At 43.1% G+C, this 60775-nt stretch overlaps 5 protein-coding genes and 1 non-coding gene across 7 annotated transcripts; 1 reads left to right on the top strand and 5 right to left on the bottom strand.

Moving 5' to 3' along the window:
• Positions 1 to 965: 965 nt before the first annotated feature.
• Positions 966 to 2657, bottom strand: LOC128252156 (uncharacterized). The gene has a single exon (XM_052979655.1). It carries the CDS (start codon positions 2473 to 2475, stop codon positions 1060 to 1062), a length of 1416 nt encoding a protein of 471 aa, XP_052835615.1. The 5' UTR covers positions 2476 to 2657; the 3' UTR covers positions 966 to 1059.
• A 911-nt stretch (positions 2658 to 3568) lies between these two features.
• Positions 3569 to 3640, top strand: Trnat-ugu (transfer RNA threonine (anticodon UGU)). Its single transcript has one exon. It is a non-coding gene; the product is annotated as a tRNA-Thr (tRNA).
• An 11056-nt stretch (positions 3641 to 14696) lies between these two features.
• On the bottom strand, positions 14697 to 16669 carry LOC128252388 (papilin). Its single transcript, XM_052980061.1, has 2 exons — positions 15797 to 16669; positions 14697 to 15766 (listed from the first exon to the last, which is right to left on the bottom strand). Exons 1-2 carry the CDS (start codon positions 16467 to 16469, stop codon positions 14811 to 14813), a joined length of 1629 nt encoding a protein of 542 aa, XP_052836021.1. The 5' UTR covers positions 16470 to 16669; the 3' UTR covers positions 14697 to 14810.
• A 9214-nt stretch (positions 16670 to 25883) lies between these two features.
• On the bottom strand, positions 25884 to 27386 carry LOC128252182 (probable serine/threonine-protein kinase DDB_G0277071). Its single transcript, XM_052979694.1, has one exon. The coding sequence runs from the start codon at positions 27381 to 27383 to the stop codon at positions 26784 to 26786; it is 600 nt and encodes a 199-aa protein (XP_052835654.1). The 5' UTR covers positions 27384 to 27386; the 3' UTR covers positions 25884 to 26783.
• Positions 27387 to 27526: 140 nt separating this feature from the next.
• On the bottom strand, positions 27527 to 49459 carry LOC128252147 (steroid receptor seven-up, isoforms B/C). Of its 2 annotated transcripts, XM_052979645.1 has the most exons (5): positions 47450 to 49226; positions 39253 to 39402; positions 34682 to 35233; positions 28569 to 28726; positions 27527 to 27668 (listed from the first exon to the last, which is right to left on the bottom strand). In XM_052979645.1, the coding sequence occupies exons 1-5, from the start codon at positions 48120 to 48122 to the stop codon at positions 27552 to 27554; spliced, it is 1650 nt and encodes a 549-aa protein (XP_052835605.1). In that variant the 5' UTR covers positions 48123 to 49226; the 3' UTR covers positions 27527 to 27551. The 2 variants fall into 2 exon arrangements, with proteins under 2 accessions (XP_052835605.1, XP_052835604.1); XM_052979644.1 differs by lacking the exons at positions 27527 to 27668; positions 28569 to 28726 and having other exon boundaries at positions 31930 to 35233; positions 47450 to 49459.
• A 10660-nt stretch (positions 49460 to 60119) lies between these two features.
• On the bottom strand, positions 60120 to 60572 carry LOC128252185 (uncharacterized). The gene has a single exon (XM_052979697.1). It carries the CDS (start codon positions 60494 to 60496, stop codon positions 60155 to 60157), a length of 342 nt encoding a protein of 113 aa, XP_052835657.1. The 5' UTR covers positions 60497 to 60572; the 3' UTR covers positions 60120 to 60154.
• Between the last annotated feature and the right edge of the window lie 203 nt (positions 60573 to 60775).

Genomic DNA, 60775 nt, shown 5'->3' with positions numbered 1-60775 from the left:
ATGGGGCCCAGACCATTAGCCACTTCTATTCTATCCACCTGCCAACGAAATCTTTCATATCCCAAACTGAAACTCATTGTTGTGCCAGCCAAAAATATTAACAGAAAAAGACAGCTGAAACCCACTTTGAACAATGCCACAAAAGTGCATGTAGGATAATGGACAGAGAATGCATACATAATGAATGGATTTCGGTTTGCTGTCACCCGAATTAAAGAGAAATTTAAACTGTTAAGAATAAAACTTAAAATCTGTGCAATCATTAATCAAGTTGCGTCACATCCTTGGACACTTTCACTCCCTCGGATTTTCATTATCCAACTGTCAGCCGTCAAATGCTGTTAACTGTTAACGATTCATCTGATCCTGATCCCTATCCGAATCCTGATTCCTGATTCCTTCTGCTGCTGGGTGGGCGTTGGAGTGTCCTTTCCTGAGGGTGCTTTACTTGTTGTTTGCTGTTCGCTTGGCCCTAATTGTTATTTGGACAAATTGTTTTTCGTTAACCAGCCAACGATTAATGATGTGGTCAGTGCCATCCAAATGGGGGAGGTAGGCCATAAACCGCATCGGTTGTCGAGAAAATTTATAAGGGTTTCCGCAATTAAATCTGTACTAATTACCAACAATAAGACAATTAAGAAAATATGCCGAGAATATGCCTGCTAAAGTTAAGGAACTTATAAAAATATCCAGCCAAAACCGCCAGAAGGGAAAGGGTTAATGTAAATTGGGGAAAACATTTTATGAAGTACAAGAGGGTAATTACCAAAGGCAATCAAAAGTTGTGAGCAATGAAAAAAGGGGCCAATACTTTTCAAAATCACAAAGCTCTGCGAAATTTTAAAAAATTATAAAAAAAAAAATTAAATGAAGAGCCTTTATTATTTAAAGGTACATTTTAATTCCTTGTTTTTAATAATTCATCCACTAGGTTGTTGGATAACATTATTATAACATATCCAAGATACAGCTCTTAAAGCAACGTTGGTTTAAAAACATACAACTTGAATAGGAAACCAAAAGCGCTTCATGATTTATTGGGCTGTGCTGTGATCCTTAGGCGCTTCGTTTGGTGAATTTCTGCTGCCTGGCATAGAACTCCTCGTCTGTCTCGTAGATTATGTAGCTCAGGCGGAGTTTATCGGATACGGAGGGTGGCGGAGTCATCTCAAGGACGGCCACCAGGTTCTCATTGGCATGCAGTTCGCCGATCAGCTCCGCCATCATCGCGTAGGAGATGCGCAGCATGCGGCATCCATCGTTGCGCCACGTCGTGAAGATCTCGTTGTTCTCTGTTAAATTGTGGTCTGTTCCTGAGAAAGAAAACTTCACGCGGCAACCGCGATAGCCCCTCAACTGGACATAGCGCACGGATTTCGGGGGAATCCCATCGGCAGTCTTCGGCTTCGAAAGCGAACGATCTTCAACGCCTGTTTGTGGGCTGGAGGTGATGGTGCTGCTGCTGGTGCTGCTGGTGCTGCTGCTGCTCACATCACTGATACTCATCTCGAAATCACTCTCGCTGCTGGTGTCGGCCTCCATGGGCAAGGCCTTAGCCGACTCCAGGTCCTCGGAAGTGTCCAGCTCGGAGCGCAGAATGTGCATCTCTCGGGTGTCCACCTGCAGGAGCAAGTAGTGCAGCTGACCGTCCGGACGAACGGCCTTGAGGAATAGGCGTGTTTTCTCCGGATTTGTGGGGTCGGCGTCGTGCAGCAGGCGCAGCATCATTTGGGTGGCAGTCACGTGGCCGAAGATCTCCTTGAACTCGAGCACGGGGGAATCCCCAGCCAGCAATCGTATGGCATCCGCGTAGAGCTCCACGGCCACGTCCCTGCCCAGAAATTCGCCCACGGACTGCTTGCAGCGGGAGCACTCCAGTCGACGTCGACCCCGAGTGCTGGTGACCCCGTTGCCCAGCAACTGGATGGAGATCACCAGGTAGTTGAGGCCGAAGAAGAGCTCGTCCTCCCTGGGATACACCGGCGACCTGTAGCGGGCACAGAAGTAGTTCTGCGGCTTCATGGTCGACAATGGGACCTCTTTTACCTGGAGGTACTGCCTCCGTTCAATAAGCTCATTGGCGCAGTTGCTGCAGTGAAAAGAGTAGGGCGTCAATGGCTCAATACGCTGGATTAGATTCGCCTGCTCCACGTCAACGGTCAGTTGCTCCACCATACGGTGCCTAATGCGACGGAGACCAAGGCCGAAGGCCAGATTGTTATTCTGCACTTCAACAAGGCTGTAGGGCGGCTCGCCCTGTTCCGTTTTGACTTCAATATCGAAGAACTTATCCACCATGATGCGGTACTCCAAGTTCTGTTCGCTCCAGCAGATCCCATTGGGGCTGACCTCGATCTTCTGGGTGGGACTTTCGCCGAGAACCTCCTTGTACAGATTCATCGATCTGAGCAGCAAGACATTCATCCAGTTGCGATGGCGGATGTAGGAAATGACAACTTGGTCCACTGGCATTGTCTTGATTTAGTTTTTAAGACTAAGATTATTTCTTTTAAAGTAGGTTTTAAAGCTAGTTAATGCTGCGACTGCGTTTTTTTCACTAGAAAATCGCTTCCTCAATTAAATGTCAAGTAATATTCGCTTACTGCAATCGAATTAATAAAGGAGTGTTGCCTGTTTCCTACTAAAACAGGGTTGCAAAATACATTTCAACTTTATCGATTCTCTTCCAACTAAATTTGAAAAAATGTCTATTGCTGACCTTGTTTCGATTAAAAGTTAATCCTCTTCTTTTATCCCATAAAATTACCCATTTTATTCGATTGTGCCACATGAACAGATTCTGAGTCCTTTGAAGTTGCGCTAACTGAACATTCAGATTACCCAAATTGTCCTGTTCTTGATGCAGCACACCTTTTAAAGCTCTTCATCGAGGCGGCTTAACTGGGAAAAGTTCCACTTTTGTTTTTTGATTTCCTATTGAGTGGGTGGTTGGGCTTGTGGAGTATCGTTTTTGGCGGATGCCAGTCGAGACCCTTTGGCTCTTTTGGACAGGAGATAAAGCGAACGCGTCGCACGGAGCTGCGGCCGGAAAAAAGTTTTGCGTCATAATAAATAATTTCAACGCATTCGTCTGGAAGGATTAAGCGGTGGAAAACCTGTTTGGTTTTGCCTAACAATTTTTTCCCGCTTTTAATGTGAATTTAAGGCTAAATAGAGATACGAAATTGTAGGTGAATAGGACAGAAGGCGTGAAAAAGCCTAAAATATTGTTATTAATAATAAGGTATAAACATAATATACAAGCAGCATTTTCCGTAGCGTTGAATAAAGATCTTTAATTTTGTCTATTAAATTTTTTTATTTCTTTCTTTAAATACTTCTACTCTGAAAAGCAATTACAATTAGTCGATTGAATAGAATGTCAAAATTTTCTGAAACAATGCTCCATGCTTTTGTTTGATAAGGTTCGTAAAAACTGTTATCTAAACATCGATACATTCCATGATTAGATGATAAATTATTAAGAAATGCCGACTTTAGGAAATGCTTCTGCCATTCAGTCAGTAACCAATATTTTGGTTATATTCTAGCGCTGCTTATGTGAGCCTCTTTAGCTCAGTGGCAGAGCACTGGTCTTGTAAACCAGGGGTCGTGAGTTCAATCCTCACAGGAGGCAGCGCCTAATATTTTATTTAATTTTTTTTTATCTTCAACAGTGTGAGAAGAGAGCTTGTCTAATTTTTAGCTACGAAAATCGATCCGCCGTTTCAGGACCTTGTTAACCCTGCTCGAAACGCAAATGGCAAAGGCGAAATGTCAATTTAGATATGGCATACCCGTTGACAAAAGTAAATGTTTTACATTTTTAATTAGAAACTCACACAGACCGAGGCGAAACCCACCCAGGAGCAATCATGTGTGACATTATCGCCGACAGGACATCGACAATGTTCCTTTGCCACCACCTCCAGCACAAGAGCTTTGCGGTTTGGGTAAACACTGGAAACAAGAGTGGCGCGATACGCCAAGGACTTGCCAAGGAAGCGCCAGCTTAGACTATCAGTTGATAGCCTTGTGTCGGGGTAAATATTGACACAAATGTTTTTGAACAAAAATCGACCCTCAAGTGACTTCACAACTTTGCGTGCTTTTAATTATTTGTTTACGCTAGCTGCGGCCCCATTGCCCTCTTATTTGTTTATAATTAAAGCACTGGCATTTTTCTTTACGCATTTATCTTCGGCATAAATCACTTTAATTTTGATTTTCATTCAACTCCTTAATTAAAAACCAACACAGCGACCCGCAGTGGCATCACACAATGCGCCTGCCTTGTTGTTAATTAATTTGGCCTCAACTCGTAGGCGAAGGGCATGCAGTGCGTATTAGCCAATAAATCTCACATAATCTCCACTCAGCGAATATTCTTCTTTCATGATTGATGAGTTGCATTCGCATTGTCCTTGTATTGTTCGGATATGTGTGAATTTATGCGCATTCAAAAAGTCAAATTTATATTTCAAAAGATAAAGAAAGCTTAATGATTTGCATACAAAATATAAGACAGTTGTTGGGTATATTAGGTACGCTTTCCAGAATTTGTAATAATTTTTTCTTCACAAAATTCGATGAAAAGGAAATAAGTTTATTATTATAATATATATATTATATATAAGATTAAAAATGGTTTTTACTTTTCCGGTTTGCTTTGTATAATTAACAATGAAAGTAAAGATTGAAAAATGTGACATGACAGAAATATTTTCAACCAAATTTGGTATGATTTTTGTATGTACATTCTTAACCTTATTTGGTTGGACAATAGATTAAATAAGTCAATAGTTAAAATACTTAAATGCAATACATTTATTCGCGCCCCAAAAATGTACATGGGTGTTACAAATAGTAAAGCAAAATATTATTTGTTCATAATTTTGGTTTTTTAGTTTTCTAATAATCCTCAAGTTCCATTAAATTCAGAAATAAAATTTTAAAAAAGAAGTTGTGTAACTTTTTTTTAGAATTTAAAAATAAGGTTTTTTATGATTAGTATGTATACTATTTAGTTAGAGCAATAACTTTTGAGAGGAGATTTTCAATTCTGGGGCTTTTAAGTTATTTTTAGCGTACTTTCGGTGTTTGGACGGTGGTCCACAGTGAGATAAAGATACTATCCGTATCTAAATCAAACCAATTTGGCCGTAGTCAAGCAGCGCCCAAAAGTATGCAACACTTTGCTGACTCAGCCAGAAATTTCGCTAAGAGCCAAGTGATTCTGACCAAGGGGATGGCAATTTATCATTTTAGACTGTTGAGCAAGTGTTGACTGATGAGCCCCATGGGCGGAGTGGGTGGAGTGGTTGGAGTGGGTGGTGGGTGGATAACAGAGAGGGTGGCCGAGTCGTCGTCGCCCCCTTTTAACTTTTGAGCTCAACGCAAACGACAATTGGCCTTGCTGGTCGGCTGCTCCGCTGCTTTGCTGCTTCGTTCCTTTGGTAATTAATTTTGATGGAGGACACATTGCGCTTAGTTGGCTTAGTTCACCCGCAGATGCGACCAGGTAAGGACAACTTTTTTGGGCAACAACTTCGGGCCGGGAATTAATCTGCATCTGGCCAGCAGCTGTGGCGTCAGAGGACAGCATTTTTGGTGTTTTAATTTTCGACGGTGTTTACTCGCTGCTGGTCCATCAATGTCTGGCCGGGTCTAGCTGGAAGCCAAAAGCTATTAGGGGAATTAAAAATGCATGAAGCTAAAAATGGGATTTTGCTCTCAGCCGTTCAGCTGCGACTTCAAGGTGCGTGGCACTTAGTTAATTAGCCAGAGGTGGAAAAGGGGAGGCTGCCACTTGCCTGTGGCATTTTGCTTGACTTAAATATTTCATAATTCATAGATTCAATTGTTTTCAGCGGAGTTAAATTGCATGTTTCTTTGACTGCAATTATGCGGAGCAGACGATCGCATTTAACTGTTAGTGCACTTTGCCTGCCACGGAGGTGGGCGTGGTTCGACCGGCCACGCCCCCAGTTCAATCTCGCCTCCGCGATCTTAAGCGAGCGATGCAGCGCCACCCGCACTCTTTTCTAATTTCTTGGGAATTAGAGTTGAGAAATTATGATGAACTGGCAGCCCATGCATTCACCCATTCGTTTACTTATTTATTCATCTGGCTTAATTGCCAGAGACAATAATGATCATGGAGATTATTATGCTGATGATGAAGACGTAGAACAAAACTCTATTCTTTAAAAGTCAGTTCCGCATGCGCCTGCAATACCCTTTAGATGGGGAAATGTAAAATAAGTTATTGGTTATTCATATTTGCAAAGTTTTTAAAAATAAATAAATCGCAAAATTTAATTTAAATTTAAAAAATTTAACAGATGAATTTTAACTTGTTGTTTTTAGCTATTTTAATAAAACAATATAAATTATCTATCCATCAATTCTGTTAACTTAATCGATTAATAAATTTTAAAATGTAAAAGAAATAATATATGTAATTAAAATATTTCTTTTCTATTACGTTATAGCTTGTCCTGATTTTTTTTGGCATTTATGGAGTTTAATTCTACTACTTAAATATATTACCTTGTTTTATTTTAGTGCATTCCGAATTCGTATGTCTGATTTTTGAGCTGGCATATTCGTCTTCGACATTTTTTTGTTGTCTTATTCTAAGTTCTCGCTTTGTGGTTGCACTTTGCGGTTTGTGTTTGTTGTGTTCTTTAATTGTTCTATTAGTTTTAATTGATGGTGGCACTTGCAAATGTACAAAGTTGAATTGCTGTGGGACAGATACGAGATACTTTACTTCCCCAAGTTTGAGTGGATCAGAGAAAGGCGCAAATGGAAGGGGCGCAGAATCTTTCTTGATAAGAACATTTTGGGTTGCTTTGAGGTTTTGTTCGGTCAACCATCAGCCATCTATAGGTAGGACTTATTGATGCTGCTGATCAGATAAGTGTGGTGGCACAGTTGCCGTTGCCGGCTGCTTCTCCTCGTGATTATCGTCTTTGCATGTTGGGTCAGCTGCCGATGCCTTCGATGCCTTCGATGTGGAGATGCATCTCGAATGGTTGTGGCTCGCGACAACGATGACGATGCATGTGGCGTGTGTGACACTTTTGCCTCGACAACGTCGCGCTCCTCAAAAGTGCTTCCTCATCCTTGGAATTCCTTGAACTTTTCTGAGTGTTGAGTGGGAATTATGGCGATAAGCGATAAACGATATGCGATAAGCCACCCGCTGGCAGTTTGCTTGTGTTGTGTTGTGTCTTTAGGCAGTAGGCAGCAGAAGAAGAAGTTGTCGCCGCGGTTTTTGCATACTCGTAACTTTAGGCAGCTGGATTTGGCCTAAAAACCCACAAATTACGTTTTGACCGGCCAAAACGCCAGCCTGGACAATCCGATTATCCGCTCAGTTGGCTGTCCATTTGAGGTAGAATGAATCCACCCTCATGGCCCGCAAAACTGTCTGCTAATGTCGCACGCCTCTCAGTTTCAGGGCCTTTGTTTCGGGCGGGGTCATTGTTTCTCTAACAAATTGATTCAGCAAAAACTGGACAAAACGGAACATCTTGCAGCATCTTACAGCCTGCGATCTTGGCTCATAGATTAGCCCGGTCCAGTTGGGTATTGTCATGGAAATGGCGTATTGGTAGCAGCAATTGCAACTGCGGCAGCAGCAGCAGCAGCAGCAGCAGCAGCAGCAGCATCAGCAACATCAATTTTGCAGGCGGGGGGTGCTCAAAACAAACCAAACACGCATTGTCCTGTGCTGTGTGGCTCGAATTTGTATCGCCTTCTTGAAATCTACTTAGCACACAATGGCGTTGAAATAGTCTTATTGCTTTTTGAGTGCTATTTGCGTAAGATTTATGGTTGGATTCGAGTGCTGGCCATATACATATATTTTCGGAATCGAAAATCGAACTTTCATAACGCATTGCAGAGAGTTTTCACCATTTTGAGGTTTTTTCTTTTTTGGCTTGGCTCAATTACCAAGTGCCTGACAGATGGGTTCAACTTCGTGATTTTGCAGATTTTCGAAACTCAATTTAGGCAACAAAACGATATTCAAATGTTGTCAAGTCGTCGATTATTCCAGGCAGAGCTTAACTACCGTTCCGAGAATGCAGCCGCACAAACAAACACCCACCTAAAGTCAATCCAGCAGCCAACTCAGTCGACTCAGTCAACTCAGTCAACTCAGCCACCTCGACACCTTGGAAGTCGGAGCCCAGCCACATCCATCCACATCCACATCCATCGCACCCACTCCCAACTGGCCCGATAAATTTCACAAATCTCTCAAATCGCCAGCCGCAGTCGCGACTCTTCAAAGCCCCGAACGATGTTTCGCTGAAAAAGCAGAAAGCTGAACGCTGAACGCTGAAAGCTGAAAGCTAAAAGCGGGAAACTAAAAACTGAATACTACAATCTGAAAACTGAAAACCGAAGGCAGCTGAAATGAAAAGAAAACTGCCCGGCACAGAAGGCGAAGATGCGACCGCTGCCTGTATTTATGGCATTTGCATATATTTTGCATAACGCAATCGATGGCATCGACATGGAAAATATGTTTGGCTCGCCATTGGCCTAAGCCTGGGCCTGAGTCTAAGCCTGAGTTTGAGCCTAAACCTGGGCCTGGGCCGCGAACTAGGTAAGTATTCTCCCATTCTTAATTCGGCTCGGATACAACACACATTTGCATAGAGATGCGCATAGATTTGCTGGAAAATGATTGTGTGTGCAGTTACCACCGTCTAAGTCAAAGTTTGAGATTGGGGCTTAGTTGGCCTGTTTGGCGTTTCCCACCGGCGAAAGTTGGCCAAAATGAGCGGCAGCCGCCCTCAATAAGCTCGATCCCGAGCTAATGTATTTATGTATTCGCGAAAAATGATAATTAAGTCTACTTGTCGTCTATCTGCAAAATAAAATCTAAACAAGATATTTTTCATGTTCAAAGTAAAACTTTTCCGCTACAACCAAAACGTGCGCGCCCTCAAAAGCCAAAGCCAACGCCAAAGCCAAAGCAAAAGCCAAAGCCCAAACCAAATCCAAAGTAAGGCTCAAGGTAAAGTCAAGAGGGGCGGGGCTGTGTCGCCAAGCCACCGAGTATCTGGCAGAGATATTAATATTTAAAATTCAGTAGCTAACTTTTGGCACGTTATTGTTTGACTGTGGAGCATTTCTGCTCGAGATTGTTATCAAAACAATTTCTGTTTGCTGCGCTAGCTGCAGATGCAGATACCGATCCGAAAATAAAATAAAAGATTTTGTTTGCCCTCGAATGGGGTTTCGGGATTTTTGGTTAAATTCAGTTAAATTCAGTAGCCGGCAGTGGCTTGACCCGGCAACTGAACTCAAATTTATTTTTTTTGTTTTCGTTTTTTTTTTTTTGTGCCCTGGCAAATTGCACTGGAGCCCCGGTTGATTGTCTTCAGCAAACTAGCAGCCGAAGGCAATAATCAACGACAGGCGGCAGCGAGAGCAAATAAAATAAAGTCATGTTGCGGCCGCAACTGCAAGTTTGTTCAATTTGTTAGCCAAACAAAGTAGACATTAATTGAACCCGGAATCTGTGGCCCACAACTAAATGAAGTAATAAATGGTAGCTGCAGCTTTGCAGCTTTGCAGCTTTGGCATCAAAACAAACGGCAGTTCAGTGCTCTGGAGCGGCCACTTATGTTCTTTACTCCTGCCTCACGTTGCAAATGCAATAATTTGCAGCACGTCCAGCTGACCATCATCCGCGGCAGCATCATCATCATATACTGGGATATCTTCTCGAATATCACCATCACCCGATGGCAATGCCAGCGGCACAACATGCAAAGGAGGCTGGCGGAGGGGCAGCAATCAACACCTGTCCGCGGTGCAAGCCACCCTTTGCCGGTGCACTCGAACGCATAATTTAAGCCGGCTCTATTACACGTCGGTAATCCGTGACGATCGATTGCCTGGTGATATCCTCGGCCATGCAATTAAGTAATGTGGCTGCTCCAACTCCAGCTCCAGCTCCAGCTTTGGCCAGGCAACATGCTCATCGCTGGATTGCCGAGTGCGGCAAATTCAAATTACATTTATTACGATCTGCTTTAATCTGGTTATTTAGTTCACTTATCGAAATCTGCTGCGAGCAGTCGGGCAAATTTGTTAAAAAGATATTGGCATTTATGTTGTTATTAGGTTTTATTAATGGTTGCGGTTGTGGCGGTGTCAGTTCGAGCTTTTGATAAGCCCTGACACCGCCCCTCCTCTCCCCTCCCCACCCAAATCCCGATCCAGCCAGGGTCATTTTCACGTCGCGCAATCCCAGAATCCCATTTCCAGCTAACAGAGACCCCGGCCCAAGTGCATTTCTGGCTGCAATCAGAGTAAGTGCTGATCTCGTGATTATTGTTAATTTATCACTATGCGTTTCGTCTTTATATCAGGTTTAAAGTAGGTCTTTAACTGCAAAATTACATAAATTTTCTCATTTAGCTTAATATAAAGACGATGTACGGGAGCTTAGTATAAAACAGATAAGTTTAAGTAGTATGGATTGTTAATTTGTTATTATATTATTTCTTTTTTTTATACTAATTTCAATATTTATTTAACAATATTACAATGAAACTACTCAGCCAATAAAACGTATTGTCAATAAGCCCACAAAATAAAATATAATTTAATCCATATTAAAAGCATTAAAATACCTTAAACATTAGCCTTTTAAAGTATTTGACTTAGGACTTATGGACACTAAAATACAATACATAAAATTTGTTAGTTAATTTCGAAAAATAGTGTCTCTTTAAAAATCCAACATTTCCATCTAAGTGTTAATGATATTATAGTTTTTCCAATCAGTTTTACAACATAACTTTATATTTATTATCTCGTGTCACGACACGCAAACATATTCGATCGAAAGTTCGGTGGATATCGCTGCGCAGATTTTCTGGGTTCTCGGCTTTCGGCTTTCAGCTTTTCAGCATTTTCCTTCGGTCTCACACAGCGCGCACAATTGACGCGTGTTGGCGATTGCCATTGCTCGTACCTTTCCATTTAATGGTGTCCATATGATTCACGGCCCTCCGTTCCGGACTCCACTGAAGCCAGCAACAACATTAACAATAACAACAACAACAACAACAACATCAACTTCGAAAAATTCGTTAAATACAATTGGATTTTTTTCTGCAGCTTTTCTGCTGCACTGACGACGTAGCTGGGGACGTTGATGATGTGCCTCTTCCACCATTTCCTCGGGATCCCTCTGTGGGCCAGGGAATCGTGCAATCGCTGGCACAGGCACTTGGCTTTGGCTTTAGCTCAGCTCTGGCACTGGGACTGGAACTGGCACTCCCCCGCGGTGTGGCCTCCTACCCTTGCCCCTTTCCAGACTGCCCCTCCCTACCCTTTACAAAAACAATTGCAATTTTCAACTAATGCTTATTGCTGGAAATCAGTTTAGAAAAAAGCCAAAGGAGTCTGCCTCGCCGAATATGTGTGTGCACTTAAAAGAAATTTTAAACAATTCAAATCTAAAACTTTACTCTATTGCCAAAAAATTTTTTTTTTTAATAAAAAAACACTTAATTTAAGATCTCACATTTATTTCCATATATTTTCTTTTACAACTTTGAATAAAAGGGTTAGATGCCGCGCCAAAAGAAGTAAACAATTTCCAAAAAGTCTAGAATTCTATTAGATTCACATCCTTTTGTTCACTGCACATTTTCGGACACAACTACAAGAAATTTTTAAACCCTAGTGATATCTGTGGCACCCCAGGAACTAGAAAAATATGTTGCAAATTAAGAAGCCGTATTCTTTCTTCTTTATAATTCTTTGCTTATTTTAAATTTAATTATATTTCACATTTTTTGTGTTTGTATTTTTGAAATAAACATCAATATATCTTTGTTTAAAAAAGTAGCAAGACCAGTAAACAACAATGTCATGGCTCAAAAGTGATTTGATATGATTTGTTTAATTTGTTTTCCTGAGTGTACTGCAAGAGGCTGGATTAGGAGTAGGAGCTGGGGCTCGAAGTCATCGACAGAGTCACCGTCACAGTCACCTGGGCTGAACTTTTAGCGAACTCTGTGGCTGCTCGCAGAGCAGAGCACTGTGAAAAGCCGAGTCCAGTCCACTAACAGTCGCCCCTTTGATGAAAACTGTAAATTTACGAACTTTACTTTAATCACCAAACATGAATCGCGCACAGCATGAAGCTGCCGAGGTGCCTGATTCTGATACCAATCCTGTAGCCCCCCAATCCCCCCAAATCCCCGTAATCCTCGAATCCCCAGCTCTGGGCCACTCTCTTCTGGGCTTCATAATCATCATCTCCATCGTCTCGGTCTTCTGCCTTCGAGATGTGGTTCTGTTTTTGTTGTTGGGGCGGCTGTTTCTGGTTACTTGGTTTTGGGTGTCGAAATCTCTCGTCAGACTGAGTGTAAGTTATTTAACTTTTGTTGCTTTATGAAATTTAATAATTTATATTGTAGATTAATTGGGTTTAATTAAGTGGTAACGATGGGAAATCATGGAGTGGTGCTTATCGGCTAAAAGAAGCAAGAAAGGGGAATCGAAAAGGGGATTCTTGCCTCTAAATTTCAAAGTTGCTGCTTTCTTGATACAAACAATTAAATTACCCAAGAGAAAATGTTCTTTTAGCTCTTGGAAATTCTTAATATTCCCCTTAAAGCAGCTCCATAAACTAAGTTAAACAACAAGTTAGCTGTTTGCATGTTTCAGCTGGCTGAGTGAAAATATTTCTTTGCATTGCGACGCATGTTCAGAGTTTTGTTTGCTGTCGTTGTGTCCATGTTTTGATTTGCAACACGCCGGGATCCTTTTGTCCTCTGGTCAGCAGGAGTAGCGCGGGGAAAGGAGCAGCAGCAGGCGATAACAGGGAGCAGGAAGGCGCTCATTGACTTTGCCCTCGAAGTTGTCATTTGGTGCGTCTGCTTCCGATAACCAAGAACCGAAGGGAGACTATACACTTAAAGGAAATGTTATCCAAAAATGCCAGAAATATATCAGTAAGTTAAGGTCATCTTTTTTAATAATTTTTATACGTCTATGAACGTCATTTGAATAATGTACAAATATTTTAAACATGTTTACAACATATATAAATTATAAGTATGAATTAAAATATTATATGTATATTGAATTAATGTTTGTATACGTTTAGAAAGTTTATTAAATTTTTTTCAAATATTTATGAGTTTAAAAATTTAAAAAGGGGTATTGTTTGTAAAAACAGGTACTAGTAAATTTGGGTAAAAGTTTCTATACCTTGGCAAAATTTAAAAAAAATATTAACAAATCTGCAACTTATAAGTATGTAATTTGTTGATTAGATCAAATGGATTTACTTTTACATTTTACTTTTTTTTTATTATTTGTTACATTGGTTGTTCAGCATATAAAAAATATCTTCTTAAAATTTTTGCAATACTATACAAATTAATGTTTATATAAATAGGTTTTCTTGCATTCCATATTTAACTGCCTTATTTACGTGGTTATGGTCGTAAACTTAGCACTATTGTTTTGGGTGTAGACCCCATACCCAAGGATCGGGGGCTTCTCCGAGCCATTCCGTGTCGCAGCATGTTGTCAGTGTTTATGCCCATGCTTTTCGGGCATTCTTCTGTTCATTCTGCATTCTGGGCAGCGGCAGCCTCTCGATTTGTTTTGTTTTGCTTCTGATTCTGTTACTGGGCTCCATACTGATACTGATTCTGATTCCGATTCTGGTTTTGTTTTGGTCTTTTGTGTCGTCAATTGGTCGAGTGCGTGCTTTGTTGCCATCTCAGTCGTCCGTCGAGTGCGAGTGTTTATGCCTTTGTTTTGACTTCGGCTTGGACTCGATTTTGTATCTGATAATTTATTGCCCGGCTTGTGCCAAAAAAAAAAAAAAGGAGAAACAGACAGAAGTTCAGCCAAAAGGGAAAAGGATATGTTGTATATGTCGTGTGCCCAGAGAGATGCTCTCGAGAACGGCGATATGCGGGACTCCCGATTGCGGGTCCTCAGAGGCCAATGGCAACACCTTCGCATCGAGCAGAGCATCTGTTACTACTTTGGTAGCCCCTGATTTTGGTCACTTTTGCAGCCGATGGACGCTGTTGTTGCAACAACTTTGTTGTGTCCTCTGTTTATGGGCTGCTCCTCTGCCAGAACACCCCCGCCTCCCGAATCCCGAATGCCGAATCCCGAAACCCGTGAGGGTCCAACAATGGCCACAAATGAAAAATCCACTTCGACTCATTGTGTCGCCTGTCACCTGGAATTAGTAACTACAAGTATGTTAAAAGGTTCATTCATGTTGCGCTTGTTTTGACTTTTGTTTCGCGCCATCCTCTCAGCCTCTGGAAGACATTTGTAGTTCCCGGTTTGGTCTGGGATTCGTTCTGGGGTCCCCGACATCTCGGGATATCATGGTATCGGTTTCGCTCAGCAGCTTCACGGTGTTCCCTTGTCTGTAAATTGATAGCCAGCCAAAATAGTCCGCATATTTGCCAAGCACAATTTGTGCTCGAGAACATGAAAACCGTAGCAGAAAATGTATTTTTCCAGTATTGCACTTTAAACGGTTTTTTATTTGGGAGCAAGAGTGGGAGGGTTGGATTGATACATTGCTTTACATTTGATAACTACTTTAATAATATACAATACGTATTGTGTTTTTTATTTTAACTTAACTATATTTACTAGTCGGGGTTGTTGATTGGTTGTCTTAATTTGGTTTCCATTTAAACTATCTTCAGTTTAGATTTTTTTGGAGGAGGTCTAATGTCATCCTCGCCACTTGAAATCTCGTCAGGGTTATCTATTTAATGCTTTTCTGATTCGTAGTTGACGTAGTGAATTTTATTGTTTTCCAAACGACTAGAATAGCTATTGGGATAATAGATCAATGATCCGCAGATGGCCAATGCCAAATCGGTTCGTTTTTGGGAAATACTTAGAGTCTGAAAGAGATCGTCTATCGTGTTGAGTTTAGTGGGAGCCCAGGACTTAACGTCGATGTCTAGTGCGTAGAAACGGCTTTCTTGAGCTTGGTTGAATATAGCTATTTGGTTATTCAAAGACGACATCTTAATAATAGAAGCCTTGGTAAGGTTCTCAACTATAGACAGGTTCTCCAGCTCTATTTGAGAATTGACTTGGGAAGTATTTAAATTGGCCAAAGATTGTGTTAAACCATTTACTTTTGGCTCGATGTATGTCCTAAGTATTTGGTCAATAAAGTTGATCTTGTTGTCCAATCTCTTAGATCTGCGAAGGATTTCACTTTGGGTTGCTTTAAGTTTACCACCAAGGTGCTTGATCCGATCGTGGTAAAACTTTTGGAATCTAAGCAAATGTGTTATGGTGTCGCTTGTGCGGTTGGCCAATAAGTCTATCCTTTGTATGGAATTGACGACTTCTTGAAGAAGTTTGGCCTCCCAAGACAGAAGTGCTTTCGTGGTGTTTTGCAGAAGCTCTTCTGTATTTTCGATTAGACCAAAATACTCTGACTGATTGTCAAGGCCTGCGCTTATGTTCCAGTTTAGTGTGCTGATGGCATTAATCAAAGAATCGGACTCAATTAGACCAGCGAAACCTTCAGCCAAGAGGGACAAAACGATTTCGTCTTCCGTTTGTTGTTCAGTTGTGGTGGTTATAACTGGTGTTGAATCTGTGAAGAAAACAGAAGTTGTAGATTTATCTATTGTGGAATCCTTTATTGAGTCTGTGGTGGAATCGGAAGTTGAAGAATTATCTGTTGTTGAATCTGTTGTTGAATCTTTGTTGAATCTTTTGTTGAATCATGTCCACTCTGTTGTTGAATCTGTGGTGGAAAAGGATGCTGTGGATTTATCTGTTGTGGAATCAGTTGTTAAGGCAGGTGGGGCAGACGGGACCGTTGTTGAAGAGTCCGTGGTAGAATCAGACGGTGAAGATTCATCGGTTGTAGAAAGTGTGGTGGAAACAGTTATTGTAGAGTCAGTTGCTGTGGAAACTCTTGTTGTGGAAATAGTAGTAGCTGGATTACTGGTGGAAACAGTGGTTGTGAAACCATTTATGGTAGATGATTGAGTTGTAGTTGGTGATATGGTTGAAACAGAGTCAATCGTTCTAGAATCCTTTGTGGTAAGAACAGTTGAGGAATCTTCTGCGGAATCAGATGTGGTAGCATTTACAGATCCCGCTGAGAAAGAAACATTAGTATCTTTTTCTCCTGCATTAACAAATATAGGACTAGCTGTGGGACCAGTTTTGGTATCATTTGTGGTTACAATTGAGGAAATGGTGGTTCCCGTTATTATTGTGGCTTCCGTTAGTACTTTGGTTCCATTTGAGGCCTCTGTTACCGTAACATCGTCGGAGTCCAAATTATCCTCAAAGTCCGGAAAGTCCTCGATGCCTGCCAACTGATTTGAAGACAGATCTGCTGCATAAGCAGCCACCATGAATAGCAACATGAGAGTCGCAAACGAAGGACTCATTTTGGGAACACAAAATATGCTTGCTTTTGGAATAGAACTGAAAGTTCAACTGTCATTTGGTGGCCTTCACCCCAGCTTAAGTACGTTTTACATTGCTGTCCACATTCACGTTTCGTTCTCATGTGCAGGTGTGCAATCGGCTAGCACTTTCTGATTCTCTGCAATTCTTTCTCGCACCATGCATTTTTTTTTTGTTTTATGTTGGGCTTTATGGGTCAGCTTGTTCAGCACGAGTTTGATGTTTGAAGAAGCTACCGATTCTGGTTCATTGTACTTGCAAATGTAGACAAAGAAACGTAATACAAAGAGACACATGCTTGAATTCCACCAGCGACAATTGTGGAATATCTATCATTGGAAAGCTAACTATTAACCACATAAAAGTCAACGCCAGCCACATGGGGGTCACACTCAAAGTCAAATTTTAATGAAAAAGTGATTCATCATTTAAGCGGCTGCATCAATTAATGGCCAACGGGGTGAGTGGGGCGCCGAAGGGCGGGCCTCTCAATAAGCGGGTCAAATTAGAATAAATAGTTACACAAACAAGCAGACCCCTTTGCTCTCGCGTTCGTTCAGTGAAGCGGAGTGGTGTGGGGAGTTATTGCAACAAATCAAAAAATTAAAAATAAATAAAAACGAATTGAATAATTTAGGTCACCAATATCTGGCTCTCTCCCCTGAAACGCACAAAGTCTATGAATGAGTCGAGTCAAGATGATGGTGGCTGCCATTTGTGGTTGTATGGCGATTGGTTTAGTTCGGCTTGGTTTGGAAATTCCTCATTAATTAATTGCCGCATAATTCATGTATTGCATGCTGTATAGATGTACTCAGACAAAAATCTGTTTAAACTTAAAAATTAATTTTAAGAAGTTTTTCTAAAATTATAATATTAGCAACCAGGCATTACATTTGAAAATGTATAGTGTTAAACTTGCATAGTATATGTCGAACATTTTTATTTTAAGAAAAGGCTTGTTTAAATAAAGTTTTTTGTAACATTATTTTAAGTTACATTTTTCTTTAAAAAAAATTTCCTCTCACTCAAAAATAGAAAACATAATACTTATGCATGTATTTGCAGTAACATTATTATTTTTTGAGTGTACCGGAACAAGTTTCAATTCCTATTCGAATAATGAAATTGGAAAACATGAAAATATTTGGAAAATTGGTCTTCTTTCGGGTCCGTTCTTATGCTGGTTGACATTTAAACCCATTTCGATCAGGCCACAGTGCTGCAGATCAGATCGGTGGATGAGAGGCGGCGTGCTTGGGAGCATGGCATGCAATTATGCATTCATCAAGATTATGACACGACATGCAAGTTCCTCTTGTGTCTTTAGCAGCAAATGAATTTGTACTTTAGCTGTGGGTGTTGTTCTTGTCGCTGGCTTTTCGCTGTAGCTGCTCTGCTGTGTTGTGTTGTATTGTGTTGTGATAGAACAATTTTGCGGCGGCTGCAGGCTGTGGTGGCAGCACACGCGATTTGGAAGCGGCGCGTAATTAATCGTCAAATGAGTTTAATTGTTTATGTCTCTCGCTCGCGTCTGTGAACCGAACGCGGTGCCTTTAGATGCCTGCCAGATAGGAGAGCAGAAAATGCGGACTGGAGCACATCAAAATTCGCCTCACAAGCACTTAACTAAGAGTTTAACTAATGGTCTGAACTCAAAACAAACTGTTCAGCGTATAGACCTTAATATTTATTTAATTTATTTATGGATGCAAGGCATTTTTATACATCTCTGGTATTTTCTAATGATATATTTTTTTTTTTGTTTTTTCAGAACAAAATATTCTCATTACAAGCTCTATTTGTACGGAAATTAAAAATTAAAACCAGTAAAAAGAAATTAGAACATCATTTAGAAAAAAAAAAACAATTTCAGCCCTGGGGTGCAAAGTCACGGAGCCTGGGACCCCGGACTCCTGGTTCCTGACATACGCCGGGGTTCAACATTCATCACCACCCAAGTGCAACCACAGTGGCTTCCCGCTGATTAAAACAAAAACAACAAAATTAACAAAAAATTTGCATTTTAATACAAAAATTTGGCCACGACCAAAAAAAAAAAAAAGAAATGCCCCTCTCCCCGTTTCCGGTTTTTGTGACAGGGGGCTGAAACAAAAGGAGAGCTAATAATTTTATCAGCGACAAACAGTTGACAAAATCAGCAAAATTCTTTTTCCAGCCAGGTCCTGCATCCGTTTCGCCTGGAAACTTAAATTAACTGTGAAAGAGACCACGCAGCCAAGACATTTGTCTTTTCCCACTCCCCAAACAAGGATTTTCCTGTGCGGGTTAGTGGGGAGTGTTTGAGAGTCAGAGTCTGTCTTGCAGATTATTAATCATCTTTTGTGCGCATCGCGTCTTTCGGCTTTTCGTATGCCTCATTGCAGGTCTTTTCCTCCTTTTGAACTTTCTGTCTAAGTCTGAGCTCCCGCCTCCCGTTCCTTTTTAATTTTTATTTTTTTTTTTTTGCCTTTTCAGAGGAAATCCTTTTCTAAGGAAATTATTTTGTATTTTTTCTTTGGCAATACTTTGTACTTGTTTTAGGTTCTGGCTAATGAATTTCTGTTGATAAAGAACTTCATAAATTTTCAACTTAATTAAGCTACCCCGCTTGTCAGTTGGCAGCTTAGAACGTGAGAGAGACTTCTGCGTGTACTTCTTTAAAAAGCGGGTGAACAAGGTAGTTATAGCAATTTAGAATGCTCCAGCGGATTGATTTACACTTGTAGTACCTAATTAAGATTGTTATGATGGTGCTAAAAATGTCAGTTATCACCGGCCATTAATTCTCATATTTTATGCGTTACTAAGATAAGAAAATTACGGGAGTAAAGCTGAAATGTTAGAGTTAGTTTGTTAATTAATATCTGGCAGGATAAAAATGTTCTGAGCTTCGGGAATTAATGACTTAATTAATTAATTGAATTCGTATTCTTAAGAATACAAAATTGAATTGCATTGAATGGTTTTTTCAATATGAAAAATAAATTTATACATTTACTTTATTTTCTTTTTCAAAGCATTTATATAAGACATATTTTTATAGAACTACGGTTCTTTTTGACCAATGCAATGAAAGAGTGTTTTCGATGCTGCCCTCTGGGCATCGATTTTCGATTGCCTAACCTCTAGGAAGTGAGCCAAGTCAGGAAATTGATCAAAGGAAGACTCTGTCCCTTCGGCTCTATCCGTTCCTTTAAACTTAGCCTGTTTGGGCTTAAAGCGTTAATTCGTAATTTATGTGTCACACAATCCGAAATTGAATGCCAGGCGAAATTATGGAATATTTATCATTTCACACACACACACACACACGCACACACAGCCCAGAAGAAGTGAGCCGAACTTAGCCACCAGGTAAGGCCACTGGGAAAAGGCGACTGGGGCCAAGCAACGTTTGTCAATTCGAATTACGAATTACGACAAAGTGCGCTTAAGTTATGTGCGTGTTTCGCTGGGACGGAGAAAGGAATCGGGCCTTGTATTGGCTGGCCATAAAGTCGGGGTCCCTTTTGGCCGCCTTTCTGGCCGTTGTGGCTGCTAACCGTAAACCGTGCACAAAGAGTGAAATATTTATAACGTTTGCATACACAGTCGAGAAGAAATGAATGCAACCGCCGGCGGCCAATGGCCAATGTCCAATGTCCAATTGCCTGGCAGTCCTTGCAGCGGTGGCAAGTGTTAATTGGAATCAATTTGATAATCTCCTCACCCGATCCGTGGATATGGGTTTGTGGCCATGTGGCCATGTGGGCTTGGGTTCGGTCTGCTCTGCTGAGTTCATGATAATTTCGCGGATGTGCGATTTTGATTGAAAATTACGCTGTGGGGGGCTGCCATGGCCTGACCGAGTGTTTCCCTTTTATCGCACAAAGAACATAATTCAAGGTGAATTAATTTAAATGCCAATTTATTGCCAAAACATTGCCGTCCCTTTTACAGAGTGTGTGTGTGCGTTTGTGCGTGTGTGTTAAATGGAGCATGGAAGAACGGGTCAAGAATAACTGTATATGGTAGTGACAGATTGATCATAAATACAGCTTTACTGTTCGCAAATTTGTTGCGAAGTCCCCTTGATAAATTTGTTTTGAAGATGAGTTTTGCGCCTTGACCATATTCAACCAAAACAGGGTTCCTCAGATGAAAACTTCGATTTCCTATACGTTTATGTTAAAAAACAATAGAAGCTATGTCCATTTTCCAAAAAACTTTTAAATCTTTCCTATGGCAGCTTCACTATCATGTTGTTTGAATTTTAAAAAATTAAAACCTTTATTTTAAAGTGGTAAACTTTTATTATTATTGTTATAACTAACATTATATGGGAGTATATTTTTATAAATTAAAAAATAGGAAGCTATATTTTGTTTTCATATATTTTTCCGATTTTTCAATGAGTCAATTCTACCTGCACTTAAAATAAAATTGTTGAAAAAGTTTGTAAAAATTTATAAGATAAAGTTTTGACAGATTACAAACAGCAATATCGAAAGCTTTATGTTTTTATAATTGAGCTAAGCTTAATTTACAGCTGCAGATAATTACAAATCACAATTAAGAAATATTTCAGGGGAACTTTAAATTAATATTGGTCTTATTAGGCTTATACACCTAAAAAATCAAAAGTGTAGTCCACTTTTTGGAAATTCTTGCTTGGTTAAAAGAAACGATTTTATAAATAGGGATATGATTATAATACTAGCTTTATTTTTTTTATTTTTATTAATTATTATTTATGACATTTGTGGCTTTATATCAATTAAGTTACATATTTGTTTATATGTCTAAATTTGCCTTTTTATCGCCATAAAAACCTCCTTTCTTAGTAGAGAAGGACAAGCAACCTCGTTTCCCGACTGACCCCTTCGATGCTGAACTTCTAATTAAGCCGAAGGCAAGGGTCCCCACATTCCATCCCGAAATGCCACCCATAACGCTGGCCAAAAACCCACCCGCAGCAGGCAAGTCTGACATGTGCCTGATTAACATATTATGCGACAAAGTGCCACTGGACACACCACACAGATAGAGGCAACTGTGGCAATTCAACGCCTGTCACTGGCTGTTTGCGCAGATAATTCACGCCAACGCCAAAACAGAGCTAACCCGAGTTGAGGGGGACGAGTCGAGTCCAGATTCAGATTCAGATTCGGATTGGGATTCGGACTCGGATTCAGATCCAGATCAGAGCGACTGCAGACTGCAGTGTTTGCGTCGGTTTTTGGGGTAATTGAAAAAGTTAGCTCGACTCTGGGCCGAGTTTTGCGGTTCTGTCTGGTCTGGTGGGCAAGTATCTGGGATATGGCGATGGCTATCGATGTCAGCGATAGGTGAGTGAGAGACCGTCGGGCGGTTCGCCTTATGGGCCAATTAAGGGTTAAACATTTTGCATATGCAGTCGCCGTGTCTTTGTCTGTGATTTGCATAATTTCGGGTTGCTGTATCTGTGTATCTCTGGCCTATCTCCTGTGGCCCGGCGATATTGGTGTCCAATTTCATTAGCAACGTCCAGTCCCCAACGAAAACGAACCTTTCAATTCGCTGCGTGTTTTGAAATGGAACTTTCAGCCTATCTGTCAACGAAATGTGTGTGCCTGTGCCATATCCCTGCCTTTTTGTCACATTACGAGCATTTACATAAAATGAAATTGAATACGTTGAACATTTTTGGACATGTGGCCCGGACAACCCTCTCGCCGACTCCTTTTGTCATAATTTAATTAGTAAAGGTAACAAATGAATCGTAACCCCTTCCAGCCAGGCCATTGTTTGAACCCCAACACCGCCCGCTCCTTGACGAGGGACATAATAAATTTGTGGCCATTTCGCACAAGTCATAAATTAGGCAATTGGAATTTGTTTTCCAATTACACATATTTCACACCGCATGCCAAATAATTTAGCTTCACTGTCAGACACTCGCACTCGCGAAAAAATGGCAGAGGGAGAATCGAAAGCTATTTCTATTTGATAATTTATAACGCACGGCAGCCGGGCCAACAAGTACAAATTGTCAAAAGTATTTTGCATCTTGAGAGGCGACCAAGGACCACCCATGGCGTTCCTCCCCCTTACCAGCCTCCCCCAAAACCCCCCCAAAACCCCCTCTAAGCCCCCTTTTAAACCCTCGGCCCGCTCTCCTGACCCCAAAGACCGCCACGCGTTCGTAACGAGTCACAAATTCGCATTGCAATTGACCAGACTCGGCGCAGTCTCCCATCATAATTTCTCAGCCAACAACACCTTCCTGGCCCCAGTCCGGTTTTGCAGCAATCCGCCATGGGGCAGCGATGCGGATGCGGGGATTGGTGGGCAGTAGCGGAGGAGAGGAGAAGCGGATGAGTCTCTGCCACCCGCTTGGCCGGGCCTTGGCATTTCGTGCCACCCAACTGGCCGCTTATTTTTGCGTATTAACGCGCGAAATAATATTTTATTTTGACCATCGTCAAAGGATTGAAAAATGCCCGCTAATATCTTAGGGTCTTTGTGACGGCTTTGTATGTTCAGCGGATCGAGAAGCATGCAACCATGGCCCATGGACCATGCCACATATAGGTATTCTCCGGACGGCAGGCTTATATAATTATTCTTTCTTTTCATGAGAAGATATACGCATACGAAAGTTGGAGACAAACAAATTGCATTTGGTCAACTGCAAACATTTCACTGAACTGTTGTTAGAAATTTTAAATTAGTTTCAACTAAAGTTCTTTTTTTTATGCTTGACTTTGGTATTAACTTATTTACACATTTTTTAAAAATTATTTTTAAAAACAATGTACCTAAAATAAATAAAGCCAAGGCAAAGTCTTATATCCGAGTTAATTGAACCGAGTTAATAGTATTCACTGAATATTGATCCCAGTGTCATGCACACATAAAAAATAGTTGTGCCTAATTTGATCACAAAGGTCAAATGACGTTAAACAAATTCATGTTAAAACGATTATTTATGTTTTTGCTTATACTAAAGTTTTTTGTCCAAGTAGACTTGGTAACATGTTAGCTAAATTAAACGATTGCACAAGACAACTTTAACGCCGTTGAGATGCATTAAATTATTCCCAGGTTTGTAATAGCTTGTCCAAATAATTTAATAGCTATTTTCCACAATTTTCCGCATAATTTTCCATAGCTCATTTGCGCCATCCTAAAGACAACAATTTGTGGTACGAAATATAGTTCACGGACACACCTCCTCGCGCGGAAAATTACAATTCTTCAAGCCAAATTCCCACGTTCCACCACCGCAAGACGAAACGAGCCGAGTGCGAATGCAAATGCAACTGCAGTGGATCAATCATGTGCCTAGAGGCAAGTATCCAAGTTTCCAGCACCACTCACCCACCACTCGAGAGCAAATAAGTGCCGTGGACAGCGAGTGTGGAGGAAATAGTGGGAGCAAGAGCAACCGTTACCTTCTTGGCCAATTGGTCACAAAATCTTAACACCTTGGCCAAGGTTGCGGATGATCGGATGGTCGGATGATCGGATGATGATGATCGCAGCCCACTGATCACTCAGTGGCGGCCATTAAAGTCAAATCATTTTTCACATTTAGATGCCGGCCGTTGAGATACAGTGGAGCTTGCTGCAGCACGGCGGCTTCAATTGATGCCAAAATCCGAGTCCATCCATCTGAAATTGCCCCGATCACGATTCGTGGGGGGAGCGAACGAAATATATTCAATGTTCGATGGCAATTGCGATGACTTCGACATCGCTCGCCATTGGACTGGGATTGCAGCTTCAACTTTAACTTGGACTGGGACTCAGACTGGACTGGGACTGAGACTGGGCTTACATAAAAGTAATCAAATCAACACCTTCATCAACTCCTTTGGCTACGCTCCAACCGCAAAGTGCCTTCCTTATTTCGGATCTCGGGCCAATTTGAGTTCGGTAATTTTTCTCTCTCGCAACTTTGGGGCTCCAAAGGCAGTGGAGCAGTGGCGATCGGCTGTCGATCAAATTGTTATTTTCGATATCTAATTTGTCATTTGGCAGCGGCAATTTGGCCATTGCCTGGATCTCTTGCTCTTGGTCTGGGCTTTACTTGACTTGACTTCACTCGAGTTGAGTTAAGTCGGCTACACGCTGTCTGCAATGCACGATCCTTGGGACTGGGCTTGGGCTTCAGCTTGGGCTTGGGTTTGGGTTTGGATTTTGCCCGGGGCAAACTAGGGAATCCCGGCGATTATCTTGTCGGCGCGTGAAATTCCCCAGCCCCGAGCTGCGGAGGAATTGACCCGCAATTGATACCAATCCACGGCAATCCATTACAGGGGCTAAGCGCACAAGTTGCATGTCTCATTATTGGCAATTTCAGAGCAGTTCGGGTAATTGCGCTGTGCGGCGAGGTGGGTGCCTGGGCATGACTTGGGCATTTATTCCGGCAACACATGGTATTTGGTTGCATCACGTCCCGCTTAATGACCAGATATACATATGCTCGCTTTGAGGAAGTTGTCCCGGAAAGTTATGAAAGTTTCGCTAGTTCAGCGGTCATCAGATGAGTGTTTTTGGGTTAGAGATCACCAGTTTCGAGTGTGTTAATGTTTTCGGATCGGAATTTCACTTGGAAATAGCAGCACACATATGAGTTATTCCCTATTTTTATTAGGTATTTTGAAATTTCTAATATATGTGCAATAAGCTTTCAAACCCGATAGATGCATAAAAATTCAGCTTAATATACAATGAAAAAAAAATATTTTAAGACTTTAAACTCTCTTATAGAGTTAAAATGTAAAAATTATGAACACGTTTTATCCATCAAAAGATTTTAATGAGATTTTTTGTAATAAATGAGATTTTATTTAACACATACGTACATCATTTACTTATTGAACTCCTCAATAAACAAATATTTGTAGGTTAGTTTAATACTTAAATGCATTTCAATGAACGCAATTATCGTTTCGTGAGCTGCTGATGCTGATGTTGTTGTCTGTCTACTGTGATGGGTCTATAGTCGGTGATAAGGACACATATTCAAACACTCCCGCCTACTCACACGCTCGCCGACACTTGCTTTTTAATTACAATTGCATTCATTATTTTATTATCAGTAGATTTACATTATTAAAAACATCGAAATCACTCTTAAAACTGTATTTACACGTGTTTACGTGATGCATTTAATAGGCAATCGAACTATTTGAATATTTATTTCGACTTAATTTGTATGTAATTATTATTATTTACAAAAGTTTTGCTCGATTCATTCTTTCTTTACTTGAAATGCTATTTTGAATACGCAAATTGGTTTCAAACAAAGGGAAATTTTATTTTGAGTATTTTACTTATGTACAGTTTGGCTGCTGTTGCTTCGAAATGGTGTTCTTACCCGTGGAAAAAGATACCGAACAGAAAAAATAAAACACAATAAAGGGTTCATTACAAACGCAAATTTTTATTATTACAAAATATATAAAACTTTTCATACTCTATACACATAAATAAGGTAATGCTTATGCTTACGAAAAAATCGTTTAAGAACTGAAACTTGCACTGAACGTTTTGTGTTTTTACTCGTAATGGTTACTAAATAAAAAATTCGCTAAATTTTGCATTCATGTTTCCACGAAATGGGCTTCCCACCTAGCGGCATCTTTGAGATGCACCACGGAGAGAGAAAAACCATTCGAGAATCGAATTTAATTTTAAATTTTACTTAAAGTAAAAATAAAATTGCTAAAGCACACATAAAAAATTGCCACACATCAAGTAAACATAGCTTAAAATTTTTGGTATATTTCTGCAAACCACTGGGAGTAGAGTTTCATTTATATATTCATATATGTATATAAGTGTATATGCTACATTACATATATAAATATTTCAACTATCTTTATGTTTTGTCTTTTTAAAGGGTTAAGGTTGATTTCTTTCTTTCCTCAATTTATCTTTAATTTTTGTGGTCTAAAAATTAAGTAGAACTCAGTGCCATTTAAATATTATACACATTCATATATAATGACGTTACTTGCCGCCAGTTTTTTTGGATTTAACTTTTGAAGTTCTCTGGGATATGTCAGCTGAGATGTGTTGCTCACAGCTGGGGCGGCCTAGAGAAAAATTTGGATTTTTCTGGGAGTTATGTACAAAAAGTTACAACAAAAACTACAAATGGAAAATTAGTCAATTAAGCTACGCGGCTCTTCCTTTTGTTTTTTTTTTTTACATTTTTCATTAAACATTTTTTTTTGGGTTTTTGGATTTTTAGGTTTTTTGGGGCGGGGTATCTACAAGGTTGTTTTAGAGCCCCATTTCTAGATGCATAAATAATTACACTACTTGACATCCACAATGAGAGGAACTTCACTGATATCGATTAAATTTGGCGGCGATTGTTGCTGTTGCTGCTGCTGTTGCTGTTGCTGCTGATGTTGCTGCGGGGCCACGGCTGCTGTTGCAGTTGCTGTTGGCGTCGATGAGGCAGATGACAGCGATCCAGCCGACGACGAGGAGGGTATTGCTGCTGTGCCATTGCTGTTGCTGTTGCTGCTGCTGCTGCCCGCCAGCAACATACGCTGGTGATGTTGCTGCAGGCATTGATTTGCATTGACTGCAGCAGCGGCCATCATCATGGTCGCGGCATCGCAGTAATTAGACAGCATCGTCGTGGTGTTCACTGTTGATGTTGCTGCTGTCGCTGGTGTCGCATAAGCGGTAGTCGGCGTGGCCATATAATCGGTATTGCTGTTGCTATTGCTATTGCTGTTGCTGGCATTGCTGCTGCCGAAGAAACTGCCTGCACTCATATGATTGCCGCTGCCGCTGCTGCTGCCGCCGTTGTTATTGCTGTAGTTGTTGATCTGCTGATTGCAAATGTTGCCGCCGCTGCCGTTGTTACCGTTGTGGCAACCGCCGCTGCCGTATGTTGGCTGCATGACAGCAACATTGGCGAGCTGGTCATGACTGGCAGCAACAACATTGTGGCTGCCACAGCCAGCGACACCGCCACCGCCGCCTCCTCCGCCGGGATTGATGTTGAGCGTTGCAGCCGCCACAGCTGCGGCCGATGATCAAGTTGTTGTCAATTGGCGCCACATCGTGTGTCACATCGAAGGCAGATAGGGCCAGGAGAAACTGTTGCCGCTGAGCAGCATGTCGCGTATCAGCGTTTCAATTGGCGTTTTTCCGACTAGACGCACAAAAAACAATTGCTCAATGACCTAGCCGGAGAAGAACAGAAGAATGGAAAGCAAAGATTTGAATTAGGGGGAGTGATTGAGAATGAAGAGAAGAATAATCTACGAAAAAAAGATTAACCCTAAAAATATTATGAGTAGTTTTGTCCTTAACGAAAGGGGAAACACTGTCCCAATTGATTTTGTTTCTTTTAATTTGATTGGAAATAATTTTGCTAAGAACACAAATAAAAAATATCAAATAAGTAATTTTACGTAATTTTTACGTTGTTTTTGACCCCACAAAGTAATTAATACTTATCTTCACTAATTTCAGAATATTAATCTTTAAATTTTAAAGGAAAAAAAATATTTATTTTAAATTTAGCTTCAGAAGCAGGCTTAAGTGTAAGCCCTTTGAAATAGTATAATATTCTGTACAAGTTTCTTTTAAACAAACAATTTTATATAATATTTTTTGTTGTATTATAAATACCAAATAATACAAGACACTAACATTCTTGATATTCACAATGTAATCAAAACTAAATTGTACAATTTTCTGAAAGTTCACAAGAGCAGTAATGTTGGCAGAGCCCTAGAATGTATGGTCGGCTCCCAAATTAATTTCAATTAAAAATCTTTTAATTTTAAAAACTCAAATAAGAAAACTTATTTAGCATAAAAGCAATGCCCAAACCTTCCTTTAGTAAAAACTAGTATTTTAAAAATGCAAGTTTTGTAAAATCTAATTTTAAATTTTTAGAACTTTGAAATATTATCATTTTTAAAGCAACATTTTTTAAAACAAACAATTTCATATTAAATGTTGTGTAAGCTGATACATTTTCACTTTAATACTCAGCCTTACTATAACAAATGCTTGTTATAACATAACACTATAGTTTTTATTTTGCCCCATAATTAGCCTTTAGAAAAACTTACTTGTGAGGAGACAGTTCGCAGCGATGGTAATCTGAGCAGCAGCTTGCCGAATCTCGTGGGCTGGTTGGGATACTGGGTCCGGCAGTACTCCTCGAGGGCGCACTGCGACTTCTCTTGCAGGGATTCAATGTGCGTCACGTCGGACAGGCCGCAGGCATCTGAAAGACGGGCAAAACAGCGAATGGACCATCAGTTGCCTGCAGATTCACAGTTATGGATGCAAATACTCTTTTGGGGCAGTTCACCTGGCGCCGGCTCAGCTCAAAATTTCCAACTCTCGAATGCCTGTCACGTCAAACCAATAACCGAACATGAGCCGGTGCCACGCCCACAACTCAGCTCAGTTCAATTGAGTTGAGCACACTGAACACAAAAACAACAAAAACAAGGCAAAAGCAGCGGATCGATGACGAAACTGGAAGATTACGTCATGTTTTGCTTGATTTATGTTCAATTGAAGTCGGTCCACTGAGAACAACCGAACAACACTGGGTTAATTAAATTGGGGAAAATGAAGCCGCAAGACAACGCCCTGCTCTGTCCCCGCGAAAACGATACGGCCTAGCAATGGGTTTTCCATCTTGTCGGCTAGCCGTGGCATTTAATTACGGCAATGCTGTTGGATTGCTAAATTGCGCATACGCAGCGTGTGCCGTCGAGTGTTAATTGCCAGGCACCAAAAGTTTGCTTATCAATTGCCGCTGTAAAAACATCAACACACCGCAGCGAACAGTTCTTCTATTTTTTATACTCATATATTTTTCTGTGGTTGACTGTTTGACTGTTTGAAATTCAAATTAGACATCAGCACTTGTAAATTTGCATAGCTTTAAAGCATTTTAAATGCTTGTTGCCGTTAAGAATGGCGTTTCGAAATTGCATATGAAATTTTGTTTGCTTAATTAGTCACTGCGCAGAGTCGACGTCTCGAGGACTCCATTACGCAATGCGAAGCGAAAGAGCTGCAGTTGCTGCAGTTTCTGCTGATATATCATTTAGCAGCCGAGCAGGCTGAGCTAATGATTGGGCCATTTGCCGGCCGATATCATCGTGATTTGAGCTCATATATCCGATTGTGATTGCATCGCCAGCTGTCTGGCACTGCATGTCGTTAATGGCTCTCTCGGCCGTATTGGTTGCACGCAACTGCGATACTGAGCCGGCCACACAGACGAGTGTCAGTGGAAAGGCAAAACCACGGCTTGTTGTGCGGCCAAGATCTGCTGATGATTGGGCTAGCCAATCGGGCTCACAGATAATACACAAAAAACATTGGGCCGCAGTTATCGTATAAATTTCCTAGGCCTTGCCCCCACACAAAGCGCGTAAATCAGGCTAAATGATTTGTCGCCAGAGGCAACAGGAATTCAATTAGCCATTATTAACCATTCGGTTTCATAAACCACGAACCGAACAACGAGCCATGAGCCATAAGCGTTCGAACAAGAGTAATGGTAATAATCGTGAAGCTCTGGCGATACAAATTAGACATGGTCAGTCCGACCAGCTCAGCGAATCACTTCATTGGCCACGGCCATAATTGTCAATTGACTTTCCATTAGCTCGGACGATCCCCGGGAACCCAGATGGACAGCAGACGGAGGAGGTGGAATGAAATTGTGCCAGGCACAAAGTTTTGGTTTCATTGAAATGCAGCCGAGATGACGAGGAGCTGGGATGCGATTTCTCGGCGTGGAGCAGCTCCGTGGAGGAGTTGTGGCATGCCCAAAGTGAAAGACATTCCACTTCCAGGTCGGGCAGCACTGGAGAAAGAGCTTTCTCGAGGGGTTAGCTTCGTCTGGGCTTTGATTTTTTGGCTCTTGGCTTTGTTAACTGTTTTCGGCTTGTAGTTATGTACCCTACGACGAGCTTGGCTTGACTTCGATTTGTATTTGTGTTTGGTTTTCGGTTTTCAGTTTTCAGTTTGCAGTTTTCGGTTTTGGGTCGTCGCAGTTACTAACTCAGCGAGGGAGAGATCGTGACCGCGTGTTTTAAATGCATAATGACCGTAAAGTAGTTGGTTGCCCAAGCAGCAGACATATCGAAAAAGGAGCACAAGGAGTTGTAATGCCCCCGCTCCACCAAAGCGGTCTGAGCTGTTTAACAAAATTATGAATTGCTGCATTATATTTTATTAGATTTGTGTTCTTTATGACTCCAGTTCTGGCCGCGCAGTTCGTGCCGCGACCGCCACAAACAGTTATAACTTTATTTAGTTTTAATAAGGATCGGGTCGTGTGGGGTCAACTGTGGAGACAGGCTGGGCAAAAGGAGTTCCGCTCTATCGACTGCATCTAAATCTTGGGCAAACACAGTCCGTAGCCCGTTTAAGGCAGACTAACAGTCTAAAAGACTGGCAGACAAACCTAAACCTAAACCTAAACCTAAACCTAATATCGAAACGCGCCCTTAATGATTCTAATCAACGACGTCTGCCCCGGCCCAAAAGTTACTGTTAATTGCCAGATTCAGAGTCCCAGGCCTCGAGGCACGTCGCTGGCAATTTTCAGGGGAAAAGTAGCGCAGGCGATCAATGAGCGCCACAAAACGATTTGAGACTCCACTCCACTCCACTCCACTCCACTCTGCTCCGAGCCAAAAGCCAGCGCAAAACACACACAGAATGTTGGTCAAAAAGTGTGGCCAAGACATGAAAGCTACAACTCTTAACAACTGCAACAAACGACAGCAATCAGAGGGGCGAAGATGCACCGCGGCAAGGTGAGGCCATGCCAGCCAGAGGAGCAGACATGTCGTCAATGCGCTGCAGAAGATCTAGTAAGTCTATACCCGGTATTTTACTACCGCGATCGTGTCTCGTCTCCCACAATCTTTGAGTTCGAACCATGGGTACTCTGGGTACTGGGTACTGGATACGGGGTACTGGGGATTGGGGTTTGGGGTTTGGGGAATCGCGCAGCGATTGATCGGCTGCAGTTTATGGACTCATGCAGCCAATTCAAATGCAATTGCAGCTTGCCAGTCGGTCCAGGGTCTCAGCCAGCGAGACCACGAACTCCACGCCACACACGCCCCCTCAAGAGTCGGGCTAAGCTGATCTCGGCTTACACAGAGAAAAATTAGGGGAATGGAAGCGATATTGTGTTTGAAAATATTATTAAACGGAAGCAAAACACAAAATTTTGTTAGCAAAGTAACACTTTTTTTGTCATGAAATTCAAAACAAAACATTTAGGTAGAGTAACACCAAACAGAGCTATCCTGTAAATGTGATACAAAAGTAGGTACAAAGATCTATTTCAATGGCTAACAGATTCGACAACACAAAAGTTTTCCATATCAAGTACACCTAAAGCTGTTGTTCCTTAAATATTTTCAATTTGACTAACAAATTGATTAATTTATAGAAACACACCTCTATTTTCTCGGTGTAGCTTAGCCAAGCGACACACACAGCGTTTTGGAAATGGTAAAATTATTTTCATTGCAAGTTTGGCCAAGGCCTGGACTTGGTCCATTGGTCCATTGGTGCATTGGTGCATTGGTCGACTGGAGTCGGGCTTGTAAGTAAGCGACATAAACGAGTGTTGTATTAATGTTCATAATGTGGTATCTCGACGTCAATAAACGTCGCCACGGAGAGCAGGCGGGGGGAATGGGATATCTGAGAGCCGAGCTGAGCTCTGATCAGCGGAAAAACAATTGCGACGTGGAATTGGACAGCTGGTTGACACGATACGGGAAAAGGGGGAAGTTACTAAATCAAAAATACTGCTTTTCCCCTAGCCTACGCTAACCGAACTTAAATGCGCTAACTAACACTTAATCGCAAACTTAGCTTAGGCTAAAGTCAAAGAAAACCTCGGTTCACTCTATTTGCATACAAAGCTTCAATGATTTATTTCGCGTGGAACCGAATTGTCTTAAAATAGGTATGTTATAAGGTTTTAAAAATATTTAAATTATTCGCATATAAACTGCTGTGACTTATTTGTGTGCGTGTGCATGTTTTAGACGTGCATGTGTTTCAGTGTGTGTGTAATCCCAAAGTCCAGCGTTTTGTTGCCACGTGCGGATGAGATTAAATTTTGTTTGTTTTTGTGTGAATAGCTTTTGTTAAAAAATGAAATAAAAATGTGAAAAGATTAGTGTTAAATAAATGAGTATTTTAAGAAACTGAAAACCGTTAATTTTGCTGAAATTATGAAGAAATAAATTCAACAAAATTAAATATTTTCCCATGAGCTGAAAAATAAAAAAGATGCCATTACCTTGGGTTAGGATTGTGCCTTAAATACTTAATCAGAACTTGTTCATCATTTTAGGAATCTAAGGCATTTGATTATTGGATTTTGATAATTTTAAGAGCAATTATAAAAGCTACAAGACATTTTTTTGTAAATGATTTGAAACTAATTGACCTAGAATAGTGACCTTTTAGGTAAAGAAGTTTCAAGAAACTAGTTATTTAATTTTTAAATGCGATCGAATAATAAAATGGTTTTCATATCATGTTAGTTTAGAGCTATGAAAACTAATTCGTCATAGGTTTAAGAATGTTCTTGAAATTAAGGACGATTTAACAATGATGAAATCGATGAAATTTCTTTAGAGAAACAAAATCAAATTCATCATTATGTTACATTACGGTTCAAGTTCAATTCAAAATACAAATCTAATCAATAGAACTAAATAGTTTTAAAAGTTTGTATACTTATTTCTTTTGTTTAACGACAAATCCAATACAATTTCATTTAACAAATGCTGGTAGGATCTCACTTAAAAATAAATGAAAACTTTAAAGCTAAAGCTTTTAGTTGTTCATGGCTAAAAAGCAGGGTTAGTCAATTGGTTAATATAATGTTTGTTAGTAAACCAAAATAAACAAATAAATAACACATTACAAATTAGTCAACAAGCGATGTAAATCATTAGTAAGCAATAACGAGTAAAAACACAAGCCAGGATTAGATTTTTGTTTAACAGCAACAGCTTTATATATATATTCTTAAATTTCTTTTTCTCTCCTTCCTCATCGATTCTTTGTTTATCAAATTTTTTGGCAAAGTTCACTAAACGATTCTAAGGGATTACGGCTAGAATAAATTATGCTTAGTGTAAGGCAATAAATAGGTAGAAACTAGCAGTAGGCACTAAAGTAAGTTACGCTTCTCCTAACGCTATAAATACATGTGTAAATATACAGTACGGTACAGTACAGCACAGTTCGACTTCTGTGAGATCCTACAACTGCCATCTACTACCGGCCAGGCTATACGGCGAGTACCTGTAACTGGGGCTGCCGAAGGACGCGCTCCCGTTGCCGCCCGAGTGGGAGAGGGCGTGGCCAACGCCCACCCCGAAGGGCGTGCTGTGGTGGAACATATCGAAGGCCGAACCGAAGGCGGCGCGCGGTGGTGTCTGATAGTGGAACATGGCTGCCGCCGCCGCCGCGGCCGAGGGCGTCTGATAGGCTCCACCACCCAGCGGGGCGGATGAGGCGGAGGACACTGGCACAGGGTGGTGGGCGGTGGAGGAAGAGGAGGAGGCGGAGGAGGTGGAGGTGGGAACAGGAGCGGGAGCGGTTGCCAGCGAAGTACTCAGCGGCGAGGCGGTTAGGTTGCGGGAGGACGAACCGCTTTGCGATTGAGTAGGAAGCGAGGCGCCCAGCCCGCTGCTGTTGTTGTGCCCGGAGGCGTCCCCGCCGCCGCCACCGACGCCGCTGCTTGGGGGCGTGGCCTGAGCCTGGGCATAGAGGCTGGCCAGCAGGTCCATCTCGGAGCCGGCGGACTTGATCGGGCAGCTACTGAAGGCGCTGCCGGCGGAGGGCAGCAGAGGAGCAGAGGCGGGGGCAGATGTGGCAGGAGGAGGAGGAGGAGGAGCCTGGACCTGGACCTGGGCCTGCTCCGCCTGCTGCACTGCAGCCTCGACGCCGGCCACGCTCTTCATGAAGGCGGCCAGATGGAGCGGCGCCTGCTGCGGAGCTTGGGACTCCAGCTCCAGGCGGTTCAGCTCGTCCAGATGCTCACGCACCACCGCCAGGACATCGTCATTGGACGTGGAGGAGGGGGAACGGGAACCCTTGCCGATCAGGGCCGATACCTTGGTGAGCAGCGCCGGCACATCCTTGTAGAGGATGTCCAGCAACTTACCGGTGGTGAAGAGCACGATCGCCTTGAGGCAGGAGTACTCCGCGGAGTCCACATGCAGGGCCTTCAGCTTCTCCACCTGCTCCTGGAAGATGCGGATGTGGTCCATGAAGGCCACCACGCGGTCGGCGGCCATCGGGGAGGCGTGCAGTCCGGCGGCGGCCAGCAGCGGCGCCACATGCAGCGGCATGGAGCACTGGCTGGCGTTCAGCACGAACAGCTCCGACCAGACGAGCCGCAGCAGGGCCACCTGGTCGGTCACCTGCAGCTCCGGGAAGAAGGGTATGTTCTTGGCCCACTCGACCGCCGAGAAGAGCAGTCGGGCGGCCAGCTCGCAGATGTTGTCGATGCCCATGATGTTGTTGGGCTGCATGCACTGGCCGTAGCGGGAGGTGGGGTACGGCTCCGCCCGCAGCAGCAGCGAGATGTAGGAACTGAGGTACGAGTGCCCGTTGAAGCCGGCGATGCCCATGGGGTCGCCGTTGGCGATCTGGTACTGCCCGTGCATGCCGGCCAGTCCGGGCTGAGTGGGTGGAACGCGGCCACGTTGGACAGCTGGAAATAAAAGAGGTAGAAATTGTGATTAGTTGGGTTGAATAATACTATGGATAACAAAATAATTGGATATACATTGCAGAAAGCTCTTCAAACTAAAATCAGATAAGCTTCTTCGATTTTTATTCATTTTTCAGAATGAAGGATTAAATTAAGGCATTCCTAACCATCCCTAAAGCAATATAGAAGATTTTCATATATCATTCATTTTGTTTGAAATTTTAGTTTGCTTTAAAAACGTTTCCCTGTTTTTTTAATTTTGTGATTAGCTTCAACCAAACTACTAGTTTAATTATTTAAAATAAGATTTTATTAGCCCTTCTCTTCTTTAATAAAAATTAAAATTAAAGACATTTCAAAGTCCAATATCCTGGCAGGGGAACAGGCACCCCGCAAAGAGGACTCTTGCTTTTGTTGGGCTTATTTTGACCGCCACATCACACGAAGCACAATGCGGGGCATTCTGCTCTGTTGGCAAAGCTGCCACAACTCACAATGCTCGCTATCTGGATATCTGGATATCTGAATATCTGAATATCCGAGTATCTGAGTATCTGGCCACCTCGATCTGCGCATAGAACTGCGTTGTTGTTGCCCACCCATTGTTGCAGACCAAGACATAGTCATAAGATACTTTTGCGCCACCCCAGGAGAATTTCAACCCCTTTCTGTGTGGCTGTGTTGTCGCGACTGCTTAGATATGCAAATCGAACTAAATACTTTCAACGCGCATCCTTCGGATACACACATCTTGCAGATACCGCAGCAGCAGATGTGGGGAGAGTCTTGGCAGTTTTTGGGCAAGTACAGCAAAGAAAGAAAATAATGGACAGGTTTTTTTCCGTTTTTTTTTTTCTTAGCAACGAGCGAAGCTATATATAAACATTATAATTAACAATGTAAACGCTTAACAACTGAGCAGCTAAATGGAAAGTGAAAGGCCTTTTGAACTCTGGCCGGAAACGACATTTCCTTAGACATTGACGTGGATTCGACTGCGAATTCGCATTCGCGTTCGTATTGCGACAGGAACATGACTACGGCGTGGATACATGTGGATATGGATACTTAATATCTGCTGAAAGTTAAGCCACTTGGACACGCTCTCGAGTGTTGGCAGCGAGTGACATGTGAGCGGGAACTTGAGCACGTGCTGGCGAAAGATTCATTCATTAAGCAATCAGCCAAGAGGGCAAGTTGGGCCAGGGCCATGCAGCCCATTCCATTCCACAGCTAAGCAATTGCTTTCTTGGCTGCTGTAATCTCGACCTGATCTCGGTGCGAAACCACAGGCTTAGGCAGATCCTCCTCTCTGGGCTCTTTCAGCTTCCTCGCTGTTCTTGCGGTCAGGCAATATTTTCCCAGGCGCATAAATAAGGCGCTGGACACTGGCCGCTCGACCGGTTTGCCGTCATAGATCACCAAGTGCATCTTATAGAGTCCTCGTCCTCGTCCTCGTCCACGTCCTCGTCCTCTCTCACCCCATCGCGCAATTACGCAAATGTATTGTGTAAATAAGTGTCCCTATCTCGCTTTCTCCGACGGCACGGATGGACAGTGGTCAAGTAACTGGTTCGGGTGCGGATTCGAATTCGGGTGGTGCAACCCCCGGGCTTAATTGCTCCGGCAAAGGCAATAAACAAACACCTTCGAGGCCGGGACAAAAAGGGATTTCAGGATGTGTCCATTGTGCGGACTGACCAAAAACGCTTTCCGAAAGACGTTACGTTCCAGGTAGAGATCTTCGTATTCGAATCCAGTTCCACTACTTTTTCCAGCTGCACCACTATGAGCTTCGATCAATGGTAACGTTTGTGCATTTTCGCCAATGCTTTGTTTTAGTGGCCTGGCCCAAGGCTCCGATTGCGTTGGCCAGATTGCCAGTGAGCTGCTCTAGGTGTGCCTAGGATGTGTGTGCTGGTGTGCCGGGCTGCCACAACTGCCACAACTGCCAAGGTGTGGAGTTTCCATCTGGCCGTGGAGGTGTAAGAAACCTTTGGCTGACCCACTTTCCTAACCAGCCAAGTCGCTCCAACTAGCCATTGTTTGCCCAGAAATGCGTTCGACCAAGCCCCGAAACGAGCGAATGCAGGTGTTGATTGCACTGCTGTGGAATTTCAGTGGAGTGGTCAGAGTTCACCAGCAAGAGTTCACCGTTTTCGAACGGCCGATCAGCCCACCGAACAAAAAAAAAATCCCTTTAAAAATGTATAATAAATCCGAAATAATTTAGCATAATTTTGCTACCCCTAAAAACTTGTTTTTGTGCAGGAAAACTTTAGCGATTTGCCAACCAGTTCCCGACTCTGCTGCCCCATCCCACTTCCCTTGACCAATTGACACTGCAATTTAATTAGAGCGACCCGGAACACCGATTTGATGTTGTTTTTTCAGGTTTTGCGAGACTTTTTGTGCGCCAAACCCGTACAATTTCTTGACCCAGGGTCGTTCCAGGCACAACCTTTGTCCCGCTTCGCAGCTAAGTATCTGGCCCCCACCCCGCGCCCATAAAGAGGGTAAATCCGAAGGAAACCTCCTATGCAGAATTGAGATTTTCTCACGATTTCTCAGCTTTGATAGCGAGGCTAGGGACTAGTTTTACGCAGAACTTGTCATTAAAGAAATGTGACTCAACGCAACGCAACGAAACTGAAAAAGCAGCAACCCAGCTCCAGAATGTGGCAAAAGGTGTTGAACTCTTTAGCGTTTTTACGAGTTCTGGGGCAAGTATATGAGTAGAAGTAGTATAGTACAAATACAGGTACAGGTACTGTGAGGTGAGGAAATAGCAGATTTAATGGTCCCAACAGGTAGATCGGACTTGGGTTCGGACTGTGTCATTAGCCAAAAACTTGTCTCGACGCGGCCAGCATTGACTTAGGTAAATTTGAAATGCTTTTTTTTCACAATCCGTTGGCGACTAAATAAATGTTTATATTCATTTAATTACAAGTGCATTGAGAGGAGGCTGCTGTAGCTGCATTTTAATTGCCCGTAGTCGCCATAAATTAACGTTTTCGTTCTTAACCCAAATCGATGTGTGTCTAGTGTACACTGTTCGTTCAGACATCTGTAGCCGTTGCCTTTGTGGCTGCTGGCTATTAGCATTTTGCGAAAAACCTGTCAATATTAGTGCAAATAATAACAGCTTAGCGTCCGCTAACTGCCGTCTGTCTCTATCTTTTGTATCTGCGACTCCCCGACGGACGCTAATTGTTAATGCTGACAAGTGTAACTGGCCATTGGTGCACCGACCAAACGACAGTCGCTCAATTCAATCAGTCAACCAGTCAACCAGTCAGCCAGTCAGCCAGTCAACCAGTCAATCAGTCATTCAGGCAGTCAGCTAGTCAATCAGTCGCTGCAGGAAAACGAGTCTCACCCAAGTATGCCAAATATTTGGCTTTGCCGTGCTTACAAATTAGCTACACCATACACATTGGGCTGCATTTGATTAGCTGATCAATTGCATCGTGGCTTGCATTTCTCGCAGTGTGGCTTACTGCTTCATTGTAATTATGAACAAGTTTGCATTTGATCTCCGGGGTCAATAGGCTGCAATCGCCTGCCTAATTGTTTTCTCTATTGGCGGCTTGCAGTTAAACCAATTTGTGCGTGGTGGTCAGTAAAAAGGGGAAATCTTGCAACTAAAACTGAACACTGAACACTGAACACTTGGCCTGATCCAAGCTGATCCAAGCTGAACCGAACTGATCGGAACTGAACATTCTTTGGCATAGTTCCTGGCACCCAAATAACTCAACTGATCCGCACCGAAGCGAACCCAATTGTTAGCCGCTGTTTAAATTCCTAGCATGTGACATTTAGTCATCGCGCTGCTCTACTTCCGTTCTTCTGCCGTTGATTTAATTTATTCTGTTTGCATTTGCCTCTGGGTTTGACTTTTAATTGACCCACAGCCCACAGCAGCCTGTGTGCCAGAATTTCTTTGTTCTGAATAGAATAACACACACTTGTTGTTTGGTTTTCTCTGCTCTGAAGGAGGGAATGAGTCTTACCTTCGCGTCGCATGCCCATTTTGAGGCACTTCTTCAATCGGCAATATTGACATTGATTGCGATGATGCTGATCTATGGGGCAGTTTCTGCTGCCGCGGCACGAGTATGTGAGATTGCGTCGCACCGAGCGTTTGAAGAATGATTTGCAGCCTGCAAGGGAGAAGAAATTCAAAAATTAATAAGATGCTAAGATACAAACATGCCGAAATAAACTAAAGTGCCTAGAATAGGAATTTTTACCACTTGCGGGGCTCCAGCTGTTTAAGCACTCCTTGACAAACTGCGCGGCTTCAAGTTCCTGATGCCCATGTCAATGGTCATGTTACACGTTTCATGGCTTAACGCCTCCCATAAAATTACCTTTAATGGCTTTCAATTAACAAAGTGTATCTTGGCCGCGGCGATACTGGCAAGCTGCCGTCGTCCCTTCCGAAAAGAGGGAAATGGCAGAAAACTGGCAGCAAGTTCAAGTTCGGCTCGCCACGAATTTACTGTTAAGCTAGAAGGCCAGATCAGCCATGGCTCGTTGGGCTACGGTTTTGGTTTGGTTTGGTTTTTGGTTTTTAGTTTTGGCTTAAGCCTTAACTTTGGCTAAGTGCTTTGGGCCACAGTCGCAGCCGCAGCCGCAGCCAGTCGGGTGTTGTTGTAGGACAAGCCAGCGACACGGCAAGTTAATGTCGCCGACGCGTATCTAAACATGTGTATCACTTGGCTCTGCGCGACTGCATCAGCGTTTTCTGCATAAAGAGCCTCGCCATTTAACAGGCGGGTACACCTTATATAAACATATATATCTGTATACATATATGTATTTGGGAGGCATTGTCTGGACCAAGTTTTCATTTGCCGCCGAGCTAGGAAAAAATTTCTCACAATAACTCAAAACAATGGCATATGCTCATAAAATTCGTTTTAAGCTGTAAAATCATCATCAAACAAAATATGTAAGCGCTGAGCGTTTATGCAGACTCCAACCTATCCCTCCCCCCTTCCCAACCCCTCTATATAGCATGCGATCACAGGCTATAAAAGATCTTTCAATGCTTTTTGCCAATGCGATCGTGTGGCTTCAGCCTCCCACCGGATTGGAAACAAAACGTGGCCCGCGAATTGAAATTGATTGAAAGTCGATCGCTTAATGCACTAAAAAGAAGTTGTTGAAGCCGCGACTTCAGATGAAGATTGAATGAAAAGCAGTATGCTTAAGTGTGTCTTAACTGAAGCAATGGCCAGGACTTAAAGTGATCTCTGATCAATGATTGGCAAGTCCTAGAGATCAATATCATTTCCTCCACCAAAGGGCATTCAGTATTCCTCACTTTTCGGCTATTTCCTACGAAACTGCTCGAGAGACAACTACGAACACATCCAGAAATGCGCACTCACACACTGCCAGCCTTTACACCATATGATCTACGAATAACGATATTGTACCAAGTCACGATTTCTGCCAAAACGTACCGTTGCCTTTTGCCCCATCCTCTGGCCTCCTCCACCAACTCGGGCTGCGCTGCGGCTTTCGTTCGGGAGGCTTTCAGGAGGGGATTGGACGAACGGACAACTTGGCCAGAAAGCCAGCAGAGCAGAGCAGAGGTAAATAAAAGAACTGGCAACAGAGGCGAACTGCCCATATGCGCCTATCGCAACTCTATCTAGAGCTGCAGCTCCGTCCCGAGTATCTGGGCATCTTTGGATAGCTTTGGCTTTGGCTTTGGGAGGATTGGGGACCCGGGAACGATACCCGATGGACTTTTGCGATGCGAAAGATGCGCGTCGTTATTGATGAAGATACGAGTACATGGGCCAGATACCGTAAACAAAATCCGAGACGGGGTGGAGTGGATATCGTGTTATATCAATAACCGAAAAAGGGTGGATCGCTCTAGCGCTGAGCTGCGAGTGTGGGAAGTCAGCTAAGCGAAGCCCTAGAATATGGCCTCTTCTACGGCTTCGGCCTAAACGATTGGCTTTTTGGCTTAGCCAACATTGCGGTAGTTTCAATTACCGCTTCACCTAATTGCCAGCGGGCGGCTGAGGTGGCTGAGGAAGCTGAGGAAGCAAGTTCGCGTGCGCTACGCGCCATAAAGCGTTCAATACAGTTAGAAGTTGGAAGAGATTCCGAGAACTTGGCTAAGCTAAGCTAAGCGTTTTATTAATTGAACTTCCTGAAAGTGAGCAGAGTCATAGCCATCGCCATCGCCATCGCCTTCGCCATCTATCTACACCACACGAGATCCCATTGCCGCTTGGCTGGGCAATTTAAAGCGTTAAATTAGTTGGCTCTAGCCGGCAATCTCTGGGTATCTCTATCTTTTGGCACATGCACTCGGGTGGCAGATGGCCCAATCAATTGCGGTGGACTACACTTTTCCCATTTCCCATTTCCCATTTTCCAGCCCGCGGTCAATGATCGCTTGGCCCAGAGGAAGCGGAACGGGAACGGGAACGGGAACGGCAATGCAAAGTCAAAGTCGCCTTGACTTTGGCTCATTTTCTAATTACTAATGCACACAAGAGGGCAGCAGCAGCAACAGCAGCAGCAGGAGAAGAAGGCGGAGGAGCAGGGCCATCATTAAGGTGCAATAATTAAATGTTAAGCTTACACGGAGCCACCAGCTAGTCAAAGTAATTAGCACAACTACACAACTGCACAACTGCAGTCCAGAAGCGGCTAGACAAAATATCTGGAGTACAACCGAAACATAATTACAGCCCCCGCCGACAGTTCGTGTCTGTAAGTAACTCGGCTCATGCACTCTGAGTATCTACAAAATGCACTGATTATGAACGGGGCCCGAGGAAAAAGGCAAGAAAAGCTTAAGCTGGAACGGAACAGGTGCCAGTGACGGTGGCTATGCCGATATCCCAGCGGGCCACCCCAACTTTATGGCCCAATATGGGTCAACTGTATAACAAATGCCAATCTGGGAAGCTACTATCCATATCCGCAGTCCGGGCAGAAGTTTCGCGATTGTTTCGCTGCAATCGGGGCAGCCTTGGCTGGCTTTTCATTTACATCTTGCATATGTCACGTTGCCGCAGGGAAATGCCAAAGAAAATGCCGCCTCGGCGATAAGCGATTTAGATTTAGTTTTAGCTTTCATTTAACTGATGCTATGCGAAGTTATGCGGCAAGTCGGGCCCTCTTGGCCGTGCCAATGCCCTGGTCATGTACGACACATGGCAGTTAAGGGGCTGAGCGGCTGAGCGGTTGAGCGGCTGAGCGGGGTTTGCGGCCAAGGCAACGACTCTAGGCCCGGATTCTGGCCAAAGTTGTGCAACTCGCAAGTGCAGTTCGGGCCCTCGAAGATGCACACAAAAACGTGCTGCATTTCGCTGGGCCTGATCGATTAGCCGAACTTGGCTGAAAACGAAAATTGCGCATGAAGTGGCAACAGAAACTGCAACAGCAACTTCAGCTGAAACTGCAACTGCAACTGCAACTGCAAGTCTGGCCCAAAGCAGCCTGCCCTGGCCTAACATAATTAATTAAACCGTTACATTATAAAGCGGATCAAGTCGGTAGTTCACGATTTCCCTACCCCACAGAGGCTCTCTTTCATTTCGGGGGCCTCTTGCGAAATCGCATCGTGTCAGGATGAATTTTTTGCGCCTCATTTTAAGAGACCTCAGCAGCCTGGGTAGACTGGTCTTCCAGACAGGCTAAGCTGCTAAGCTAGCTAGCCAGCTAGCTAGCTTAGTTGCCGAGCTTTATTGGCTCGAACATTTCTTCTAAGTACAACGATTTGTAGTACAAGCCAGCTTTTAATGATTACAATGTCTGCCCAAATGCAGTTGGCAGTTGTTTTTGCCCTGTTTGTTTGTTTGTTTGTTTGTTTGTCGGTTGATTTCCCCTGTCTCGGCAATATCTGTACAATTAACTTTTGTTTTTGGGGATTTTCCTAGGGCTGCCCTTAATGAAGGGTTCACCTCTCGGGCCTCATTAATGTTGACACAGAGTTGGGCAACGCTCTCCTCCTGTAAGTATGATTATTGTGACAGCGTCGTTAACCCGCCAAATGGCCGGGATTCCGAACGGGTATCTCTCTGTTCGCCAGTGCAAAAACATACGAATTTGTCAAAATAAATATCGGGGCCATAAGTTATGCCGCTCGCATGGGGGAAAAGCTACCGCTACCGAGTTGTAAATCAAGAGCCAGCCAGGCTGCAGACCGCAGACTGCAAATCGCACGGAAGTTATAAATGTTTATCAAAAGGCGATTTATTTGATATATGTTATGGGCTTGAAATTGACTTCCAGCCATCCTGGTCCGCTAAATGCAAATTTTTAATACAAGCCTCGAATTTATTTTCCCTCTTGCTAATTAATAAATAAGAAATCCGCTGCCGCGGGCTTTGTGGCCACGCCCACTCCACCCAAAAAAAAAAAAAAAAGAAAAAATACCCAAAAGTGCAGCGTCATAAATTGCAATGCTCGGTGGGCGTTGTTAATTTTGTGCATTCGTATTTACTTTGTTGCTTTTACTTTGCTCTGGCGGAGGGGCGGAGGGGCGGAGGGGGTGGGGCAGGTCGTATCACAGACAGCAAATTGATTTATGTTTGGCTTTTGTTAAATGCTCAAAGTGGAATGAATTTCCACAGCGAAACACGAATTTCAGAAGAGCGCCATTTAACAGATTGTCAAGAGGTGCAAAGTGAAAAGCAAAAATTGTATTTTTGTTGTTAAAAAAAAAACCTTTTTGAATATTGCTTTTAACAAAGAAAATAAATGCGAAATTAAGAATGATTTTATTGGTTATTAACCCACGTATTCTTAAACATTTTTTTTTTAGAAATCTCATTATGAGACTTTCAAAAATATACAATTTTTCAGCATTTTCCCCCTTTAGAATTCTTGTTATTTGCCCACATCATAATGAAGTCAATTAAAAAGCCACACATGTTGAATACAATTCTGCACAAAGGAAGAAGTCGGAGGAAACAAGATTCTCCCTCCAAAGAGACACAAAGATGTAGCACACAACTGACCAAAGCGTTTCGCGACATCAACAATTTTCGGACATTTTCAGCCTAAAATTGTATGTATGGAACTGGGGACTGGGACTGGGAGCTGCTGAGCTTGGGATTTCGGGCTGAGAGAGGCTTAATTGCCGAACGTGGGAATCTATTTAAATGAGTTTGATGTAAGCTCGTTCGCGGAAAATGTGGCAAATGGAACAAGCCGAGCCGGGATTATTTATGCTGCCCCACAGTTGACAATCTGCGCCTGGCGGCTGCACTTCACACACATTACTTGTGCCAGCTAATGGGCTCGGCTGGCGCTTAACAATTAGTTGGGATGGCAATTGTTCACCACTCCACTCCTCAAGTTCTCAATTCGGTCCTGCTCTGCTTAGCTGATGTTTGTTTTAATTAATTGCATGCCAGGTACTTAGTTGTGGCGGTTATTTTTCGCAAAATTTATTTGTCATTGTCATGTGCGCCTACTGCGGCCAAGTTATGCTAATTCACTTTTGACATCGCTGCTGAGATAGTTTTCATGTCGGAATTGGAAATTCAATGGGTTCGCAGAAACGGCGGCTTTAATATTTTGTGCACTGATTGATGATGCAGCGCAACAGATACGTGAAATCTCAGCTTTTGGGCCACTAATAGCCATGACAAATAGCCAAATTAATCGGCGAGTTCGGTAGGGAGGGGGGCCGAAGGAGCAATGGGGTATTGCCACATTAGAGCCATGCACCACTCATCATTAATATTATCGAGGCGCTTTTATCAGCGCACATTTTTTAGCCGCCACTAAGCCGTGACTTTTCGAGTCGGCCAAAGGTCACCAGGCAACGCTGCTGCCGCTGCTGCTGCCGCTGCTGATGAGTGCAAGAGACTCTTGGCCGCCCATCCTTAAATCCCAATTTCGCCAACAGCTGGGCGCGAAATCAAACAAGTTGCCACCACTAAGGGAGGACATGGGCAGCCAGATCGGCAGGAGCAGGAGCAGGAGCAGGAACAGGAACAGGAACACGGACACGGACAACACGCATAAGCTACAATTAATCTTGCAGCTACGAGTACATCGACTGGCGGGGTGTCTTGGCAAAGGTTCACATACCCATACCCATAGCCATACCCATAGCCATAGCCATACTTTTGCGTAGACCCTGCAAACTGGACAAGCGGATAGACATTTGGATGGACTGTAGGGACGGCCAGACAGACGGACAAGTGAGCACACACACACACACACACACACACACACACACACACACACACACACACGAGCTCAGACAGCCGAAACGAGTTGCCGTTGCCGTTGCCGTTGCCGCGGCGGATTGGAGTATCTTTCTTTTCTTAGAGCCACGAAAAGTATCTGCACCTCGAAGTGAATCAGCTGAAAGGACGCGACTGGGCTGGGGTTCAGTGAAATACAACAGCAAAAAACACTGAAAACGCCGGCAATGATATGGGCTCTATGCGCTTTATTATGATTTTTGCTACGTTTTATTTCGCCAGCATTTGAGTGAAGCTGAAAATGAAGCTGAAGCTGAAGCTAAAGCTGAAGCTAAAGCTGAGGCCCAGGTTCAGGCGATTGCATAGAACAAAATAGATTGCTATCGTGGCAACATCATCAGGCCAGCAGGCAACCGAGAGATACCCGTACCCATGCACTACATAATACATACAACATACTATACTGTCAAGGGGAATGGGGGGAAACACCTTCAGAATGCAACGAGGCGGTCACAGAGCCGCATATCTTCTGATTGTTGCTGTTGTGGGTTGCGCATGCGTACAAAATGCTCGGTGATTAATAATAATAGCAGCGCCCGCGAACAGTGGGAGCCATCGGAGTGCGATGTGAGGCTATCTGCGAATCTCTGGCTGCCATAGCGGCCCACTGTGCCTGCCCAGTCACCTCACTTCGTGGCTGCTCCAGTGCCAGAACATTTGAAGAGATACGAGTATGACAAGTTCAACTTCAAGCTGCACTAAATGCCAGAGCCTATCTCCCTCTATCTGAATGCTGAATACTGAATACTGAATGCTGAATGCAGTTACCCATCCCCATCCCCATCTCCATAGCCATCGCCATGCTATCCATCTGCCCCGCAGCCCTCCATTCCGGAACTCCAGAGACAATAAGAAGGTGGGCGCTTCATTTAGCGGCCGCCGCACAATTTGCATGTTTGCACAACAATTGTTTGGCTTAGGACAAAGCACGGCCGTATTTTATTTAGATAATAATTTTTATCTGGCGATAAGGCGAGGCAGCGGCGGTAGTGCGTGCCTCAGCCCGGATTGCCATATATACACCTATTTCGAGAGCTCTCGTGCTGCGACTTGGAGTGTAACGGAATGCTGACCAGAGATGCAAAGGTTTCTGGGAAAGTGACTTGCTTTTGGCGTTCTCGAACAACCGTTTTATGCAATTTAATGGCCACTTAGACGGCTAAGTGCAGCCCTAAACTTTAACTATACAAAGATATATCAACAAAAGGGACAGTAAGTGGTTGCCCAAACGTAAATCTCGCTGAATATCTTTTGGATCATAAAAGTATTTTACATCCTTACATGATTTGGAGCCCCTCCGATCAACTAACTAGCCTTGGGCATAGCCCATCCAGCTGCATCGCAGCTCCCGCCAAGATTTGCATGGCCCTGGGAAGAATTCCCGCGCACACCCACACCTGGCCACGGTGGTTTATTGCCAACTCATCAAACTGCCATAATTCACCGAAACTGTCAAAAATCAGCGGCTGGCAGGCACGCTTTTGTGCCCGCTTTCTATTACGTCGGCCATTTCTGTTTGGTCATCCCGGCCCAGCAGTACGAACCCGTGTACGAAATCAATTGACCCCCAATTGCACCTCGGAGGTGAGATCGCTACTCGCAAAACAAAGTTATCACGATGTGATGATATTTTTAAACATTTCAATCTGGCATTGAAATGTGCAAAAACATCAGAAATATCTAAAAATATTATATTATATAATATATGAACCTCTGGCCAATGCTCTACCATGCTAGTCTTAAACTAATCTAGAATGATTTTTGATTTTGTACACACGTAGCATTATGTTATGTAAATAGCAAGTAAAGTGACACTTTCATTACTTAAATAAGCAGAAAAGTTAAAGCTTTTTTTTTCTTTTCTTTTCTTATAATCACTTTTATAAGAGGACAATTATCCAAGTTCCTATCCCCGCATATCAATCAGATTTTCTCCCAGTGTACTCACCTTCGCAGGTAAACTGTCCGTAGTGCTTGCCGGAGCTCTTGTCGCCGCACACGACGCACTCGATGTTCTGCTTGCTGTCGATCTGCGATCCGCTGTTGCTGCTCTGCGAGTGCGAGCTGTTGGCCTGGGAACTGGGCGTGGTGCTGCCGCATCCGGCGGGCTGTCCCTTGATGCTGCTCAGCATGTCCTGGCCGTGGCCCTTGATCAGGGGCAGCATGTCGGAGCCGTGGCCGGAGTTGTTAACGCCCGACCCGGAGCCGGAGCCCGAGCCGGAGTGGTGGCCGCCGGCGGAGCCGCCGTTGGCGCTGGGCAGGCTGGAGAGGTCCTCCTTGATGCCCGGATGGTGGCCACCCGATCCGGCCTGGTTGAGGCTGGGGCAGGCCGAGAGGTCCTGCTTGATCACCGCCGACTGCTGGCTGGCCACGCTGCTGGGCGTGGTGCCGCCGCCGCCGGTGGCCACGCTGCCGGTGGTGGTGCCCGGTCCGGCGGATGCGGCGTGCAGGTGGCCGCCCAGCGAGGTGGGCGGCTCGTGCCAGGCGCTGTGCGGCGGTACGCCCACGCCCACGCCCAGCCCCATCGAGCGGGAGAGGCCGAGGTCGAAGGCGGACAGCTCGGCGCCGGACTGGGGGCGCGGGTTGAAGAAGCCGGGAGCCGTGGACGGGGAGGCGCACATGACGCCGCCGCCGTACACGCTCAGCGAATTGTGCGTAATAATTTTGGCGGCCGGGTCGGAACACGTGGGATAATTGCTGGAATACACTTTGTACTGCGCACTGCTTTCGGTAGAGTCCTAAGCTCTATTTACTTGATTATTTATCCTTTGTTGCTTTTCTTTTTTTTTTTTTTTTAATAAAAATTAATTTTATTTATGCTATTAGCATCTCAGTATTTCACTAAAACACTTTGATTTTTTTTTGCTCTTGCTCGCTTTCGAATTTCCCGCTCGGCGCACACACGATGTAGCAGATAACTTAAAGACTTGGAATTTTTCAGTTTAATTTCAGTATCTTTGCGTCATGCGGAGCAGCGAAATCTCAGCTGTTCTCGTAAGGCCTTTTAGAGCCTGACTGGCACAACATTCGTGGCAAAAGGTACACGACCCGACCCGACTCGACTCGACCGTTTCGACCTAACGACACATCACACAAATCTCTCGCCACTCCACTCAAACGGGCACTGGTGCGGGTCTGCTCGCTCCAATGGTCAGCTGTATTCCCTGCGGTTGAGCGCAATCGCCGCTCTCAGTCGCACACGGCTGTGGGGCAAGACCTTCGACGCGTTTGGCTGATTTGCCACCACCAACCACTCTCACCACTCTCAGCAGCAGCTCCACCACTAACACCAACACCACCACCACCACCACCACCACTGCCAACCACTCTCTCTCTATCTGTCTGTCTCTGCCTCTGCCTCTCTGTGAGCGATTTGCACTCAACGAAGGCAAGTCACTCGTCCAACTAGAACCCGTTTGCTCTTATTAGCTCGCTGCTGGGCGCATCTGTTAGATACTTTTACCGTTAAGGTTCTTTATCGTCGGACTTTGGGGTCCCAACTTTTTACCAATTTTTTTGAAATGAGTCGAGTCTCCACCCCGAAATAAGTTTTTGCGACTGTTTATCTTAGCGCTGCGGTGCGAAACGTTCTTCTCTGGTTGGTTGGCCGCCTTAAAGTGCGTTCCACTTTGTGTTTCAACAATTTCGGAGCGACTTAAAGTACGTTTTTCTTATCTGGGGGAAGAGTTTGGCGGCCATAATGCCCGTTCGCGGTTAAATGTTTGCTTTAAAGCTTCTTTTCTATTGGTTGCTAGCCAAAGGAAAACGAGATAAGCCGCTGGTCTATAAAGATATAGCGATGATGGATGACAGGATGGGGCGGGATATAAAGATTGGGATGGTGTTACTCCTGAACATTCATATAGCATGAAAATCTTAAACTATCTGGAGAGTTATGTACATTAGAAAGTTTCTTTTTGTATGAAAGAAATTCAGGTTCTACTTTTGCCCCCCTAAAACTTTGCGCTTTTTTTAATTTAAGGCATACACAAAAGAAAAAGTGGAAAAATAGCGATTGGCTTTAAAGTCAATCAACGAAAAAAAAATCAAAAATGTAATACTGTTAAAGTTAAAAATTTTATAAGTAACTAGATAAATAGTTAGAGACACAAAATGAATTTAATGAGCAAGAGAACTATAATGAAGCAGAACCTTAACTGTACCGCAATTAATTGTTTGGATTAGTTGCCAACTTAATAAATCATTTGTAGTAACAGTGCTTAAATCGAACCTTATGAGTGAGTAGCTGATTTACGAAAAGATAACCTTGTCACCTTTACAAACGGTTAAAGAAATACAAAAGCCGTATGGATATTTATTAAATTTATTGTGCACCAATATCCACTATTTAAAACTCTCGGTTTAATTCCTTATAAAAAACCGACCTAATGTACATATCTTATAGAGAATTATGCAATTGTTAGTATGTAAGATGTAAGATCAAAAATCGAATTTAAAAAGGTTTTCATTACTTTGCCAACGAATGAAAATTATAAATGGTTATTTTATAGCAACTTTGAAATTCAATAACAGAGAACCATTTTCGACATTTCGAAACCGCGTTCCAAAGTATTTCCTTTTATTTTCCTATAAAAGAGAATTAAATGAAGCATCTGTAGTAAAATGATGTAACTAGTTTATAGCTCAATTAATTCTATAATTAATAGTTTTAGTTGTAGAATAGCATTATGTTATTTTATTATTTTGGTCATTTTTATAAGACTGTTAATCAAGAAAAAGAAGTCCAACTTTTACAGCCTCTTATTATAGACCTAAAGAAATCAATAAATATCTAATAAACTTGTTTTGATTCGAGCTTAATGTCGTTAAATTGGATTTACTTAGCTATTGAAGCTATTCAATGAAATATCTATTAAAATCACATGATCTAAGAATGTTTAACAACTTTGAAAACACTCTTATTTATATAATGTTGGGGACTGTGGCAGTTCCATACTGACCTCAAAGGTCGCTAAACGAAAACCGCAGCGTATTATTAACGCACAATGTACTCGGACTGCCCCTAAATAAAAGTTTACCAGCCGTGGCCAACTGAAGCCCATTGACTGTCGTAATATAATTATAATAATTTCTGTGGGCTAATTGGATCAGGCACTGGCTCCTCGGCAGCGACTTTTACTCTGCTACTTTGTTGACTTTGTTTACGTGTCTGGGGGAAATCGGGAAATGGGAAATCAGAAAATGGGCTGGGGAAGTGCCAAAACATGAAATCATAACGATAATTGAATTCGTTCTTAACGAGGACACCTCGCGCAACTTGATATGTCCATTTGCCGACTGTTATTTCTTGGATACATTTGGAATTAGCATTTAACGGGCGCCCATTCGCACGCAACTAACTTGTGGAGAGTGAAAACTTAAAGGGAATCGCTGGATGCCACGCAATACTGTCGGCACTTCATTTTTCAAAACCCAACAGAGTGGGTGGGAAAGTGGGAAAATGCGGAGATGCGAGAATGGAAAACGGGGAGGTATTGGAAAAGTGTCGCAGGCGGCAGAGTTGCAAAAAAGCAAGAGTTGCAGGCCAGTTGAAAGGGCCAAATTGTGGCCACCGCACTTTGCACTCCCCCGCCCCCATTTGCGGTGGCGGGGGCCAAAAAGCAGGGCGTAACGGGCCACGGACTCTGGCGCCCTCTGGTGTCGGGGTTTCCGGGGGGTGGGAAGGCCATGGGAAGGCCAGAGCTAAGTGCAAACGTACAATTGGATGATGAACGATATGCCACCCCAACTTTACACTCGAATAAGAGAGAGAGACACCTCCAATTGGACTGGTTTCCACTCACTCGCCGAGTTTCGTCAAGTTTTTGTGGCTCTCTCTCTCAGAAGTCACGCCCCTCGTTTGTCTACATTTGCATCTCTCTCTGGAGTAGCCCCATCTCTTTCGCCTCCATGTCTTATCATTAACTGTATCGGAATTTCGTTCACTCGCCTTTTTTCTGTGTGTTTTGCCCCCATAAAAGCGGCTAAAAAGAAACAAAAAGCTCTTTCTGACTTTTTATTAACACCGCTAGATGTCTCTCTCTGGCAGCCCCGTTTAGACCCCAAATTCAATTGGCAGCGTCTCTCTTTCTGGCCATATGACTTATGTGTGGGGTCTCGATCCCCCGAGCATCCTGATGGCTCCTCTTCCTTGAACCTAATCCCGTGCTCTCGCCACCTCTTGTTAGAGCCTCGTATGTTGCACGTACCACCCACTGCGACCTGCCACCACCCACCACCCCTTCCTCACCGATGGTTACATAGACTTCTGCGGAGTTCGCGCAGTCAGCCGGCACCTCCAACCCCTGTGGGTTAAATACTGACAACCCCATTTGAGCGCCTTTTTGCACTCGCTGCCACAGAAGCCCCATCTGCCCCATCTGCCCCAGCTGCCCCACCTTCGTCCGCCTTGTTGGCCATTTTTTGTGCTCCTTTCTGCTTGGGACAGTTCATTGAAAGTGGGAGGGCGGACATTGGCAGGAGGTGGTTGGTGTGGGCCCAACTGGGTGGGACTGCGTTCAGTGAGATTTCAATTTACCCAGGGATTCGGCTGCAAAAGTAAAATATTTAGTTAATGATAGTCATTTTTTCCTAGTTACCCAAGATATAACATGAATGCTTTTCAGCTCTGTAAATATATTTTATATCTTTAAAATTTTATTTAGTTTAAAACTAAACAAGACAAGCAGATGATGTTACTTAAAATAATTAAATATTTATTTAGCATATAAATCAATCTAAGTATTTAACAATACTTTTAGCAATACAACTAATTTTGCAGATTAATTGAGTTTTTCTCTTCCATAATATAAATAATAAATTAAATCAAACTAATTGTTTATATTGCCATTTAATAATTTGTTAAAATAATAAATAAATAGGTTCTTTAAAGCTTTTTTGATTTTGTTCCTAGAAAAGTGACACATTTATGAATTGGATATGTCCTAGGCCTATTGAAAGCATTTTAAAGATAAGTGTGGGGTTCACTATTCAGTTATTGCAAATATATAAGAAAGTTATTTAAAAAACGTTGTGATACAAACATATTATAATCAACCATGAACTCCAGTTTACCAAGCAACATCATTTAAATTGATGTATAAAGGATGTATTAAGGAAACATTTTAGGAAACTTGCTTAACTAAGTAACGTGGGTGTTGCAATAAAAAAATATTAATTATCAAAGCTTTAGTAAAGAAAAAACGCATTTATATAATGCGGTCTTACCAAAATTATATTTAGAGATTGCAGAACAAAAGTTTAAGAGTTTAATGGCTCCTCACAAGTTCTGGAAACCTTAATAATTTTGCTTTGCAGCTTGGCTTACCACATTTGGATGCTCTGCTGCTCTCGAATGCAAATGCTCCAAGGACTTTGGCTTGCTCCTAAGCATATGTACGGGCAGAGATATATATTTTTGTTCCTGCATGAGTCTGCTCCCATTCGCGGACAAAGGGAAAGCTGTTGTACAGCCACTCGCAGTCTGCACCCACTGTGGGCCCCCTCTAAAATAGCAAACCAACTGGCATATAATTTACATTGTTGCTTGTTTCCTGCTTCCAGACACCACGCCCCCCTCCCCCCGTCCCCTTTAGCACCGGGCCAACTTTTACATTGATAAATTTTTAGTAATTCCTCTTCTCTGTGGCGTTTTTTTGTTGTTGTTGTTGCCTTTTGTCTTTCGTTGCTGGCAAGGACTTTATGAATAAGTGCTAAAATGCCAGAGACCAGGACCGCAATGGACCGGGCCATGTCATACTGGTTAAACTGACGAACACGCGCCCGCCTTCCCTCCCACTTTCCCCCCCACGCCCACTCCACCCCCTCTGCCGCCACACCCCCCAATCTATACCATCCTTTCAGTTGGTCTGCAGAAAAAGTTCCCTCTGCTGGCTGTTGTTTTTAGCCTGATGATTCATTGTGAAAGTGGAGCTGTTCGTGGCTGGAAAATGCTGAAATTGTATTCCCTAGCCCGGAGTCGCGTACACAAATGTGAAATTTTCCAGCCACAAAAAAAAATAAAAACCAAAAACAGCAAGTCGAGTTCCCGTTGCTAACAACTTTGTCAACCCAATATGCTTGATGGAGCTTCGTCATGATGGATCTATTTCACAATAAAATTGTCTAAGGAAGCAATTCGTTTGCTGCTCAAATATATTTAAATTTCATTAAAAGCAATACAATTTAGGGATTTTAGACGGTGTTTTTTTTTTTTTAAATACCTATTCGATTTGTAAAATTTAGTTTAAAACAGTCATATATTAATAGTTACAAAATTTTGTACTTTTTGAAATCCTAAGTTTAAGCTTTACACCTCAACCAAGTTTTTCCTTAGTTCTATTTTGCTGGCAAATTTAATAATAGACATCTGGGACATCAAATATTAGCATAAAATCGTTTCTTTTAAATACAAATATTTAAAAATTGTTATATTGACAAAAGTTATTTTTATTTTTATTTAGATTTAAATTTTTTACTGAGACTATTTTATTGTCCCATTTCAAGGAAGTCTATCAAATATTAAACAAACATTTATACTGTGATTCTCCTTTTCCCAATTTACTTATTTATCTCTTGCGTGCGGAAAAATATAAGTGCATCTATGCCTTTGAACCAATTAAAAACGTCCGCAATTATTCAGTCTTGTGTTTGTACATTTGGAATTGCATTTGGGCCGAAACCTTTACGGGAAAGCCCCCTTTGACATGCGAGCCACAAAGCTATTAAGGGTTCGTTTGGCCACATAAAGCCGAAGTAGGTGTACATGGGCACAATCGAATGGATCGGAATCGAGTGGTGGGGAAAGTGGCGGGGAAAGTGGTGGGGAAAGTGGCGGGGCCCATGTGTTTGTGCTCCACTCGAAATGTATTTCGAGAGCGCATGTCAAAGGTCAGCCACTGCTCGCATGTGTCAGCCGCTGTCGATGTGCGAGTATCTGTGTGTGCCTATGTGTCAATGTATCTGTGACTCCGTGTGCATGTGTGTAATTACATGCTGGCCTCCCCCTTTCGGTTTTTTAGTATGAGCCACTATAATGTACGCTCCGCCTTGTTTATGTGTCCGTCCAGGCCGGAGCCATGAATTAAACATTCGCCATAAAAGCCTTTGGCTGGGGCTTCTCCGAAACATGTCACAAATCATTAGCACTTATTCAAATCCGACGAAGGGAGGCGGCCCTGGCAAACACAAAAACACAAGCAAAGCGGCCAACTGTATGCAAAAGATTAATGCAAAATATTCAAATGGAATATGCACAATGTACATATTTTTGACCCCAGAAAGTTTGCCTAATTGCGTGAGACAGCCAAAGGTCAGAGGCGGCAGCGTGAACAATGAAAGATCACTGGACCAGATGCCCAAAATTCTTGGCGACGCAGCATCCCAGGTAGCCGTTTGAACTCGAGTTCGAGTGTCCAGTAGAGGACTTAACCTTTGCCAGGGCGAAGGCGAAGGCATCGGCGGTGACAAGCTCGGATCGCTAGCTGCCTCAGCAACCCCCGAAAGATCTCTGGACATTGTCCACCGTCGTCCCAACGAATTTTCTGCCCGATTTTGCTACAATTTTACACCGCTTTATGGCAGCGCCAAAAGGGTTCCGCTTGTCCAGTCCGATTACCTGGGTTTTCGCCCAAGATTCCTTCGAGTTTTTGGGGTTGATTCTGGGTCGGTTTTATACGCATTTCCATTTTAATTTCATCTCCCGGCGTCTTGCGTTTTTGCATACGGCCCAAGACGTTCGGGGATTTATAGTCACGGCTGCATCGTGGGAATCGGACACTGGTCAGCCATCAGCCATCAGCCATCCCGGGGACATTGGTCAGATCAGCTGTGCGTCCTTCGGCAGGACTCCCTTTGGCTGGACAATAATCCGATTTTAATGAAGCGCAGCGCTTGCGGTCGTGATCGCATTTCGGTCAGCCGAAAGAAAAACGCAATTTTGGCTTAGGTCAATCAGGCACAATGGGTGGCCAGCAAAGCTGAGATTATTGCGAGTGAAAAAAGTTGAAACTTGAGACTTGGGATTTTTATAAATATGGTATTTGGAATATTTATCCAAATATTATAATTATATGTACTCTCTTTAGATTAAAAAAAAAACATACAAATCGAAAGAAGTTAAGAAGATAAATGAAAAGTCGTTGTTGATAAAAAATCATAAGTATTTTGCAGTGCACATCTTATGGTCAACAATCGGAAAAATAATTTAATTTTTCTTATTTTTTATATTGAGAAAATAAGGTTTTTATACAGCAATTATGAGGCATTCAGTTTTATAAAGCGGTCTTAGGCTCCATATCCATATAAAAATGTCACCTTGGACAGTTAATTTTTTTCAAGGGTAAGTACAATTTTAGAATATGAACTAGAGACTATTAACCGACTATTTCTCTAACGTAGACATAAAAAAATGCAGAAGTCGTTGGATTTTTACGGAAGTGTTTTTCAGTTTCAAAGCACCATCCTCTCCAAATGTGAAAAATTTAACAAACTCATCCCCAAGCCAACACTTTCTCGAGGCTCCATGCGGGTCCTCACGATCCGACTGCTTCTGCAGACCCATCAATGTGATAATTGAGCAGTCAAACCGAAATGAACCCATGCCAAAAAAGACCACATAAAAAAGGAGCGTCTCCGCCGACTCCGCAGTGCTTTTGTCCGAACTGCAGCCCGCAACAATGGCAACTCATTTCACTCAGGTTGCGGCCGTGATGAATGATCTCATCAGCGAGGTGTCGACCAGAGATTGGCCCCAGTTTTCACTATGGAATAGCTCCCAGAATAGCCCCCGATGAAAGGAGCATCGTTTGCGGCCAAGTGTAAGACTTAAAATTTAATAATTAACAATTGTTTTTTAATTTCCCAGCGGCAAATCGGACGCACCGCGATCTAAGCTGGCTGCCTAAATTACTTTCCCCCTTTCTGGGCTGTCAATCGGTCTGCCCGAGATCTCTTTGTTAGGGCCATGATTAATGATGCGAAATTATGAACTCGCTTGTTCTGGGCGACGGATCCGGCTCGCCGGTTGTAAGTAGTTTTGTAAATCGCTTAAAGAAAAATGACTTCATTAAATTCATTAGCGCCCATGTGTGAAATGCGTTCAATTGGTTTCCGATGGATGGCTTCCTTTGTGGCGGCCAGTGGAGTGGGCCCATAAACGGGGGGCACTACTCCCATAATACCTCCGCTTAGAGCGGGTGAATTGATCCCACCTAATGACACCCTACACGGGTCTCTTACCCACTGATTTTGGCCTGGCCGCAAACCAAATCGGCAGACTTTTCCTCGCTGCCCATGGCTGTTTGTTCGGCCTGGGAAAATCAATAGCCAAACGAGACCAGCAATTGAGAGTTGGGTAAACCGAGATAATCAAACCGAGCTGCAGTCAAATGTGCCACATAGATGGATGGATTTGCCAGGTCCGCTGGCTCTACTCGTGTGAGCCTCGGTCTGCGACTCCGGCCATAAGTCATCGGCATTGATAGCCATCAATCGTGGACCGCTTTCCACGTTGCCAAGACCACAAAGCTCTCTCCAGATTGGCGCGAAATCTGGGTACAATTAGTCGGGGGCTGGAGTCTGGAGCTGAATCTAAGGCCGAAGACTTGCCTCCGGGACTGGGCTATGGAAATGCATGTGCTGTTGGGTTCGTTACCGACTATTACTCCAACGCATTTTCCAAGCTTGGCCATTTTTCTTGGTGGCGGCTGCCCCGGCAACCGCAGTACCCATCGTCCAGTCCTCCAGTCCTCCAGTCCTCCAGTCCGCCAGTCATCCAATCTGGCTTGTGGTCAGTCACTTTGTCAGTTGCCAGAGCCAAAAGTCTTGGGCCTGCTCGCCGGACGATGGCTCGTTGAACCTTTTTAACCGTTGCTTGGCCAAGAGTTGTTAACCATATTAAAGTGTTCAATGATTAATTACACGCGTCCAAGATTAATTGAAATCAATCAAAGCTGAAGTTAACTAATGGCAACACGTTTGTAATCCCCCAGCGCAAGTCCATTCTCATCTGCGGCGCTGTCTGTCTCTGTTTCTGGTTCTTTTTCTGGTATCTGGAATGTCGGCAACCTGGACTGGCATAGTCCTACTCCTACTACAATTTTCATGGGTCCAACTCCTCCGCGTCGGAAACTCTAGACCCATAGTAATTTTATTGGCCACATTATTGCGTTATTCGGTTATTCGGTTTCGGTTTCCCAAGTTCTACTGTTGCGCATCTTTTGTGGATTCCCATGCTTAATTACAATTAGGCAATTTATGGGCCATTCGCATTAGTTGATGGATGTGTAGTTTGGGAAAAGTAAAAGTCGGTGGAGAGATGATAGTGTAGGACTGCTTAACAGCAGTGTTTATTTTGAACAAGCTCGAAACAACAAACAACTTCAAAATATTCAGCTATCGTTGAATAACAGCAAGTGTTTAGTTTCATTTTCAGAGCCTAAGGTAGCCGGCGAAAGGAGGATAGTTGAATGGGTAGTTAGGATGCCAATAGCGATCGAATCCAACGTCAAAGCGCCTAGGATTTCCGGCGTTCAATCCAAAGAAAGGAAGATTACGCTTAGCTCGCACTTGAGGCTTCACAGTTTGACCAATATTTTTCCTCACAGACATTTTTCCGGACTTCTCGCCGGCTAGGACCAGGCTAAAAGCCAGGAAGGATACTAGACAAAACAAAATTACGAAGCGCATTTTAACTTTGAATGGGAGAGCTTTCAATAGCTAAGAACTTTCGTTTTTACTGATACACAGCTAGCGATTGAGAGGTCTTTTATACTCGGTATATTATATAATAGTATTCAAGTGCAACCTAAGTAAAATAGTGTGGCTAATTTGGTGACCTGCTGTAAAAAGTTGACCTAATACAAGCAACTGCACAGTTTTAACACAAATAATATAGTATTTTTTAGGCATTATTAACTTTAACATATTATTAGTTCGTTTTGTCAAAATGTTTACCAATAAAAAAATGTATAATAGAATAAAATTAATAATTTGTTTGTATAAGAGATTGATTAATTTAGCTCTAAGTCTATTTTATGAACATTAGCCTGCAAAGTGTATTTAAAATCCTTTGATATCTAACCCCAGAAGGTGAGCAGTTCTAATTAAAATGAAAATATTCCCTTTTTAATTACGAGGTGACTCCGCTTGGAAGTTGTATCAATTGCCTGACAGTCGGCCAAGTTATGGATTATGCCCCCGGGGGCAGAGGTAGGGTATTTCCCTCAGATCGCTTACAGAGTTACACACGTGACACTAACGGGAGGAAGTAACTTTAACCGCCTCGCCTTTTGTCGAAAAGCGGAAGCAGTCAAAGGACATGCTAAACCGCTTTCCCCGACACACACACGCAAACACACACACACATGTGGTTAATTATAATTACGCAATTTTAATATCAAAACAAGCCAGCGAAGCCATGGAGAGTGGGAAGCATGTCCAAGTCCTGCTCGGATCCGTGGAGGGTTGCTCGCGTTGAAAAGGCGAAAAGTGATGAATGAAATGCGATGATTTCCAGCTAGCGAGCAACCCCCAACAGGCAGGTTGAGGTTGGCCACCTCACACCTCCCACACACCCACACACCCACCTCCCACCGCCCAGTTTGAGCTTTGATTGAGCATATCCGGTGGGATTAGAGCCAGGGGTTGGCCCAGGTTTGTTGTCAGTTGCGGCTCGTCGTCGTCCATCCAACCGAGAGTTATTAGCTTTTATGATATTGATAGAAGCCGATGTCTATTGACAATTAAACAATGACAGCACCACCCAGTCCTCTCAATCGAGGGCGTTCTACGTTTTTGGGGTAAGTCAGCGAGCTGGGCGTTTTGTTGTTTGCGCGAACCCCTCGAACCCCTCGAACCCTCGATAAGAATCTATTGGTGGTTTCGGCCACAAATTAATATGCACCGGCGGAGTGAGGATAATTTACGTGGCTTTCATGTTGATTAGAAGGGGATTAGTACATCATTGCGGTGGGCCAATAAAACTCCATGGGATATTCAACGCATATGCTGCAAATTTGATTAGCTGACTGCTAAATGTCTAATTGTTAACATGATTAATTGTTGAAGATTCGCAAAGAAAAACGTCTGACATCCCTCAAATATTTACATTTTAACTTTCCCTAGAGCAACTCACAGATGCTTCTGCAGAACAAAGACAGACTGAGAGACTGAGAGACAGACAGAGATTGGCCCGCAGGTCCAGCTAATAAAATTCAAATGATAATTATGACAATCGTACGTGATAATTGCTGCAAACCCCGACAAACTCCCACACATGCCGCCTAATCTGGAGGAGGAGCTGCAAAGTGCCCGAAAAGAAAGCAAACAGATCGTGACAGCTTGTGGAGCATAGACAAACACACAACACAACACACAACACACCCTCCTGGTCTTATAATTAGCATGGCTCAGGAGCAAGACCTGCGAACGAGCGGACTAATAAATAAGTGGGGACTTTGCGTTATTTATTTTTAAAATATTCCCCAGCCCCCAGGCCACCGGTCTCGATCACGTCTTCGCTCTGGGTCACACACATTCGTTTGGTCGAGGTCAAGTTGCGAGATAATTTGGGACTCTGTAGATCCCCTGCATAAGGAAAAACACACACTATCCCAGTCTTCAGTTTCAGTCTTCGTTTATTGTTGGAAAATATTTAGCCGTAGAAACCGAAGGGGCCACCATAGCCTCCGTAGAAGGGACGACGGTAGCCTCCGTAGCCTCCATAGCCTCCATAGCCACCATAGCCTCCATAGCCTCCATAGCCTCCATAGCCGCCATAACCTCCATAGAAGGGTCTTCTGTAGCCAAATCCTCGACCGAAACCTCCTCCGAATCCGCCGAATCCAAACTGTCGCTTAGCTCGCACCTCGGACTCCACAGCCTGGCCAATATCCTCTTCCACAGACGACAGATCATTGGACTGACTCTCGGACTCCGCCAAAACCAGACTAAAAGCCAGGCAGACAATGAGGCCTAACAAAATCACTGAACGCATTTTTACTTTCGATGCAAATAACTTCCAATAGCGATGAAATTTCGGGTTTAACTGATTAAAGCCGGCAGTTGAGAACCGCTTTTATACTAGACTTGGGACGCAGATTCGAGCTTTTATCGTCTCGATATTAATGAGATTCAAGAACAATCTAAGCAAAATGCGATGCCCAAATCGGGAACCTGTTCTGCCCAGGTGACTAAATACAAACATCAGACAAGAATCCCCATAAACTCTTGCGGTTTTCTTTTGTTGATTTGGAAAAAATATTCCCAAGTTCTA

The sequence above is a fragment of the Drosophila gunungcola genome, chromosome 3R (genome assembly GCF_025200985.1).
Source record: "Drosophila gunungcola strain Sukarami chromosome 3R, Dgunungcola_SK_2, whole genome shotgun sequence".
Lineage (NCBI taxonomy): Eukaryota > Metazoa > Arthropoda > Insecta > Diptera > Drosophilidae > Drosophila > Drosophila gunungcola.
Note: the sequence above shows the minus strand (reverse complement) of the source record. Positions and strands in the feature narration are given on the sequence as shown.

Excerpts from the sequence above, each read along its gene's own strand:
- LOC128252156 (XM_052979655.1), bottom strand. The coding sequence starts at position 2,475 with ATGCCAGTGGACCAAGTTGTCATTTCCTACATCCGCCATCGCAACTGG.
- LOC128252388 (XM_052980061.1), bottom strand. The coding sequence starts at position 16,469 with ATGAGTCCTTCGTTTGCGACTCTCATGTTGCTATTCATGGTGGCTGCT. Across the intron at positions 15,767-15,796 it reads CACAGATTCAACAACAGAGT|ATTCAACAACAGATTCAACA; the intron begins GGACATGATTCA and ends GATTCAACAAAG.
- LOC128252182 (XM_052979694.1), bottom strand. The coding sequence starts at position 27,383 with ATGCAGCCAACATACGGCAGCGGCGGTTGCCACAACGGTAACAACGGC.
- LOC128252147 (XM_052979644.1), bottom strand. The coding sequence starts at position 48,122 with ATGTGCGCCTCCCCGTCCACGGCTCCCGGCTTCTTCAACCCGCGCCCC. Across the intron at positions 39,403-47,449 it reads CGGACAGTTTACCTGCGAAG|GCTGCAAATCATTCTTCAAA; the intron begins GTGAGTACACTG and ends TCTCCCTTGCAG. Across the intron at positions 35,234-39,252 it reads AATGGGCATGCGACGCGAAG|CTGTCCAACGTGGCCGCGTT; the intron begins GTAAGACTCATT and ends TTTTATTTCCAG.
- LOC128252185 (XM_052979697.1), bottom strand. The coding sequence starts at position 60,496 with ATGCGTTCAGTGATTTTGTTAGGCCTCATTGTCTGCCTGGCTTTTAGT.